The sequence below is a fragment of the Centroberyx affinis genome, unplaced genomic scaffold (genome assembly GCF_046629955.1).
Source record: "Centroberyx affinis isolate AG114_WGS23_722 - 3 ecotype Tasmania unplaced genomic scaffold, CSIRO-AGI_Caff_v1 ptg000185l_1, whole genome shotgun sequence".
NCBI lineage: Eukaryota > Metazoa > Chordata > Actinopteri > Beryciformes > Berycidae > Centroberyx > Centroberyx affinis.
In genome coordinates this window covers 181,503-252,499 of record NW_027278880.1, presented here as the reverse complement: position 1 = coordinate 252,499, position 70,997 = coordinate 181,503, and the positions used below count along the sequence as shown (strand labels likewise).

The 70,997-nt window shown below is 39.0% G+C and overlaps 4 protein-coding genes across 13 annotated transcripts; all 4 read left to right on the top strand.

Annotated features, from left to right (window-relative positions):
• The first annotated feature begins 22,428 nt into the window (after positions 1–22,428).
• Positions 22,429–31,158, top strand: LOC139658034 (tumor necrosis factor receptor superfamily member 14-like). 3 transcript variants are annotated; one of them, XM_071536072.1, is made up of 10 exons: positions 22,429–22,453; positions 25,522–25,662; positions 25,890–25,983; positions 27,184–27,309; positions 27,660–27,815; positions 28,090–28,177; positions 28,287–28,471; positions 28,582–28,610; positions 28,748–28,799; positions 28,998–31,158. In XM_071536072.1, exons 2-9 carry the CDS (start codon positions 25,621–25,623, stop codon positions 28,787–28,789), a joined length of 762 nt encoding a protein of 253 aa, XP_071392173.1. In that variant the 5' UTR covers positions 22,429–22,453; positions 25,522–25,620; the 3' UTR covers positions 28,790–28,799; positions 28,998–31,158. The 3 variants fall into 3 exon arrangements, with proteins under 3 accessions (XP_071392173.1, XP_071392156.1, XP_071392163.1); XM_071536055.1 differs by having other exon boundaries at positions 28,934–31,158; XM_071536062.1 differs by lacking the exon at positions 22,429–22,453 and having other exon boundaries at positions 25,503–25,662; positions 28,934–31,158.
• Positions 31,159–32,333: 1,175 nt separating this feature from the next.
• On the top strand, positions 32,334–42,801 carry LOC139658054 (tumor necrosis factor receptor superfamily member 14-like). Of its 3 annotated transcripts, none has more exons than XM_071536097.1 (10): positions 32,334–32,403; positions 38,034–38,174; positions 38,404–38,497; positions 40,537–40,662; positions 41,011–41,166; positions 41,441–41,528; positions 41,638–41,816; positions 41,930–41,958; positions 42,096–42,147; positions 42,282–42,801. In XM_071536097.1, the coding sequence occupies exons 2-9, from the start codon at positions 38,133–38,135 to the stop codon at positions 42,135–42,137; spliced, it is 756 nt and encodes a 251-aa protein (XP_071392198.1). In that variant the 5' UTR covers positions 32,334–32,403; positions 38,034–38,132; the 3' UTR covers positions 42,138–42,147; positions 42,282–42,801. The 3 variants fall into 3 exon arrangements, with proteins under 3 accessions (XP_071392198.1, XP_071392191.1, XP_071392183.1); XM_071536090.1 differs by lacking the exon at positions 32,334–32,403 and adding an exon at positions 36,500–36,594 and having other exon boundaries at positions 42,346–42,801; XM_071536082.1 differs by lacking the exon at positions 32,334–32,403 and adding an exon at positions 36,500–36,594.
• A 7,487-nt stretch (positions 42,802–50,288) lies between these two features.
• LOC139658105 (tumor necrosis factor receptor superfamily member 14-like) lies at positions 50,289–59,908 on the top strand. Of its 3 annotated transcripts, none has more exons than XM_071536159.1 (9): positions 50,289–50,441; positions 52,774–52,878; positions 53,444–53,537; positions 54,032–54,157; positions 54,815–54,970; positions 55,857–55,944; positions 56,053–56,234; positions 56,347–56,375; positions 57,512–59,908. In XM_071536159.1, exons 2-9 carry the CDS (start codon positions 52,873–52,875, stop codon positions 57,542–57,544), a joined length of 714 nt encoding a protein of 237 aa, XP_071392260.1. In that variant the 5' UTR covers positions 50,289–50,441; positions 52,774–52,872; the 3' UTR covers positions 57,545–59,908. The 3 variants fall into 3 exon arrangements, with proteins under 3 accessions (XP_071392260.1, XP_071392244.1, XP_071392252.1); XM_071536143.1 differs by having other exon boundaries at positions 52,774–52,902; XM_071536151.1 differs by lacking the exon at positions 50,289–50,441 and adding an exon at positions 50,610–50,706 and having other exon boundaries at positions 52,774–52,902.
• A 196-nt stretch (positions 59,909–60,104) lies between these two features.
• Positions 60,105–68,432, top strand: LOC139658125 (tumor necrosis factor receptor superfamily member 14-like). 4 transcript variants are annotated; one of them, XM_071536170.1, is made up of 9 exons: positions 60,105–60,243; positions 60,390–60,482; positions 62,318–62,443; positions 63,506–63,658; positions 63,821–63,905; positions 64,236–64,372; positions 64,527–64,570; positions 65,755–65,793; positions 66,262–68,432. In XM_071536170.1, the coding sequence occupies exons 1-9, from the start codon at positions 60,216–60,218 to the stop codon at positions 66,328–66,330; spliced, it is 774 nt and encodes a 257-aa protein (XP_071392271.1). In that variant the 5' UTR covers positions 60,105–60,215; the 3' UTR covers positions 66,331–68,432. The 4 variants fall into 4 exon arrangements, 2 of the variants coding, with proteins under 2 accessions (XP_071392271.1, XP_071392280.1); XR_011696192.1 differs by lacking the exon at positions 65,755–65,793 and having other exon boundaries at positions 64,500–64,570; positions 66,262–66,300; XR_011696193.1 differs by lacking the exon at positions 66,262–68,432 and having other exon boundaries at positions 64,500–64,570; positions 65,755–65,778.
• The last annotated feature ends 2,565 nt before the right edge of the window (positions 68,433–70,997 follow it).

Sequence of the window (70,997 nt, the reverse complement as noted above, 5' to 3'; positions counted from 1 at the left end):
AATGGGACACAATATGTACACTTTACATGCACTGAAGAATAACAAATCGAAAAGGATACTCGATAAATACCAAGCCTTTAATATTTCGTATTTGTGTTTATATACTTTATTATCCCTGTGGGGAAAATTTGTCCTCTGCATTTGACCCATCCTATACACAGACTAGGAGCAGTGGGCAGCCGCAGTACAGCGCCCGGGGACCAACTCCAGTTCTTTTTGCCAATGTCTTGGTCAGTGAGACAGGAGTATTATACCTCTCTCTCTCCCCAGGGCCTTATTTTGTAGCTGTGCCCTCCATCCTTGTCATAGATTATTTTGTATACTTGCATAGCCGCCTACTGTGATATGTATTCATGGAGTAAGTCCTGTATGTAAATTGTTTCTGACATTCTTCTGTGGGCCAGCCTGTTTCTTCTTGGTAGATAGTATGGCAATGTTTGATCTATTCTTTATCTATGATTATCTGTATATATATTTTTGTATGGGTTGTGTGTATTTCCTTGTAGGCCTCTTGGCTACAATATGGCTAAAGGGCTGATTACCTGATTGTTTCCACCTATCAGCCTCATTCCTATTGGCTACCGCCAGTAGGCTGGCTGCCTATTTAGAGCCAATATGAAAAACATGGAAGTAGTGCTGATGATGGTCTGAGGACCGAAATGTTCACCTTTTTTCTCACTTAGTCACTTTCACCATGTAAATAAATTATCTATTTTTGCATCTAATGAGCCTCAATAGTTTTCGTCAGTGTGCAGGCTTTTTCTGATTTACATAGGAGTGTTAACCCTAACATACATGTCTTTGATGGTGGGAGGAAACCGGAGCACCCGGCCACACAAACACGAGGAGAACATGCAAACTGCACACAGAAGGGACCTGGGAAAGGACCTCAGTGCTAATCACTGAGCCACCGTGACGTCTTTTGATGATGATGCACAGATGTACAGTTTCTGGTACAGACCTTGAAACAATTTGTTATTTGTTGTATGAATGTCAGCATATAAAAGTATTCTGGTTAGATATTGAGTGTCTGTTCACTGTTGCTGCTCTCAAGGATGGAAGTAACTGTTTACATTTACTCACGTTACTGTAATCGAGTAGCTTTTTTGTGTATTTGTACTTTGAGTATTTTTAAAGTCAATAATTTTACTTTTACTGAAGTACGTTTTTACTGAAGTGTTGTACTTCACTACATTTTAAATCACATCCAGTGCAACTTCTGTGGGCTCTCTATAAGCATCAGAAACTGGACAGTCGTAAATTGGCCAGTTGTGAAGCCATTCACAGTGAACAGTCACTCAGCAAAGAAGAGAAGAGTAATCTGGCTTTACTTTGTTTCTGCAGTTTCTTTTGTAATTTCTAATGTTTCCAGTTAAAACACTCTGTCCTCTCTCCTTTTAGAATCACATGGAAAAGATCACATGTAACAACATTCTCTTTTCGGCTGCAGCAGCAAATCTAGCTCTAACTTTAAGGCTGCAACGCACAGTGAATCTAACAAAAGGGACTTCATTGTACTTCATCGCTCCGTCAAGGGGACAGAGCGTTTGCTCTCAGGGCCGATCTGGCCGAGGAAATCACTGTTGTCTCCCAACTTGGAACTCTAACCAACAGAAGGCTTACCAGGCCAATTTGAGATACCACCACCGACATAAACATTGCATTTGGGCCCGTGTCGCTACCTGACAATCATGGCCCCACTTACCTCTCCATCTGGCTGTGAGAGCTGCGTTCACCTCAGTCGGAGGATCACAGAGCTGGAAGGGAGAATATCCACTTTGTATCAGATTCGGGAGGAAGAGAAGCTCATTGATACTCTTGTATCTTTCGGTCCTGCCAGAGCTGGCGTTGCTGCCGCTGGAGAGTTGGATTCCACTGTTCCGTGTTCGGTTGATGCACTGTCCCTCGCCAAGGGTCCCTGGGTCCAGTTGGGGGCTAGACCCAAAGCCTTGGTCAGCTCCACTCCGCACCAACCGGAGCGTAAACATGGTGGAAGCCGCTCCTCTCGTCCAACTGCAACCTACGATGTGGAGCTGAGAAATAGATTTGACATTCTGGATGTCCAGGAGTTCCCCCCTCTGGCCAAAGATTCCCGATTCCCTCCACCTCCGGATAGGATCCAGGGCTCTCCACCACCTCCGCCGGATAGACCTGGGAAATCAGCTCATCCTTCAGTCCATGGTCCCAAGGCACGCAACGTAATGGCTCGGCGGGGTACTAGAACCACTCTTCGGCCTCATAACTCTTCCCCGGTCCGAATCCCCTCATCTTTTCCCCCCGCTTTACAGGGCCGAAGCTTATTGCCGTCCCCCCCCTCCACTCTGATTATCGGCGATTCCATTATTAGAAATGTCAAGAAAAGGTCAGTAGAGTCTCACTGCTTTCCTGGTGCTAAGATTTTAGATATTGTAGAAAAGCTACCTAGCCTTCTGGTCAAACACCCTCATGTCCGTAATGTGATTGTCCATGTTGGTTGCAACGATATCCCAAGCCAATCATCAGAAATACTGAAAGGTGATTTTATCCGTCTGTTTGACACACTTTCAGGCTGTGGAAAACGGGTTTTCATTTCTGGCCCAATCCCCTGTTTTGGTCGAGGCGTTGGTCGTTTTAGCCGAACTCTTAGTCTCCACACCTGGCTGCAATCGGTCTGTACGGCTCACAATATGGTCTTTATTGATAATTTTAACCTTTTCTGGAATCGCCCATCCTTTTTTAGGAATGATGGAATCCACCCGAGCGGTCTGGGTGCACGCATTTTAACAGAAAATATATTTTATACTGTTTTTAACGCCCCCAGAATCTGACTATCGACCTCTGCTACCTCTGCATGTCCAGATCATGGTCCAGATAATACACCGGTCACTAATTGTGTTTCTTCCTCACCACCACATCCTGCACTAAACTTACGCTCACTAGCCCCCCCTGGCGGCCTGGTGGCCTGCAAGTGTCTCCAGAGGATTTCTTCAATTATTAGGCCTAGGCGCTCTACTCGGAAAACTGGCGGTGTTAATCCTCAGAGCCTTCGTCACATCACGTTAGCCCCTTCTACTACTGTTGTGAACCCGACATTGACCTCTTTCACTCCAAACGATTTTAAAGCACGTAAAGGGTCTCTTGGTCTCTTGCATTTTAATGCTAGGAGCCTTATAGCTAAGATGGACTTCCTAAGGATTTGGGTTGAGACCACAAACCCTGACATCATTGTTATCTCTGAATCATGGCTGAATAACACTATTTCTGATATGGATGTGGAAATAAATGGTTTTAACATCTTCAGAGTAGATAGAGTCAAAAGAGGTGGTGGAGTGGCCATTTTTGTAAGAAATAACTTAAATGTTGCTGTAAAGGTTTCCGTTTCTGTCCCAGGTCAGTTTGAACTACTGGCGATTCTTGTAGAAATAGGTAGAGACTGCCCTCTCATGGTTGTGGGAGTGTATCGTCCGCCGTCTGCTAGCTCTGTTCTGTTCAATATGACAGAGCTTTTATCTTCCTTGGTTACTTCGGAAGTGGTTATTATGGGGGATTTTAACCTGAACTGGTCATCTCATGTAGCTGATGGCTTGAAAGATATATGCTCTGAGTTAAATCTGACCCAATTAATTACAGAACCCACACGACCAAATATGAAAAACCTTGGGAATTCCACTCTTTTAGATCTCATTCTCACTAATAGGCCCCATAATTATCAGCATAGCTGTGTGTTCTCAATAGACTTCAGTGATCACTGTCCGGTTGGCTGTATTAGGGACACTAGAATGAAGAGGTCAGGGTCACAGTTCATCTGTAAGAGGTCTTTTAAGAAATTTGATAAACAGGCATTTCTACATGATCTATATCATAGTGATCTCGCTTCTACAGCTCTGGTTCCAGATGCTGAACCGGCCCTGGAACATTTTTTGTCTATTTTTAACTCTTTAACAGACAAACATGCCCCATTTAAGAGACAACGAGTTAAGAACAGATGTAACCCTTGGTTTACTCGTGAATTAAGTGGTCTTATTTTGCAGAGGAATAAAGCATGGGTATTGGCCAGATCTACTGGCTGTGCTGTGGACTGGCAAACTTTCAGATGTCTTAGAAATAAATGTACGTTCATGGTGAAAAAAGCTAAGTCTACCTTCTACCTGAACAGTCTGTCTGATTGTGGAAACAACTCAGCCAAATTCTGGAAATTGGCTAAATCTTTGAAGGGCAGTATTTCAGCCACTCTCCCGCAGCAGATAATGCTGGACTCTGGCCCTTTAAGTGACGAGAGGGAGATCTGCAATGTTTTTAATCATCACTTTATTGATTCAGGCTCTCTATTTGATAAATTGTATGGAGTACCTAATTCACAACTAGCTCTAGATGACAGGGTCGCTGACGCAAATGAGGGAGTGCCCTTGGCTTCTCCTCATGGAAGCGTTTCCATTTTCACAATCAGAGAAATTAACTACTATGAAGTTTTAGATGCCCTGTGTTCTTCTAAATTTATGAAAAGTTCTACAGGCGCAGATCAGTTAGACCCATATCTGTTACAGCTTGCTGCCCCCCTTATAGCTGAGCCTCTAACACACATTTTTAATTTAACAATCACCTCTGGCCTAATCCCTAAAATCTGGAAATCGGCCTTGGTAACTCCTTTACATAAAGGGGGCGATACAAGTGATCTAAATAATTACCGGCCCATTTCTAAGCTTCCTTGCCTAGCCAAGATATTGGAATCTCTCATTAATACACAGCTTCGGAATTTCTTGTCTACAAATGCTATTCTAAACCCTTATCAGTCTGGTTTCAGAGCTGGTCATAGTACAATTACAGCTGCGAGTCTTGTAGTTAATGATGTAATTTCTGCTCTTGATAATAAGAAACATTGTGCAGCTCTGTTTATCGACCTATCAAAGGCTTTTGATACAGTAAATCATAGGTTACTTTTGGACAGACTGTCCTCTTTAGGGTGTGATGAAGTAGCCTGTAACTGGTTTCGGGACTACTTCTTTGCAAGAACCCAACGTATAGAGGCCAAGGGCTTGCAATCCCAGGTTTTGGAAATAGTGAATGGTGTGCCGCAGGGTTCTATTTTAGGTCCAACATTGTTCACATTATATATAAATGACATTGGTGCCTCTGTAAAGAACTGTAAGCTACACTTCTATGCCGATGATACAATTCTCTATGCCTGTGCATCATCTGCAGAACAAGCTGTAAAAAATCTTCAAGTTGCATTTGACTGTGTTCAGAAATCTCTGACTGATCTCAGATTAATCCTCAATGACTCTAAGACGAAGTATATGCTCTTCTCACGAGCCAGAAACCAAGACAAAGCATTAAACATTTGCTCCCTTAATGGGGCCAAAATTGAGCATGTAGCCTCATACAAATATCTAGGTATCTGGCTAGATGAAAAGCTTTCATTTAAAACTCACATATTTGAGCTCAAAAAGAAACTGAGGACTAGACTGGGATCTCTCTACAGAAACCGATCATGCTTTACTCTTGAAAACAGGAAGGCAATTGTACAATCAACTCTTATATCAGTTTTGGATTACGGTGATATACTTTATATGCATGCTGCCCCTACTACTCTGAAATCACTAGATACATTCTACCATAGTGCCCTACGGTTTATAACTGGGGATAGTTTCAGAACTCACCACTGCTTACTTTATCTGAAATTAGGATGGCCTTCGCTTAGTGTTAGGAGGGAACAACACTGTCTCCTCTTTGTCTACAATGCATTACTAAATCAGTTACCTTCATATCTTACATCTCTTTTAAAGCTCAAATCTATCTCTTATAAGACACGTGCACAGGAATATTTGACTCTTGAAACTCCCTTCATTAACACTGAACTTGGGAAATTAGCTTTTAGTTTTTATGCACCAGACAAGTGGAACAGCCTGCAGGAATTGCTGAAACTAAAACAGTTGGTTTCACTCAATCATTTTAAGTTTTTATTGAAGGACATGGTAACAGTGGAGTGTTCCTGTTTCTATTGATCTGTAAAGATGCTTTATGTTATATGTATATGTATGGCTTTATGTATTTTCTATATATTGTGTTGTTATATCGTGTGTCTCTGTGATGCTTTATTGTTATTGTATTGTGTCAGGGCGTCATTGTAAAAGAGGGCACCCGCTCTCAATTGACCACCCTGAATAAATAAAGGTAAATAAAATAAATAAAATAATAAAAAAGAAACTCAGTAACTTTTACTCTGAGGACATTTTAAATGAGACACTTTTTACTTTTACTGAAGTAGATTTTTACACCGGTAATTTACCTTCTACTTAGATAACGCTGGTGTTTAATACATTTCTTACCGTCAACAAATCCTATGAAAATAACAAAATCAACAATGCGTTTGCTCTACTCCCGTTACTTTCGGACTTCCCACATTCCGTTTTTAGCTGTCAACCCGGAAGTCACTGGCTCCAATTGTAAGCTAAAAACCTTGAAATACAAATCGCTAACTGTTACCACGAAAAGTCAGGCTGTTGTAGTTATTACCAAATCAAATGGGAACAAATTCTTCATTACGCTGGGGACTATTTTATGTGCTACGGAACTACTTTCCTGAGATCGCAAAGTGTTTACAGTGGCTTATTGAGTTGTTTGAAGAAAAACTCGGCTGGCCCGGTGCATCGTGATGATGGAATATGCTGCTTGCATATTTCAGCAATCGTTTTTTTAATACAATGGAGTTCTATGGCTGCTGGGACATGGCTTCATTGGGCACCGGCTACATGGACGAGACTTGTTGGCAAAACAAAATCATTGCTGATTTTGTTATTTTCATAGGATTTGTTGACAGTAAGCAATGCATTAAAAAACACCAGCCTGATCGTTTAAGTAAAATATAAGCAAAGTAGCAATACTTGTACTTTACTTGGACATTCTAGTACTCACTGGCTGCTCTAACAAAGACAACATTCACTATGGACACTAGTGATATGGTTCCACCCAATGGAAAGTTAAGATAAAGATGAACTTTGAGCAGGGTTATGCTTCAGCCCCCTATAAAACAGATCCAAGGTGAGTGTACAGCTTTAAATATAGGCTTCAAAGCTTAACATCTTAGCTCTCTACTTTCAAACTACGGCTTATATTCAAAAATATCTTTGATATGTTCCTCAAAATAGAAACACTATACGGCAGGAGTGTTGCCCTTTTATCTTTTGTACATTAAATTAGTCTAGACATTGGCTAAAATAAAGCACAGACTGCACACACTTGCAGTGAAATGCTCAGCTTTATTCACTTGTACCTGAATTAGTTAACCTTCTGGACAAAGGATTCATAGTTTACACAACTCTTACAGTCCCAAATTTCACATGTTGATCAAGAATGTCAGTGTGACCAGACTTACTAGGGGCTTTGATACTTTGAGTTACCGACTACACCACCTAGGGAATTGCACCCCAGGAAATAATGTTCTATATAATACTCCTTTTCTATGAAATGCACAGGAAAACTTGTAATGAAACAGACGTGGTTTCAAGCTCACAAAAAAGAAGTTTATTTATTAAAATTAGCCTGAGAATGAGGGATGGGAGAAGCTGCTTATGGGAAAAAAATTGTTTAACAAATTTATTTGTAACTACAATATAAAAATGTCTTATGAGGATTTGCATACCCAAGGGAAGTGGGAAATTGAGGGAGGAGGCCGCTGACAGGGAAAGAATTGCTAACAGGACAAGGCCAACGACGTACCACACCACACGTGTTTGTGTCCAGGTCACACACACTGCAACAGGTGAGCAAAAGGTGTTTAGTGCAAATTTAACTCTATAGCATGCAAGTGATTCAGGGAAGGGCCCCCCTACGCTGCCAGTCCCCATCAACACGGCAACACTCTCCTCAGGGTCCACAAAGGGCAATAACCTACAACTGGTTTGTCAAACAAAATGAAAACATACACAAAAGTTAAAAAAAAAAAAAAAGGTATTCCCAGACCAGACAGGAGGTAGCTCCACACTACTACCACATAAGTGGCAATACTGGACCACATCAGGTACTTAAGGCAAAAGAAAAAAAACTAAACCATAAATATAACTAAGGCAAAACAGCAGGGGCGGTAACCTACAAAAAGAAACAAAATACAATAGTTACCGTAATCTGAAATCCAGACTATTACATTACACAAACTAGAGAAAAAGAAAATACCTCTGGCACCTCAAGACACCACCTTGTAACAGGAGTTAAGTCAAGTCAATTTATTTGTAAAGCACATTTAAAAAACAACCAGAGTTGACCAAAGTGCTGTACAGCATGTGAGTAAAAACAGCATAAAAAATATATACAGACAGACAATAATATAGAGAACAGAAGATAAAGACGTGCATGATACGCAGAACATTATAAAAGAATTCAAAGCATGTGCGGTAACAGCATATGAGTTAAAACAGCCAAAAAAATAAAAAATAAAAATAAATGAAAATGACAGACAGACAATAACCCAGAACAGAAGATAGAAAAAGGTGCGCATGATACACAAAGTGATTTTAATAAGTTTGTGCCATTGTCTGACCTCAAACGACACACTTGGCCTCTGCGACACATGAACCTTCTTATGGCATTAATACAGGAGTCGGTATTCAGAGAGTAGGCAATCTCCAAATGTACGGCTCTGCTAGCCATGCAGGTAAAAATTACTCCATACCTTTTGACCATAGCACGCCCTCTCTTGACCTCAATGGGCCCGAAGTAGTCCACTCCCACGTTGGTAAAAGGAGGCAAGTCTGGACTAATTCTCTCTTTTGGCATGTCGGCCATTTTCTGTTCACTTGGCTGTCCTCGATACCGTCGACAGACTACACAGTCAGATATTATCTTTCGGCAGGCAGAGTTGGCATTTGTGATCCAGTATTTCCGTCGCAAAGTTGAGAGCATATGATTTCTCCCAGCATGTCCAAGCTGTCGGTGAATGTATTGCAAAATGAGATTGGATACATGTTGACCCTTGGAGAGTATTACAGGATGTTTCAGCTCCTCAGGTAAGACTGCCCGACTGAGTCTTCCACCCACTCTCAACAAATCATCCTTCAACACAGGATCCAATCTGTAGATATCACTGGTTTTCCTTACACCAGATGCTCCACTTTCCAACAAAGAGATTTCTTCCCTGAATGTTGCTTGCTGATTGAAGCGGATAATGGCAAATTCTGCTCTGGAGAGGTCACTTACAGATAATGATTGACTACCAACTGCATCTCTGGTCTTTCTCATCTCCTCTTCTACCTTTTCTGGGTGTGTGGATGAGCCAGCAACAGTTAAAGAAGCAACAACTTCCTTCCTCTTTCTCCTTAGCTCCAGAAGAATAGTTTTGAGCCTAAGGAACCAAGCGACTGCCGTCTTGAGTTTAGTCCACTCAGAAAAGTAGTTCATGAGTTTGGTGGTTGCGCCTTCGGAATGTATGATGATGACATTCGCCATTAGGTCCCTTTTGACCTCTGGATCTTCTGAGGAAATGGGCTGTGGACCGAAGGGTCTTGCCCAATCCACCTCTGGCTTTTGAAGAAAGTCTGGGCCCTCAATCCACCTCCTACATGTTAGGAAGTTATCCGCAGTCAGACCTCTGGAGGCTTCGTCAGCAGGATTGTTCTTTGAGCTGACGTACCTCCACTGAACAACATTTGTTGCTTCCCTTATAGAAGCGACTCTATTTGCCACGAAGGTGTGAAATCGTTTGGTCTCGTTATTGATATACTTCAGCACGGTCTGACTGTCAGTCCAGAAGCACGACTTCTACAACTGAAGTGGTAGTTCCTTCCTCAGCATTTTGTCGACTTTGACAGCCAGCACAGCAGCGGTAAGTTCAAGGCGAGGAATTGTTGTCCTGGTTCTCCAGCCTCAGGTAGGACACTGTGCCATAACCATGGTCGCTGGCATCTGCAAAATGATGCAGCTGTGCATGTATGGGTCCTCTGAAGTCCTTCGGCTTGATGCAGCGGCCCACCTTAAGTTCCGCCACCTTCTCCAGGTCCAGCAGCCATCCTGTCCATTGTTGGGAGAATGTCTGGGGTATAGGGTCATCCCAGGACATGTTTTTTCGACACATTTCTTGCAACAGCAGTTTTGGTAGCAAGGTGAATGGTGACAAGAATCCTAATGGGTCGTAGATGGAACTGACAATTGAAAGAATCCCACGTCTGGTGTGTGGTTGCTTCTCCACTGCAGGCTTGAATGTGAAAGTGTCACTTTCAGCGCACCAATTCAATCCAAGTGCCATCTCCACAGGCAGGTTGTCTTGTTCCAAGTGCAGCTGCCTGGCTGTTTTGGACCGCTTTGCCTCAGGAATAGATGACAATACAGCCCGACTGTTGCTTGTCCACTTTAACAACTTAAATCCCCCCTTTGAGCATATGTCAGTAAGGTCCACTACCAACTGCATGGCTTCTTCCTCTGTGGGCAAAGATTTCAGACAATCGTCCACGTAAAAGTTGTTGTAGATGGTGTCAGTCACTTCCACTTCGAAGTCATCCTTATTGTCCACTGCAGTCCTTCTCAAAGCGTAGTTGGCACAGCTTGGTGATGAAACTGCTCCAAAGATGTGCACCCTCATTCTGTGTTCCACTGGACTCTGTGACATGTCTCCCATAGGCCACCACAGAAAGCGAAGGAAATCCACATGCTTTTCTGACACCTTTACTTGGTGGAACATAGCCTGGACGTCAGTCATCAGAGCAACGTTCTCCTGTCTAAATCTTGTTAAACACCAAAGAGAGAGTTGGTAAGGTCAGGACCTTGCAACAGTTGACAGTTCAAGGAGGTTCCTTTAAACCCTGCTCCACAGTCGAAAACCACTCTCAGGGTTTTCTTCTTTGGGTGGTACACCCCGTGATGAGGGAGATACCACACACTGCCATCTTTGCAGTCCAACTGGTCTTGAGGCACCACTTCTGCGTATCCACTGTCAATCATCTCAGTAAGAAATGCTGTGTACTCCTCCTGGTAGGTCTTATTCCTTTCAAACTTTCTTTTGAGACTTTGAATGCGCTGTTCAACTATGCACCGGTTGTTTGGCATGGTGATGTCATCCACTTTAAAAGGTAAGTCCATGCAATAATGACCTTCCTGCCTGCAAGTAGACTTCTCCAAGATCTCCATGAACCTCAGGTCCTCCCTTGACATTTCCTGCTTCTCCTCCAGTGACTTCTCATTGAAATCTTGGTTATACTGAGAGACCAACAGCTCCTCCAGCCTGACGATGGATATCCTATTGGCATATATGGTCGAGCAGCTTCTCTGGCAACAACCACTATTGCCCCTCAAAGGGCCGTTGACGACCCACCCCAATAGGGTCCTCACGGCGTAAGGTCCATCACCTTGGCTGTTGATTATTTCCCAGGGTTCCATAAGTTTTGGCACATTAGCCCCAATCAAAATTTCGACATCAGCGTCCAATTCTGGGATCTTGATATCTTTCAGATATTCCCATTTTTCAATATCTCGCTGAGTGGGGATGTTACTCTTTGAGACAGGGATTGTTTCCTGTATAAACGTCTCTGGGAGCTCCACAAATTGGTTACCGTCCAATTTGGACACCTCCAGTCCTGTAAGGATTTGGCTTTCAACAACCTTCTCTTGGCCCATAGTGCGCAACAGAATGTTGGTCCTTGTACCCTGTAGATTAAGCTTCTTCATGAAACGGTTGGTACAAAAGGTTGCTGTACTTCCAGGGTCTAAGAAGGCATAGGTCTGCAGCACTTTATCTCCTTTCTTAGATTTCAACTGTACTGGAACAATGGAAAGTGTACAGTCTTGGTCTCCGGCCCCAGTACAACCACATGCCTGAAGAGAGACAAGTGCACTACTGACTGGTGCTTCCTGTGGTTTGTTCACTTTGTCTTTGTTGTGGACATGCAGAATAGTCGGGTGTTTTAGATTGCATTCGTCACAGGTCAGACGACTTCTGCATTCCTTGCTCATGTGGCCAGCCTTCAAGCATCCAAAACAGATTCCTTTTCCTTTCAGGAATTCAATTTTCTCCCTTTGAGAAATTATATTCAGCTTTGAACACTTGAATAATGGATGTGACTCTTCACAGTAAAGGCAGGATTCTGAGGACAACTCCTTAGTTATGGGCTGTTTTGGCATCTTGTGCACTGTGGACTTAGGAGTTACAGCATGGCTGGTAGCTGCAATGGTTGTTGCAAAACTGCTTCCTTTGATGTTACTCCTGGGTAGCGGTTTGCTCCTATTTACAGCCTTTATTATGGTGCTTGGTCGTGCATCTGAAATATCACCAAAAACTGGGTGAGACAACATCTTGACTTGGTTCTCCAGAAAGTTCTCCATATCTGGGAATGTGGCCCTGTAGCCTCGTCGTTCTTGTATCTCACAAGCTGTAGACCTCCATCTTTCCCGCAGCTTGTATGGCCACTTCATTACGACATGCCTCATGTTTGATGGAATGTTCATCTCCTCCATGTATTGTATCTCTGTCATAGCGTTGCAGCACCCTCTTAGGAACAGTGCAAATTCCTGCAGCGCCTGAACATCCTCTGCTTTAACAACAGGCCATCCAAATGCTTTGTCCATATAGGCTGTTGCTATTCTGTGGTCATTGCCAAAGTGTTCTTTCAAAAGACCCCTTGCTCTTTGATATCCTTGTTGTGGTGCCATATGTAGGCAGCTTCGCACCAGCTCTCTGGGCTGCCCCCTGGTATATTGCTCCAGAAAATACAAACAGTCTTGATAACTGCTGGTTCTCTCTTCAACACAGTGTTCAAAAGTCCTAAAAAAGGAAATACACTGCAATGGATCACCATCAAATACGGTTATGTCTCTTTGTGGTAAAGTAGCTGACATTTGCTGTTGAACAAGCATTGTGGTGATTTCATTCTGCCTTTGCATGATTCCACAAATGGCATCCTGGTCAACTGTATTTTGTACTGGTGAAATGTTCTGTGCAGATTGAAGCCTGCATATATGTTGTTCCTGTGTAGCTACCGACCTGAGAGATGCAGCTGTAGAGGCAGTGAAAATATTTTGAGACTGATGCTTTAGAGTAGTTGTGTGAGACATTCCAGTATTTGGTTGCGACTGTGGCCTGAGAGTGGTATCCTTTGCTTGTGAGGTTCCATGATGTTGTGCTTGATCCTGTAAGTGTGTTTGTATATTTGCTTTTGGTCGCACATCATGTGTAGATGAAACAGGTGGCGCTCTTGAGCCTTGATCCAAAGTCGGGGTGTTCCCTTTCGGCACAAATTCATTTGCCTTTGGGTTGAATTCAAGTCTTTGCTCTTTAAGTCCTTTGCTCACGTAGGAATCCATTCCATTTGAATGGGCCTTTCCTCCATCATCACTGCCTTCCAGCACAGAAAGTCTTGCAGCAGCAGCTATTTGTGTATCAAGCTCCAATAGCTCCTTTTTTTTCCTCAGTTTGTCTCTTTCCTGTCTGAGTTTCTCCTCTTGTGCCTCTAGTTCATGTTTCCTTTGCAGAGCAGCGGCCTGCTCCATTAAAGCCGCTTTCTCTGCTTTTGCCTTTAAGCGTGCAGAAGAAGTACTAGAAACAGATGACCTACTAGAATGGCTTCTTCTGCTTGACCTTTTGCTAGACACATTAGACTCACTGTCTCCAGGATTAATGTCATCTTGGCACTCAGATTTTGCATTTTCATCATCATCGTCATCGTCATCACCATCATGTGAAATTCCATTTCCCTTCAACCATGTTGATATTTCTTCAATAAATATATCATTGCCAGCCTTTTTTGAATGAAACCATGCTTCCTGCTTTCTCTGCTCCTCCTCAGGTGGAGGAAACTTAGTGAGCAATGCATTATGGAGTTCAGAGGCGTTTTGACATAGGTTTTTGAACCTTTTTAGATTTTGTTGAACAACAGAGACATTTTCCTTGGAAGCCAAGAGAGTGGTGATCTTTGTCTTTAATTTGCTTGCCTGTTTGAAATTTACATTCCTTTCCTTTTGAAGATTTTCAATTATCATTAAGATTCCTTTAAGAGTAGGCTTTCTTGTTCTTTTTCCTGTGGCTTCACATTGCACTTCTGTGGACTCATTTTCAACGGTAACACATTGCATATCATTCATTTTCAACAAATGCGTACTGTTGCTTTAAGAGAAGGCGCTACAACACGAATGTTGCGCTATGTTGAGGGCTATGCGCACGGCCCGTGCACTTTCATTTTGTCCAAACAACACAATCGTAATCCCATGACGAGTTGAACAACAATCTCTTTCTTTCAACTTGCATGAATTCACAGAAAGTCAACACAATCAATACGGACTTGAATGCAACACACCATAATCCTCAAAGCAGCCCACCGCCGCGTATACAGCTCAATGCCGTTCCAAACAAGCAATTCAAACATAGATGCAGGTGTATGCACTAACCAGACTTCCTTTGCCTTGTATTAGTCGGTGCCCAGAACTTTTCTTTCCTTTCGGGATGATGATGGATTCGCCATTATCCAGAAGACAACCAGCATTGCCTTTGCGGTGCTGCGACCCACGGTGTGTGTTCCAAATGATTCCAACTGTCCGGTGAGATCAAAGTTTTTACTTGTATAGCGACTATCCTGACCAGCAATTAGCCACTCGGCTGGGTGCGGGAGAAGACCTTGTTTTTGACGCGCTTCAATGAATGATGTCCAGGCAGTCTTCACTGTTGGGTGAGGTTCCCATTTAATGAAGGTGTAGGTTTACAGCAGAAAAAACTGATTTATATTGCAAACGAAACCTGTACTGTGATATGATGGCTGACTTGGCTTTCTGGTGTGGCTGCGGCCGTACAAGCGTGCAAGCGGTAAAAACTGTGAGACCTCCCCGTCACCCATGCCCTGATTAGCCCTGTTGCACCTGTGCCTGTATAGACTTCGCCTACCACACCAATCTACACCGCCACCCAGTGGTAAACTTGATGTAAGCTACAAATTATAAACAGACATAATTAATGGCTCCTACAATAAGATTCAAAGGCCAGGGAGAAAAGGTAAGTCTTTAGTCTCGCCTTAAAATTGTCCAAGGAAGGGGCGGACCTAACAACAAAGGGCAGGCTATTCCATAGTTTTGGGGCAGCAGCCGAAAAAGCACAGTCACCCTTTTGCTTCAACCGGGTTCGCGGGACAGTGAGAAGCATCTGGTCAGAGGATCTAAGTGATCTAAAAGTGGAATGGGGGCACACGAGGTCAGAGATGTAGTTAGAATCAGGGGAATTCCTACACTCCTCTGGAGTGCTATGCTGGGGCTCGGCTTTGCTGCATCATCCCTATTTGAGGATAGCCATTAGTCAAACATAAAACCATTCAAAACCAAGAAGAAAGAAAACACGTTACCTTGGTCCCAATCTAATGGAGAGCCATAAGGGTCGAGGCTGATCAAACCTATAATAAAGGTGAATCAGTCAGTGAGATAGTTTGGAACCTGCTATCATTAATATCACTCATCTAAAATACTAGGCTTACCTTCAGCTACAAGCACACAGGAGAATACAGCACAAGGGCACAACCACAGACCAGCATGCTCTACACTGATCTCCAGCCTTATATACACTCCCTACGATGAGGAGGAAATTAAACTCAGGTGTGTCTGATGCTACCTGTTGGCTGATACTTAGCCCATTGACTTCCCTAATTACCCTTTATGTAAAGGGGCGTGTCACACCAACAGACAGGGATCTACTTGTGCTCTCTACCTGTCACATCAGTCCAGTAAAAAAAACCTAATTTAACACAAATCTTCCTTTAGTCTTGCCTTTTATTGTTTAAAAGAGTGGGCAGAATAAAATTAAACAACAGGATGAATAAGATTGGAGGACAATGGAAATACATTAAAGGCTTTTCTGGCCTGTCTTGACATATGTACAGTCTCTAATGTAAGCCTAACCTATCTAAGCATAGGTTTTAAGCAGAATTAAGAAAGCTGCTGGACTTCCAAGTAACTCCAGTAGATTTAAAGATCAATGGAGAGCTGTAATAATTAAATAGCAGCCAAAGTAATTTGCTTTCTGTCTTTAATGCCATCTACTTCTCTCAGATTCATCAGAACATATCAAAATACATTGTAGTGAACAAAATATAAGATTGTTAAGATGGTTCCTGGGAGAGTAACTCCTTTCTCTTGCATGAAAGTAAAGCACATTATGGGTTACTATTAAAGTTTTAGTCTTCAAATTTAAACCCCGTTTGAAAAGTCAGAATGAAGTCCAGATGCCACTCTGAGCTGGTCCTCATGTCTATACGAGATGGAAAATATGTATGTATGTATGTAATGTATGTATGTATATGTATCAGAGGTGTGACCAAGTCAGCTTCACTGGAGTCCCAAGTCAGTCTCAAGTCTTGAGGCACAAGTCTGTCCCAAGTCTAAATCTAGGTTACCAAGTCAAATCCAAATCAAGTCCATGTCATTAATGTCAAGTCTCAAGTCTAAATGTAGAACAGCAAGTCAAGTCAGAACAAATCAAGAGTCCAGTATCAATTTAATATCTTAAAGAAAACTAAATATCTAGGACTTTTCAATGCAATATGGTTTTAATATGATAAAAACTTGGTAAGAGCATCATGAGTTTGATTTCTAGAATCAGTTTCAACTTCAATAAATTCAATTATTCCATACAAATTCAGAAAACAGAATTTAAATTCAGTCGTCTGCTGGAACAAATCTCATCACTTTCAATCTGAGTCATTTACACAAACACAAGATCTCAAGTCAAGACTTTAGAAACCTTTTCAAGTCATCAGAGTACAAGTCAGAGTCAAGTCCCAAGTCACCAGAACCCAAGTCAAGTCAAGTCTCAATCTTCTCTTCATGCAGCAAGTCAAGTCTCAATCTTCTCTTCATGCATCAAGTCAAGTCTCAAGCAATTACAACTGTGACTCGAGTCCAAGTCAAGTGACTCAAGTCCCCACCTCTGATATGTATGTATGCATGTATGTATGTATGTATGTATGTATGTATGTATGTATGTATGTATGTATGTATGTATGTAATGAAACACTGTAGGCTATTATACTGATAATGCTACTAGCTGGTTTTCTTGGAGATCTTGAAGGCACAGCAAGGGGCAGGGCCGGATTAACCAACTACAGGGCCCCTGGGCACACGGGTCCTATTGGGCCCCCTTACCCCCCAGTACACATGGACACACCGTAATTCAAGATATTATCTAGTTCACAAACAATACAAACAGAAACCTTTTACAGGTTCAAAGTAATCTGAAACTAATTTTTAGCTTTTACAAACTGCCATTCCTTCTATCTAGAGCTGCTTCATTCAGTTTGAAAGTGATAACATTTGTCCAACCCGAAGTCAAGCCTTAGTTTTAGGTGGTGGGGCTTCCCTTTGTTTACCTTTGGATTGCAGGTTGTGGCTTTAAGGAGGCAAGGTGACAGGTGGTGGGAATGAAGGACCAAAAAACTGTTAAATGTTGAAATTTATGGAAAAGGTTTGATTATGTCTGTACCTAGACACCCCTGCCCCACCAGCAGCGCCGTCGCTAGTGGGGTGAAAGGTGGTGACGATTCTAGGGGCCCACAGCTGAGAGGGCCCACAACAATTCCAGAAAGATGTATGAATTAATGTATTCTATAGAAGGCATTTGATACTTCAGAATAAAAATAATAAACCCACAAACCATGCAATATGTGATGAAAGTAGTTCTAATTTTACAATTGATGCACCTCCCATTCTATTGTGTATAACCCGTTCTTCCAGTATAATAAACATCGAACAAAAAGTTCGGAAATTTGTGTTTGGTAGATTATTTCTCTGTTGTAACAATGCTTCTTGGCAATACATTTTATACCGTTGGAAAGCCTGTTTATTTCCCTTTTAAATGGTGCCTCATTTGTAAGGAACATGCATTTGTGGGATGAGCATCACAGCTGAGTATGTGGGTTGCGCTCATGTAAAATTTGCCAAATCCTCCCTGCCAATGCCAAACAGCTTATTCTGCTGTTGCTACTGACTCATGTTTGGTGGTGTTTGGTGGATTGGATGATTGAAGTCTATCAGTAACAAGGAAGAAACAAGACATATTGGCAATTTTACAATTTATTCATTTAACAAACAGTCAGGAGCCTCAGTAGCGTGTGGAAGAACCATACACAGCCACAACAGCCTGGCACCTCCTCCTCATGCTGGTCACCAGCCTGGTCACACACTGCTGTGGGATGGCATTCCACTCCTCAACCAGGATTTGTCGCAAGTCAGCCGAAGTGGTTGTGTCGGTCACTCTAGCACGAACAGCACACCCAAGCTGATCCCATAAGTGTTCAGTTGGGTTGAGGTCAGGACTGTTGGCAGGCCATTCCATTCTCTCTACTCCCAAATTCTGGAGGTAGTCTCTGATAAACCCCGCTCTGTGGGGGCGAGCGTTGTCATCTTGGAGGATGGAGTTCGGTCCCAGACTGTGGAGATATGGGATCGCCACTGGTTGCGGAATCTCATCTCGATATCTCTCTGCATTGAGATCGCCTCCAATGATGACAAGCCTCGTTTTTCCAGTGATTGAGATGCTGCCCCACACCATCACACTGCCTCCACCAAAAGGTGTTACTCTATCGGTGCAGCAATCAGCATAGCGTTCTCCCCGTCTTCTCCACACAGGAGGTGCCAGGCTGTTGTGGCTGTGTATGGTTCTTCCACACGCTACTGAGGCTCCTGACTGTTTGTTAAATGAATAAATTGTAAAATTGCCAATATGTCTTGTTTCTTCCTTGTTACTGATAGACTTCAATCATCCAATCCACCAAACAACACCAAACAAGAGTCAATAGCAACAGCAGAATAAGCTGTTTGGCATTGGCAGAGAAGATTTGGCAAATTTTACATGAGCGCAACCCACATACTCAGCTGTGCTGCTCATCCCACAAATGCATGTTCCTTACAAATGAGGCACCATTTAAAAGGGAAATAAACAGGCTTTCCAACGGTATAAAATGTATTGCCAAGAAGCATTGTTACAACAGAGAAATAATCTACCAAACACAAATTTCCGAACTTTTTGTTCGATGTTTACATAGTAAAACAAAAGGCCCCATGCTGCCCACAAACAAAAGTAAAATAAGCAAATTATCTACACATATTTTATACTATCAACCAAAGATCCATATAACACAGAGGCTCACAGCAAGGTTATTATGGTTTTGCATTTTTCATTAGTTTTTATTTTTATTTCGTTTTGACTTTTTGTTTTCAATTTCAGTTTAGTTTTAATTCGTTTTTAAAGCAGGTTTGCTAGTTTAGTTTAGTTTTTATTTTTTGAAAATGCTTAGTTTTAGTTTAGTTTTTATTAGTTTCAGTGTTAGTTTTAGTCTTTTTTTGTAATATGGGGTATTTGTCAGGAGTGAGATTCAAAAATTAAAAATACTAGGCTTATGTATGAAATAAATTGACAAAGACGAAAACTAAAGACATTTTCTCTATAATTTTAGTTTGATACTTCAGAATAAAAATAATAAACCCACAAACCATGCAATATGTGATGAAAGTAGTTCTAATTTTACAATCCATGCACCCCCCCATTCTATTGTGTATAACCTGTTCTTCCAGTATAATACATAGTAAAACAAAAGGCCCCATGCTGTCCACAAACAAAAGTAAAATAAGCAAATTATCTACAGTAGCCTATACATATTTTATACTATCAACCAAAGATCCATATAACACAGAGGCTCACAGCAAGGTTATTATATTTTTGCATTTTTCATTAGTTTTTATTTTTATTTCGTTTTGACTTTTTGTTTTCAATTTCAGTTTAGTTTTAATTAGTTTTTAAAGCGGGTTTGCTAGTGTAGTTTCGTTTTTATTTTTTGGAAATGCTTAGTTTTAGTTTAGTTTTTATTAGTTTCAGTGTTAGTTTTAGTCCTTTTTTGTAATATGGGGGATTTGTCAGGGGCAAGATTCAAAAATTAAAAATACTAGGCTTATGTATGAAATAAATTGACAAAGACAAAAACTAAAGACATTTTCTCTATAATTTTAGTTTATTTTAGTTAGTTTTGTAAACACACAATACAGTTTCAGTTAGTTATCGTTTTTTTGTAAAGCCTCGTTTTTATTTTTATTTCAGTTAACAGAAATGTCTTTTCACACCGAGTTTTCGTTATTTCGTTAGTTTTGGTTAACGATAATAACCTTGGCTCATAGCAGTGTTGATAGCTGCTCTTACTGTTTTCTTTGGCCAGTGTGAAAGTTGCTGTTTTGGTTGACTTATTCAATGTTGGACATGTCTTCATTGTTTTGAGAGCTTTATTGCGCTCAAAACTGTGGCCTTTTCACTCTACAGTATTATCATTCAATCTCCACCTATGGCATTGATAAGGCAATTTGGGCTACCTTGACACTTGCTGTTGATTGTTGATTCAGCATCATGCTGTTAGTCACTTGCAGAGCCAGAAGAGAGTGGTATGTGTAAAAGGAAGGAGAAGACAGATTGAGCAGCGAGGAAAATCGATTTGATTCCCAAATCAACCATCAGCCTTACAATAAACCTTTTTTTCATCTCCATCCATCGTTGTCTGTGTCTGCATTTGGGTCCAAGAAACTAACCATAACAATTTGTGCTATGAAGAGAGTGGGGTAGTGCTGTGTGTGAAAAGGATTGTGTTACTTTAAAAAAAATATTTTACTCTGACTGATCCAAGAGCAATGTTTGAACAAATAATTCATTTTGTTTTTATGGCCATATTTCCACTACTTACTACTAATGTTTTTGTCACCACATATACCTGGAAAGACCAAAACAAGAGAGTGAAAGGTATGAGTCGTTTCCTGTGTGGTCATGTGACAGGTGAGAAATGTGAGACTCTTGGCTGAAGCTGGTCCTGGGACAACAGGAAGACTTGTTTGTATTGTTGCACACCTCACACACTAACTTACAAATGTTTACACATTCCTACACAGACACGATGATTCCGTAATTAGCAGATTACTTCTCAGACTTTTCCACTGAGACAGTTCACCCCAAAAGGAAAATTCTGTATTATCTGTCTTGCATAACCACTCGCCCCTTTCAATAACAAGCACCTGTCAGTGAGGTTCATAACATTTTAAGGTCATTTTATGGCCTCTTTGGATCTGTAAACACCCAGACCCCCTTTCTCTTCAGCTGTTCAGGAGAAAGCTGAGAGTTAATGAGATAATGACAGAATCTTCACTTTGCATTCTGTATTTCCAGAGCCAGAAATCCCCCTCTACCAGCAGAAAGAGTGTGTTCACCGCTTCTACAATACGCTGTTGTCCTGTGAAAACCATGTATCTCTAATTTGGGTGAATTTCATGTTTTCATTTCAGTTGAGGGATTACAGGCTCGGCCGGCTTCCTTTGCTTTTGGAAAAAGCCATTTAATAGTCTTGAATAACTGCCTGTACAGCTATGAGACACTCGGGTTTGTTTTGCTGCTATTTCTGAATGGAGCGGTGAGGAAACACAGTGCTTTGGTTACACAGTGCTGAGTAAGGTCAGACCATCGAGGGCAAAGGCAGGTGAATTCCTCTTCTCTGACTCACAGGGAAGTAGAGGCTCATGCTTGCATTGCATTATCTTTGATTACTAAAGAGATAAATGAATCAAATTAAAAACAGTGTCACACTGGTATAGGCCCTTGGGCAGAATTTCTTAAATTGTGTCCAAGTTGAACGCATTCAAGTCAGAGAGCCAAAGAGTGAGAGACTAAATTAAGAGACACAGGTTTAGTTCCAAATTGCTGCTCATATCTCCTTTTTTGGAAGACTGTGCATATACAATATGAACTGACAGCAATGTCAAAAAGACTCATGTGTAAAGACATCACATCTGTTTTTGTGCTTGTCAAGTCAAGTGACTTTGTCCTTAAATTTCCTCTTAAGTTGCTTCAAAGTTAGAAAAAACGTTTTCCTATAGCCTAGTTAATGAGTCCTATTATGTAGCCTATATACTACGTATGTTTGTAACTTATGTTTCATTTGTATGTGTGTATTACTTACTTAATAGATTACCTCTTGAGAAGGAAGAGAAAAAGAGAGAGAAAAGAGATGGCGTCTGGTGTCAGCATTGTTTCTGCACAGACATTATAAAAGATAAGGCTCGACGCTGTTGCTCTCTAATGAAGCCCTGCTGCGGCTCGCGCTGCAAAGCGTGTCTGTGTGGGCGCGCGCTGCGGACCGCACGCCGCCACACATAAGAAAACATATTTCTAAAATGTTTTTAGCACAGCGGGTCATGTCATGATCTTACTGTGGTTAACAGCCATGGTAGAATGTAGATACAGGGGAAAGACTGGCTGGCTATAGAGGAACGTTATATTTCTGTAACGTGTTGATAAAACTTTTTTTTTTTCAACCGAGGGTTCCAGATCAATTTAATCCCTGTGTATAGGTTATGGCATTCATATTTTGTATTGCGTGTAGGCTACAATAACACTTTGACACTGTTATACTGTGGTGTGGGTAGAACCTCCTCCTCCTGATCCCGACCAAACCTGACGCAAAGTGAAAGCAGTTCTATTCGTGCTAAAGCGACTGGGGTGAGTAGACTAACGTAAATTCTCTAGCCTACTTTAATAGAAAATAAGCGAATGAAATTCATGTTAGACGGTGGTAAAGCAGCGTAGTTATCGCGCCGTTGAACATGTTAGTCAGGGTGCAACGTATGAAGACGTTATTGTAGCAAAACACCAGAGACCTTCCATGTTGGAATTTACTGTCTGGTGGTTTGTGTCATAGAAGAATCCAAGGAGAAGCAGCGCGCGCTCTCTCTCTCTCTCTCTCTCTCTCTCTCTCTCTCTCTCTCGCTCTCTCTCTCGCTCTCTCTCTCTCTCTCTCTCTCTCTCTCTCTCCTCTCTCTCTCTCTCTCTCAGGTCGTGTATTCTGTGGGAAAAGTGCGTGTCAGATAATTGCGCTGGTTTGTTCATATGGGCTCAATAAAGGGTCGATTTTGAGCTTTTATAAAAGATTCTGAGCTTGTGAAATGATTTGAGACTCGTAGTTGTATATCACCATTAGTGAACATGTGAAAACATTTTCCATGAATGTATTTGAATGTGTAAAATGATTTAAGGAAACAGAAATAATTTCAAAATGTGTAGAAAAGATTTGTAAACAACCTTTTGTGAATGTGTAAATACAATTTGTGGACAAATAATTTCAAATGTGAGTTTCAGAAAAAAAACAAAAAAACAAAAACCCATTCAAAAACCCACTCACTTCAGACAATGTGAATTCCAGATATCTCCATTGAAATTATGCCTAGTCGTAACTTAAATTCAAGATATCTTCACTTTAGCTCTGACTAGTCCTAATTTTCAATTAAAGATATCTTTAATTCCTCATAATGAAATATCTAAATTATCTTTTTTGATATCTGAATCGGAACAACCCAGTCGCCAGAATAAAATGTTGGCATTTTACGTTTCTGCAAACCACGGATACGTAGAATCTCAACGTTTCTGAATCATAAATACGTTTCATATCAACATTTCTAGATAGGCTACGTGTATATCAACGTTATAGTGTTTTAACCGCTGGTGGCGCTTTTGAGGCGCTTTTGGCGTTTTGAGGGAATAGAATGAGTAGGCTATAATAACCATTTTCTGGTTATGAAATTACATAAATTGTATATTTTATTACACACCACGTATTTCGAGCATGTGGAACAATGAGATACGTTTTTGTTCGGAATCCCCAGCCCCCCAGTTCTCATATTGTTTACGGCGTATGGCCATAATTTAATTTTCTGTGACATGCACACATATTTCCTTCAGTAAATATGAACGCAATATTCTTAACAACCCCCGAAATGATTGGTTCTTGGTTCCTGTGATAGGAACGGGACGCTGTGATGAGGTAAATTAATGTTTAGAATGTTGCACATTCTCTGCATAATGTTGCACAGTTTACGTTGTTTACGAGCTTATGAGTTTATGTAAAGTTTCATTTAGCCTACACAAACCCTGATGAAGATTCGTCACCTTAATAGTGCACTTCAGTAATTCACTAGGCTAATTTATAGATAAATAATTTTAGCCGGCTTTCTCTCCAAAGCCCAGCGCACTCGTTGCCATAACGACGGGTAGCCCGGACAGATTTGGCAGTGACACAGCGCGTAGCAAAGCTCATTGATTTCAACGGGGCACCTTTATTTGACACAATTCATTAATTTATTATTATTCGTATTGCACGTCCAATGGAAATGCAATCAAACCTGTAGCCTATCTCAAGTTCCAATCATTCACGTATTCGTCATACTCATTTATATCGGCTACAGTCAATAATAAAGTGTACTTACTTCTTCTTCTATTTCAATGGTCATACCCCAGCGCCAGACAGAACAGCGCCTCCCCGAGTGCCGTGAGAGGACTACAGTCTAGCTTTTTATATGACAATTAAATGTGCATTTTCAATAAAATGTATTTGAGTGGAATGAAAAATAAAGAAATGGCGTTCTGCCATGCTATTCAGCTCATGTCTTGGCTGTCTCTTGAATTCTGATCCGGAAGAGTAGCATTCTCTTTCGGATCAGAATTCTTCTTTAACAACACAAAAACACGAAAGTGTCCTTGATAACTCAACAATACGATAGATTCATGTTATGGCCATCCGTTTTAATTATTTCACCTTCCAGTCTGAGAAATCAAGGTTTTTTTCGTCAGTTTTGGACGATAGGCTACAATAGCCTACCCATGATTCTCAGCGGCCGTCACTCTGGAAAAAAGATATAAAAGATATATCTACTGAATATATCAAATATCTAGTACAGCCGAACTAGTAATTACACTGCATCTAGATGATCTATGTTAAGAAAAAGTAAAGATATTGGTTTATTTCAGATATTTTAGCCAAAACAGGAGTTGCAGAATTTCTGTACACTGCAAAGAGAATGTGCCATATGTTTAGATGTAGATCTTTTGAAGATGACACTGCTTTCAATCTGGGGACAGAATTATATTTACTTTAAACAGACATCAACATCTGACAGTTCTAAACACATCAGTGTAGCTCAAGGCACGATGCATTCACAACAGGTGTGATCAGCAAAGGGCCCCACCTCTGATTTGTCCACCTGTCTTGTAATCAAGAAGTAGAAATATCTGAGTCATGAGAAGTCTGACACATTCTTATACTTGGAACATTATGCGATCAGGGTGCATGTGTACATAACAAAATTCAGTTCCAACCGGACACTAAAGGCCGTCTCTGGTCAGAACCTTGGTTTATCTCAAACCGGTGGAGAATGGAAAATTACTGAAGACAAAGACGGCATTCAACTGAGAAATGTATCGTGCTTGATACATGATGAATAGAATGGCCAGCTTCCAGAGATAAAAGATTTAACAGCAGTTTGTAAATTTCCACACAGAGATGAGTTCTCATAATACAAAGAGAGTACAGTACAGATATTAAAGACATAAAACACATAGAATAGTATAATAGTGTAATTTCCTCCACAGTGAACATGTGAAAAATGTTTGCATATGTATTTGAATATGTGAATGTGTAAAAAATATTTGTAGTTCTAAACACATTTTGTGAATGTGTAAATAACATTTTTGGACAAATGATGTGGACATGTTTTCTGTTTTGTTTTTTTCTCCAGATATCCTCCTTTTGATTTGGATTTTCAATCTCGCCCCATCTCAAATCTCACTGAGATTGTGTCTGGATTTCATGAAAACTGTTTAATGTCCCATAAGAAATGCCTTTCAGAAGAAAACCTTCGACAATTGCACCATTATTGGTAACATTTGTTGTAGAAAAATAGCAGGCTTAGAAAAACACAGCAGGCTTATGACCCTTCCTGTCAACTCCTCCCTCTCTCTCTCTCTCTCTCTCTCTCTCTCTCTGTCTCTCACTCACTCACTCACTCACACAATTTCTAGCTGTGAACTTGGTTAGTATGTTAACTTGAACCAGGCTGTTTTGAGAGAAAACCTAGTCTGACTATCTTTTTTTCACTGTTCATAGATATTTCTGATGAATGTCTTCATCGGAGATGCCCTCACTTGTCCTCATGCAGAGTACAGAAGAGAACAGGAATGCTGCCCTATGTGTCCCCCAGGTAAGATCCAACTGAACATTAAAGGAATATTTCACTGTGATAGAGTATTGAATCTTTAGATTACCCATTCCTGATGGGAGTACAGGAGCACAAAAAACATTTCAGCAGGGCGGATACTTGCTAACCCAGGTCCTTCAATTGAAACGGTCTCTATACTCTCTACACCACCTGCTGGCTTGTTCATGAACTCCTGTAGAGCTAAAAAGTGGAAATGTTCTACCATAGTGAAATATACATTTTTATTTAAGAAGTGTCTTCAACCATGTGCCATTTAGAGCTGAGAGTCTGCAGGTTTTTGTTCCAACCAAACATTACAGCAGGTAATTTCACTGATTCTTTTTCTGTGCTTATTGTACTTATTGTAAGTCGCTTTGGACAAAAGCGTCTGCTAAATGACATAATGTAATGTAATGTGTGCTAATGAGTGAAATCCCCTGTTGGAGTGTTTGGTTTTAAAGAGAACCTGTGCTGATTATCAACTCCAAGAATGCCAAGTCGATACTTGTGTCCTTGTGGAGAAAGTTCTTCCCAAGTTGTCTTGGAGAGAACGATCTTCTCCTGAAAGTAGAGAAGAGAAGCTTCCTTACAGATTGAGATGGGCTAATTTTCCCAGCTGTTAACCGGCTCTACTGTAGACTACAGCGCTGCTCGGATGTGATGCTTCGTTCTCACAATGAATCTTGGGGTTTTCAAGTTCAAGTTCAAGTTCATGTTTATTGTTATTCCGCCATATATGCACATACAGCAGAACGAAATGTTGTTCCTCTCAGGACCAAAGTGCAAAAAACAATACAAGACAACATAGAATGCAAGTCCCTGAGTACAAGTTAAAAAGTGTATAAAAGCAGAATAAAAATACCTTGATAAAAGCAAAGCGCTGTGTATGGTGTAAAAGTGACCTGTGCAGGGTTTTCAGTTCATTGTCATCGGTCAAGATGCTTCTTCGGTTACCACATAAACTTCAGGGATCTTTATCAGTCCTCCATCCTTTCATTCTTTTGTTTTTGTGGAATCGTGCTCCAGCAGTTAGATATTGTCTAAAAGACATCATGGAGGACATAAGAACGCATATTGAGGAAGAGCTCTGAATCCTCTCAGCCCTCCATGGCACATGGCTGGGAGACCCTGATTTAAGATTAGTTCTAGAAAAGTTGATAAACCATATCAGGTGAAATTAAATTTGGATTTTCTATTCAACAGGAAACCGAGTTTATAAACACTGCACTGACAGAAACACCACCTCCTGCCTGCCCTGCACTGAGGGAACCTTCCTGGATCAGCTGAATGGACGTACAGAATGCTTTCCATGTGCAAACTGTGATGCAGGTACACTGCAAATGGATTTTCTAAAGCTTAGTAGAGTCTGGGAATGTCTTGAAATTCCAATGGATGGATTTTTTCCCCCCAAAATAGTATGTTTTGAAAGCCAGAAATCTCAGCACCTGGCCAAGTAATCATTGAGTCTTTGGTATCCATCAACAACCCTATCAACCCACTGCAGATATATTATGGTCATGTTATGCTGTGGGACAGAAATAAAATAGGATGTTATTTCACATTTCAGGATGGCCTGCTGGAAAATTTTTTTTTTTTTGCATGTTTTTACATTCTAGGAGATGTTGTAGCAGAGAAGCTATGTATTCCCATATTTAACCTTTAACCCAATGTGGTGACAGGTGTTGGTTTGATGGTGAAGAGGCTGTGTACAACTACATCGGATGCAGTTTGTGAACCACTTGAGGGACACTACTGTATTGACCCTAAAGAGGACGGCTGTGCTGCAGCACAGACACACAGGAGCTGTAAACCTGGTCAATATATCAGCCAAACAGGTTGGTCTTTTCATACTGACTTAAATATTATAGAGATAGGTTAGGTTTTAAAAGAATACACCAAGAGTTTGGGAGATTGTCCCATTGGTCAACTTCGCCATTAAGTGATGAGAACATAGACACCAAAATCATCCATGTGCCTCTGGTAGATTGTTGGCTCTGGTGCTCCATGCTAACACTTGAGCATACAACTTAATTTTGACAAAACGTTGGATTATTCATATTATTTGCACTTAACTGGTGTCAATATATCTCTGTATGTATATTTGTACAGGAACAGCAACCACAGACACTGTGTGCATTGACTGCACTGGTGAAACATATTCAGATGGAACATTTACGTCCTGCCAACCACACACAAAGTAAGAACAACTTCAAGATCAGTCATGATCACATTTGGTTTCTTACCACTGCAGTAAATTCATGGCATCGATACATGTTCCAGTAACGGTTTTCCCTCCATTATTCTAGGTGTGAATCTATGAGGCTTCAGCAGATAAGACCAGGAACTCATTCAACTGATTCTGAATGTGGAGAACAAAGTTTAGACATTAGTCTGAAAATAATCATAATCATCAGTGTTGTGGGGCTTCTTCTGTTGATTGTAACAGTTGCATTAATATGTCTGATAAAGAAGAGAAGAAAACGATGCACAGGTAAGATTAGAATTTAGGCCTTGAAAACAAAAACATCATGTTGTAGACAGATGATAGTGCTTTCTGCTAAATCCCATAAGATAATATTTTTCATTGATGTTGTTTTATAGGAAGAACAATACCAATGGTTCTTGAACAGGTATGTTTACCATTTTTGTGTGTAACCGACACCCAGTACAATCACTTACATGTACTGTACCTGGGTGACAAAGGTTGGTTCGTGTAAGTCATTAAATGATGTCACTTATTTATTGAGATTCATATTCCACTTGCAAGGTAACACTGAATGGAGTGGGAACACCAGAGACTTGTGATTGAACAGCAACAGGTAAGACAACATTACACATTTCCTTTGCACTGTAAATGAGGACTGACTGAGAACTGTCTAATTGAGCTACACTGATGTGTTTAGAACTGTCAGATGTTGATGTCTGTTTAAAGTAAATATAATTCTGTCCCCAGATTGAAAGCAGTGTCATCTTCAAAACATCTACATCTAAACATATATGGCACATTCTCTTTGCAGTGTACAGAAATTAAAGCTGCTTCAAGCTGAAGTTTGGGCACCTTGCTACATTACTTGGGAAATGAGAGGAGAGATCTGAAGAAGATATGACAAGATTAAGACTTGGACATTGTGGACTTGCATGGGACCTGGTTCACATAAGGACGACCTATGCGGAGTATGTGGAAAAGAAGAGACAGTGGAAAATATAGAGAAGAAAGAGCAAGATTAGTCAGTGAACTGTCTGAGGCTGGTGTACGCCCAGTTACAATGAAAAGTTTACATGGCTGTACAGAAAAATACAGAAAAAACAAAGCAGTGCTCAATTTCATATCCTCCACAGGCCTGCACCTCAGGGTGTAGTGTCTGAAGTGTAAAGACATGTTCATAATTACGAACTGTAAAAGGTTGAACGCATACTGTCATGGAGGTCTGAATATGCTTGATTATTGGAACATCCCATACAATATTCAAGGTAAAATGGATCAAAAATTACATCCAGCCAAAGAACAAATTGTGGTGTATTATTCAAAATGTCTTTTTGAAAGACTTGGTGGCATAGAATTTCTATATGTAATTTTGTTGTAAGTCAGATCCCAGTCAAGTATTCATATACAAGCACTTTTATCCCGGTTAATTATTTATGAGCACAACTTTTCTCCCCATAGGCATTTAATTTGGAATATTAAAGACTGTGTGCCAACAGTACCAACAGTTACCTCAGGATATTGTGTCATAACCCTGCAACTCCTTCTGCAAAGCCATTTTGGAATGTATGTTCTCCCCGTGTTTGCGTGGGTTTCCTTCCACAGTCCACAGACACACAGGTCAGGTGAATTGAAGACTCTGAATTGCCAATAGGTTTGTGTGTCATATGGTGTATATTGTATATGGTCTAGTATATGATGTATAGTATAGTAAATGATGTACATTAAGTATGTATATGATATGTATATACTGTATATGTAGTATATATGATGCAGTATAGTATATGATTTTGATACTTGACTGTGATAAAGAGCTATATAAATAAATAAAACAAGAAAGGAAAATGTAACTTTTAAGTGGTAGAAGGAATATGAGAGAGGCACATGTTATACAGAAACACAAAATAAATTACCATAATTATGCAGATGATTCACAGCTGTACATATCCCTATCTCATGATGACCTAGATCCCATACATTCCCTAACTCAGTGTATTGATGATATTAATCTATGGATGTCAGAGAACTTTTTACAACTGAACAAAGACAAAACACAAATGCTCATCTTTGGTGCAAAGGCTCAGAGACAGGAAATTGCAGCTCATCTCAGTTCTCTGTCTCTGGAGAGCAAAAGTGAAGCTAGAAATCTAGATGGTGATCTAAATATTAAGAGCCATATCAACCAACTCACAAGATCAGCCTTCTACCATCTAAAAAACATTTCAAAACTAAGGGGCTTTCTATCAAAATCAGACTCTGAGAAATTAATTCATGCATTTATAACAAGTAGACTAGACTACTGTAATGGTCTTTTCACCGGCCTTCCAAAATCAGCTGTGTGGCGACTACAGTTAATTCAAAATGCGGCTGCACGCGTTCTCACCGGAAGTAAAAAGTCTGAACACATTACACCTGTTCTTAGACCTCTGCATCGGCTCCCCGTCAAAATTAGAATCGATTTTAAAATTCTGCTGCTTGTTTACAAAGCTCTAAATGGCCTTGCACCTCAGTATATAACAGACATGCTAATTAGATACAAACCAGCAAGAACTCTCAGGTCCACAGGCAGCGGTCTTTTAACCGTCCCTCGTACTAACTCCAAAGAAGGGGATGCTGCCTTTTGGATTTATGCCCCGAGTAGATGGAACGCCCTGCCTGAGGACCTGAGAGAGGCCCCCACACTGAACACTTTTAAAAGCAGGTTAAAAACCTTACTTTTCACAACAGTCTATGGCTAAGTTCTTAATGTGTGTGTGTGTGTGTGTGTGTGTGCGTGGGCATGTGTGTGTGTGTTTTGGATATTTTGACATCTGCATATTCTGCACTGATTCTTGTATAACTGCACTAACACCTGTTGATGCATATTTATCTTCTGCACTTGCACTTCTATGATTGTCTTGCAACTGTATTGTCTTTTTATGTAAAGCACATTGTGTTGTCCTGTGTATGAAATGTGCTGTATAAATAAAATTTGACTTGACTTGAACTGTCACAACACAACTACTGTGTGTGTGTGTGTGTGTGTGTGTGTGTGTGTGTGTGTGTGTGAGAGAGAGAGAGAGAGAGAGAGAGAGAGTGACAGTGATAGTGAGAGAGAGAGAGAGAGAGAGAGAGAGAGAGAGAGAGAGAGCCCATCAGATAAATGACTCGCATGGGACTGATAACAGATCCAGGAACATGGTGCATTTTATATACCCAAGTTTGACCATGTGACTATAACCAGTCTATTGACATGAGCTTGCATCAAGGCAGCTGAGTAGAACTGAAAGCAAAGCAAGAGCTTGGGGAAAAGTCCCTTTGTCATGAATCAAGTCTGTTCTACCTTCCTGTCTACCTTCCTGAACAGCTTCCTGGTTCAGCCTGTTGCTCTAAAAACAGAGTTCAATATTTCATTAGCTTTAAAGCGGCACTAGGCAAGATTTTTGTCTAAACACACACCTGTCTTACCAACCTAAACCACAAAGAGTGTCTGCAACAGAGAAGAGCGTCCCATCCCCCACTCAGAAGAAGTGACACATCTAGCTAAAACATAAAAAATGACCTATTAGACTGTATTAGGTTTAGGCTGATATATTTTTTTAATAATGGGGTATCAGCCAGCAGGATATTTTTTGGCACGAAAACGGTCAAATGTAAAGATATTCTGTAGGAATGCTCACCTTGGATTAAAGGAGAAAGGATTGTAACATCAAATATTGGCTATTGAATATTGGCACAAAATAAACAGCTTCAATCCAAGCATATTGGTCTGAGCCTTTGAAAACCCACATGAGTCTAAACCAAGTGTAAGTGCTGTATGTGCAGGTACAGGTTAATGATTAGCTTAATGTTAGTCAATACCTTAGTCAAGAAACAGCTCACTGTAATTGTATTGGCATGACTGGTGTACATGTCTGATCTTGTAATTTTAATGCAATGTGAAATCTGTAGCCTTGTGGGAAATGCAGCCCTAAGGGGAAAGGTAGATCATGGGGATGAAATCATTGCTTAGTTTCTAGTTACTAGTTACACAAACTGCTGTTTCAAGAAGATAAATTTCCACTGGGTATTAAAAGTTAAAGTGACCTTATGCATGACTTGCTTCTGTATTGTAGTGGATTATTTCTCCTTCCCTCCCTGTTTATCAGCTATTTTTAAGCTGAGGACTGGAACTAGTTCTTCTTCTGGCTTCATAAATGCTTTCAACTCTGTCTGCTGCCCATGAGCACATTGAGAAAAGAGTGAGTTGTATCTCTATTATATTCTATCTAAATCCAGAGGGAGGGTGTGAAAATTAAAATTATACTCTTGCACAAATTATTTATATCTGGTACTCAGTAATGACTAATGTAATGAAATTGGTATTGTAACTGTATAACTTTATGTTCTGTGTTCATGGTTTTGAGTGGGACAATAGCAGAGGTTTAAACTTTCACTTGCATCGTGGTGGAAGAATAAAATAATTAGATAGATATATTATTTAAGCACATTTGATTTGCTTTTATGTAACTTATGGGTTAACAACACTTTTTCAAATGTACTACTATAATTTACATTGAAAAACAGAATGATTTTGAACTTGCTTCAGATCAGTGGAGATTGAAATTGCTGTCTATAATGCCATTTAATTTATTTTTCAAATTTAAACCCCGTTTGAACAGTCAGAATGAACATTGATAAGTCTATCAGCAGATGTCACTGTGAAGAAGGAGAATATTGTGATTGGGATTAACTTTTAATAATCTGAGCTGGTCCTCATGTCTATACATATAGAGATGGAAAAAATGTCCCATACACTTTCCTCCTTGAAACACTGGCTATTTTACTGGTAAAGCTACCAGCTGGTTTTCTTGGAGATCTTGAAGACTTCAACTAGACACAGCAAGGGGGAGTCTTTTTTACTGAGGAAGAAATTTGTCTTTCCTGTTAGAAGTTGAAGACTGTGAATGTATAATAATATCTGTAATCATGTAGGAAGTTGTTAGGTTATCAGGTGCTGCTGCCTTCAGTGCTCCTTGTAAACTCCTGCTTCCAACACCATAAGTCACAAATAAAACTTTAAATAAAACTACACTGTAGACGGTCATATTTGCACCCCAGAAGCATATATAGGTCTATATTAATTTATGTATTTATTTATTTATTTATCAACCTAGCAATGTCTTTACTGTTGTTGTTGTTGATTAATACATGTGCACTGATGACTGATGACAAAGAGCACTTAGTATCCAGCATCGTACCTACTGTCATATAGCCTAGTCCATTAGAAGGAAGAGAAAAAGAGGGAGGAGAGATGACCGTCATGACTGTGTCTACACAGACATTAGGCTCTATAAGGCTTGACGCCTGCCACACAAAAAAAAATATTTTGAAAACGTTTTAAGCACGGCGGTCATGTCATGTCATGGTAGAATATAGTAGGATATAGGGGAAATACTGGCAGGCCAATAGAGGAAGATGGATGGTCAAATCACGTTATATTTCTGTAGGTTATGTTGGTAAAACGTTTTTTGTTTTTCGGGTTTTTGTTTTTTCAACCGAGGGTTCCAGATCAATTTAATCCCCGTGTATAGGTTATGGCATTGTTATGTGGTACTGCGTGTAGGCTACAATCATAGGTGTCATTTACACTGGGGACGCTGGGGACATGTCCCCACCACTTTTTGAAATGGCTGATTTTGTCCCCATCACTTTTTAAAAGCATCATTTGTTAAAAATGTTCTGAAAAATAGCTTGCACCAAGAAATCTTAACTAACAAATGAGAACGCTTTGAGAATTATTATTATTATTACAATTATTTGCACAATAAACCTTAAACCTGCATTCTTTCTAATGGCCAGCAGGGGGCGACTCCACTGGCTGCAAAAAGAAGTCCGATTGTATAGAAGTCTATGGGAAAATGACCCTACTTGTCACTTGATTTATTACCTCAGTAAACACTCCTAATGAGTTTATGGTCTCAATCGCTAGTTTCAAGTCTTCTTCAATACAGCATGATGTTCATTTTGTAAGTTATGGTCCCATTTAGAGTAAAATAGACGATAAAGCAGACTGTGCTTTGGGGCGTGATTGACAGGTCACCTGTCCAGTGATCGCCGATCACGGACCAATAGCAGGCGGCGCTGCGGCTCTGTAGGAAACCCCTCTCGCGCTAGCTGCTCCAAAAACTGTCAACATGGCGTCGCTCGTAATCCCCAACTTTTAGCTTCAAAACCAAGGAGGTTCTATATTAACTTCAAAACGGGACTCCACAAACCAATGGGTGACGTCACGGTGACTACGTCCATATATGTTTTTACAGTCTGTGTGTGTAGCTAGCTACTGTACTTTTCTATGATTGATTATCCTGTGGCGACCCCTAGTGGAGGAGACTGACAGGGGCGGTATTTGAGTTTAATTGTGTGAAATGTATGAATTAATTGTGTGGAATTTTAAAATAATTAATAAAAAATCAAATCAATGATTTGAGTTTGTTTTAAAATGAATATGGATAAATAAATAGAAATAATCTAATCCCTGCTCCAGTTTAATTCATGTTCTCACATATCGATATTTAAACCTTATGCTTAAGTCATGATTGGTTGAACTTGACTCATGAACTCTTGTGAACTCTGTTTCTCTAAAAAAAAAAAGAAAGTAGGCTATGTAGCATCGAAACAACAAGGTATAACTTACCATCTAAAGATAAGGCTGATTTACTTGTATTTTTATTTTATTTAACGTTGTAAACGTTATTCTTTAGTTGTTTCTACCTTGTCATATTTTAGGGCAGTGATATTGGATATTGTTATCGCTGGGCTGACTGACATGCACAGGTGCTTTCTACAGTAGATGTGATATTGGCATTGTTCGATTGACATGGAGTTGCAGCTGTGGATGTGATGCATATGGATGACTGTACTTGTGTGGTCGACGTTGTTGTGCCTTTTATGCTGAGTATTTTCCTATTGTCGACTCTGTGTAGCCTAGGCCTTTTGATGCGCCGTTATACAATTTTTTTCTCGCTGTAATTATCTACTCTGACCTCATACCATATCCCCCCATTACATTGCCTAAAATCGCATATGTTGAAGACCTTTAAAACATTTTTTTTCATCTGAGCCCTTATGTCCCCACCACTTTTTAACACAAAGTGACGCCCTTGGCTACAATAACACTTTGACACTGTTATACTGTGGTGTGGGTAGAACCTCCTCCTCCTGATCCTGACCAAACATGACGCAAAGTGAAAGTAATTCTTTTCGTCCTAAAGCGACTGGGGTGAGTAGACTAACGTAAATTCTCTAGCCTACTTTAATAGAAAATAAGCGAATGAAATTCATGTGCGACGGTGGTAAAGCCGCGTAGTTATCGCGCCGTTGGACATGTTAGTCAGGGTGCAACGTGTGAAGACGTTATTGTAGCAAAACACCTGAGACCTTCCGTGTTGTACTTGTCTGGTGATTTGTGTCATGGAGGAATCCAACGAGAAGCAGCTCTCTCTCTCTCTCTCTCTCTCTCTCTCAGGTCGTGTAGCCTATTATGTGGGGAAAATGCGTGTCAGATATTTGCGCTGGTTTGTTCATATGGGCTCAATTAGTTATTAGTTAGTTTATTGTCCCCGGGGGGGAATTCTTTTCCCCAAAACTACATCACAAGGAGAACCAACAATACACTTTACACACATCATCACTCAAAAATAGCAGACAGCAGTGGTGTCGTCTAGTTCATTGTAATGGGTATACTGTGATGAGGGACAACCCATCACTAATGCATATCTCCTTTAGTATGCTACAATACTATAGAATAGTGATTCTCAGGGGTGTTGTTAGGATTTCAGAACATCCGGGGCTCAGCCCAGAGGAAGTCACAGAACCATAGTAGGGGGGTCCGGGGGCGGGCATCCCCCTACTGTGGTTCTGTGACTTCCTCTGGTGTAATTTGACATGACAATTTGTTAGGAAGCTGATATTTTCAATGCCACATCAAAGATCACCATGAAAAGCCTAATCCATTCTGAATGGCTGGAGGAGTCTACCAACATAGTAAAATATACAGAGGCACAAATTAAAAATTACATTTTTAAACATTTTCTCACGTTTAATGGAAACAATGTCTTAAGTTGAAAATAATATAGATGATTCATGTGATGTTTCAGTAACTAACTGACTAACCAGCTGACTGGAGAGAAATAGTAACATTTTGTTTACAGTGATCCAATATTATATTGAAGATGTTGAGCTGAAAAAAACCTGCTGTATCTTGTAGGCATCTAACCATGAAGCATCAACCAAGTGTCAGTCCAAGCTAACACTCCAGTGTCCATCTGGCCGCCTGTTTTTTTGTAGCCTAACTTGCCTTCTCTGACCTAGACTAGGACCGACTACAAACTACACAATGACAGATTGGCAGAGCCCCCTACCCAACAGACACACATAGCAAGCAGCGACAGGTGAGTTCGATTTGTGTACCTCGATGCACCCAAAGCCGGGCTTCAAAGCTGGCTCACGTAAAATAACCGGCCCGCTCTGACTACTAACTCGAACATACCCTACGGAGCGTGGATGGTGAGAAGCGACAGAAACACAGACAGAGCGCACAGGGTGAATTTTATGAATGGAAGTGTGAATGGAGGAGATGCTTTCCCCTGCAAAACTTATTTTATTGCAGTTATACTGTACCCAGTATTTGCAAAACAAAATCACTGAAGTGAAAGTTCTGTCACAAAACTATATTGTTACATATCCTTGCACATTTTTAAGTGGGTATACGAAAATCCTTGAGCTTTCTTAGTGGGTATAGCGTATACCTGCGTATCACGTAGACTGCACCACTGGCAGACAGTAACTGTGCATGACAAGGAGAACCAACAATACACCTTCCACACATCATCATACAACAATACCAGGCAGTAACAATATGTAAAGTATAACACAGCAGCACATAAGAGTGGTGGGCAAAAAACAACATAAGAAAACAAGACTCATTGTTCCCTCAATAAAGGGTCGATTTTGAGCTTGTATAAAAGATTCTGAGCTTGTGAAATGATTTTTGCAAATAATTTGAGACTAGCAGTACTTAACCTACAGATTTGTGGTCAATACTCCTATTTATTTATTTATATATTTTTTGAGTTTTGATATTGGATGCAATGTAGGCTATAGATTTATGGATGTTGTTAACCGTTTGATTGTTGATTAACTTTTTGATTGCCATACCTTGTCACCTGGATGGACTTTGCATCACTAGGTACTGATGTTTTTCATGAGGTTACCTGATTACCTTGGCCCTGTGATTGGACCATCTTATTTCCTGTTCCCCTATATATACAAACCCCAGTGTATTGTTTATTCAGATACCTGACAAGGGCCACTTGAGCAAAACGTAATTTAATAAAATTCTTGAGTGAAGTGAAGACAGTGTGCAGGACTACTTGGTCTTTTACATGAAAACGTTTGCGTAGCCCTAATCTAATTTATTTCCTTAATCTTCAGGGTTAGATCATAGGGTTTGGCTTAGGCATAGTGGTTGTACTTATATTTCAATTTAACTGAACGTGTAACTGTTTATACTGTTATATTTTACACAACTTATTCCTTCCCTTACTGACCAATTACTGTAATATTCCTATAAGGAATGATAGTGTATCTCTGGTCCTCAATAGTGAGTTTACAGTGACCTTATCCTATTTTATGTTGGGGTTTTTTTGGTTTTTTTTATCTCTTATGGTATCAGTGATGGTATCACTGCGATATTTTGATTGTATCCCTCTAAAATGTATTATTTGATTACTGCAGTTCTTTTTGTAATGGTGTATTAAGTTGCTATGTGGAACTGAAAGACAGTGGAATTGCTATGTGGACATGTTTTCTGTTTTGTTTTTTTCTCCAGATATCCTCCTTTTGATTTGGATTTTCAATCTCGCCCCATCTCAAATCTCACTGAGATGGTGTCTGGATTTCATGAAAACTGTTTAATGTCCCATAAGAAATGCCTTTCAGAAGAAAACCTTTGACAATTGCACCATTATTGGTAAGAACATTTGTTGTAGAAAAATAGTAGGCTTAGAAAAACACAGCAGGTGCATGACCCTTCCTGTCAACTCCTCCCTTTCTCTCTCTCTCTCTCTGTCTCTCTCTCACTCACTCACTGAAAGAAAATTTCAGCAATTTCTAGTTGTGAACTTGGTTAGTATGTTAACTTGAACCAGGCTGTTTTGAGAGAAAACCTAGTCTGACTATCATTTTTTTACTATTCATAGATATTTCTGATGAATGTCATCACCGGAGATGCCCTCACTTGTCCTCATGCAGAGTACAGAAGAGGACAGAAATGCTGCCCTATGTGTCCCCCAGGTAAGATCCAACTGAACATTAAAGGAATATTTCACTGTGGTAGAGTATTGAATCTTTAGATTACCCATTACTGATGGGAGTACAGGAGCACAAAAAACATTTGAGCAGGGCGGATACTTGCTAACCCAGGTCCTTCAGTTGAAACGGTCTCTATACTCTCTACACCACCTGCTGGCTTGTTCATGAACTCCTGTAGAGCTAAAAAGTGGAAATGTTCTACCATAGTGAAATATACATTTTTATTTAAGAAGTGTCTTCAACCATGTGCCATTTAGAGCTGAGAGTCTGCAGGTTTTTCTTCCAACCAAACACTACAGCAGGTAATTTCACTGATTCTTTTTCTGTGCTTATTGTACTTATTGTAAGTCGCTTTGGACAAAAGCGTCTGCTAAATGACATAATGTAATGTAATGTGTGCTAATGAGTGAAATCCCCTGTTGGAGTGTTTGGTTTTAAAGAGAACCTGTGCTGATTATCAACTCCAAGAATGCCAAGTCGATACTTGTGTCCTTGTGGAGAAAGTTCTTCCCAAGTTGTCTTGGAGAGAACGATCTTCTCCTGAAAGTAGAGAAGAGAAGCTTCCTTACAGATTGAGATGGGCTGTGTGCTTCATGTTGCCTGTTTGATCAATTAAGACACACAGCTGTTAATTTTCCCAGCTGTTAACCGGCTCTACTGTAGACTGCAGCCAGGGTTCGAGTTATGTGGGAGCCAGTGGGAGCTGAGCTCCCATAAGGAGCCCACTGAGCAATTTTACGTGGATTAGACGTTTAAAACACGTCTAAATGGCCATAGCCGTCTAGGCTAAATTAAGTTTAAATGGGGTTGAAAAGTGAAAGTTTATTAGATGTCTATACATAGACAATATTATCCTGGACTATATGAGAGCTACGCAGAGACGCAATGTTGAAATTACTTCTTGTGCTCAGATAATTATCTTGTAGGCTAGTCTACAGGACTTCTCTGGTGTTTATTCATTGTAATAATGTATTTACTGCTTGGTCTAAAATAGGTCTATACATAGCCGTAATGATCCTGGGCTATATGAGAGCTAAAGCATAGACAAGACGTTGAAATCACGTCTTTTGCTCAGTGGGAGGGGTCTGAGCTCTCATAAAATCATACATCTGTGAGGGTCACTAATACGTTACCAACAACCATTATTTTAATCACAAATAATGCATTTTTCAATGTAATGAGTATTATTTACGTGATAAATAGGCTAAAAGAAACATGTTTCCAAAAGAACTACGCACCATATTCTCTCGTGAATGACAGTATGGCTGCACTTCACCACCAAGCGTGCGCCACATGCGACATGATAAAAAAAAGTGGGCTGCTGTGTGTGTGTGTGAAAGTCTTGGACCATGTAATGAGCAGTGAAGTCTCTCTCTCTCTGAATCTTTGATGTGCCCTTCTAGTTTATTTATTTATTTATCTCCGCCCCTAACGTTAGTTATTTTAGAGACCCCCACAAAGCTGAGATTATAACTCGAACCCTGACTACAGCGCTGCTCGGACGTGATGCTTCGTTCTCACAATGAATCTTGGTGAGTTCAAGTTCATGTTTATTGTTATTCCGCCATATATGCAGCACATACAGCAGAACGAAATGTCGTTCCTCTCAAGACCAAAGTGCAAAAAAAAAGACAACATAGAATGCGAGTCCCTGAGTACAAGTTAAAAAGTGTATAAAAGCAGAATAAAAATGCCGTGATAAAAGCAAAGTGCTGTGTATGGTGTAAAAGTGACCTGTGCAGGGTTTTCAGTTCATTGTCGTCGGTCAAGATGCTTCTTCGGTTGCCACATAAACTTCAGGGATCTGTATCAGTCCTCCATCCTCCATCCGAATCGTGCTTCAGCAGTTAGATATTGTCTAAAAGACATCATGGAGGACATAAGAACGCATATTGAGGAAGAGCTCTGAATCCTCTCAGCCCTCCATGGCACATGACTGGGAGACCCTGATTTAAGATTAGTTCTAGAAAAGTTGATAAACCATATCAGGTGAAATTAAATTTGGATTTTCTATTCAACAGGAAACCGAGTTTATAAAGATTGCACTGACAGAAACAGGACCTCCTGCCTGCCCTGCACTGAGGGAACCTTCCTGGATAAGCCTAGTGAACGTACAGAATGCTTTCCATGTGCAAACTGTGATGCAGGTACACTGCAAATGGATTTTCTAAAGCTTAGTAGAGTCTGGGAATGTCTTGAAATTCCAATGGGTGGATTTTTTCCCCCCAAAATAGTTTGTTTTGAAAGCCAGAAATCTCAGCACCTGGCCAAGTAATCATTGAGTCTTTGGTATTGATCAACAACCCTATCAACCCACTGCAGATATATTATGGTCATGTTATGCTGTGGGACAGAAATAAAATAGGATGTTATTTCACATTTCAGGATGGCCTGTTGGAAAAAAAAAAGTTTTGCATGTTTTTACATTCTAGGAGATGTTGTAGCAGAGAAGCTATGTATTCCCATATTTAACCTTTAACCCAATGTGGTGACAGGTGTTGGTTTGAAGGTGAAGAGGCTGTGTACAACTACATCGGATGCAGTTTGTGAACCACTTGAGGGACACTACTGTATTGACCCTAAAGAGGACGGCTGTGCTGCAGCACAGACACACAGGAGCTGTAAACCTGGTCAATATATCAGCCAAACAGGTTGGTCTTTTCATACTGACTTAAATATTATAGAGATAGGTTAGGTTTTAAAAGAATACACCAAGAGTTTGGGAGATTGTCCCATTGGTCAACTTCGCCATTAAGTGATGAGAACATAGACACCAAAATCATCCATGTGCCTCTGGTAGATTGTTGGCTCTGGTGCTCCATGCTAACACTTGAGCATACAACTTAATTTCGACAAAACGTTGGAATATTCATATTATTTGCACTTAACTGGTGTCAATATATCTCTGTATGTATATTTGTACAGGAACAGCAACCACAGACACTGTGTGCATTGACTGCACTGGTGAAACATATTCAGATGGAACATTTACATCCTGCCAACCACACACAAAGTAAGAACAACTTCAAGAGCAGTCATGATCACATTTGGTTTCTTACCACTGCAGTAAATTCATGGCATCGATACATGTTCCAGTAACGGTTTTCCCTCCATTATTCTAGGTGTGAATCTATGAGGCTTCAGCAGATAAGACCAGGAACTCATTCAACTGATTCTGAATGTAGAGAACAAAGTTCAGACAAGACAATAATCATAACCATCAGTGTTGTGGTGCTTCTTCTGTTGATTGGAACAGATGCATTAATTTGTCTGATAAAGAAGAGAGGAAAACAACGCACAGGTAAGATTAGAATTTAGGCCTTGAAAACAAAAACATCATGTTGTAGACAGATGGTAGTGCTTTCTGCCAAATCATCACATAAGATAATATTTTTCATTGATGTTGTTTTATAGGAAGAACAATACCAATGGTTCTTGAACAGGTATGTTTATCATTTTTGTGTGTAACTGACACCCAGTACAATCACTTACATGTACTGTACCTGGGTGACAAAGGTTGGTTCATGTAAGTCATTAAATTATTTCACTTATTTATTGAGATTCATATTCCACTTGCAAGGAAACACTGAATGGAGTGGGAACACCAGAGACTTGTGATTGAACAGCAACAGGTAAGACAACATTACACATTTCCTTTGCACTGTAAATGAGGACTGACTGAGAACTGTCTAATTGAGCTACACTGATGTGTTTAGAACTGTCAGGTGTTGATGTCTGTTTAAAGTAAATATAATTCTGTCCCCAGATTGAAAGCAGTGTCATCTTCAAAACATCTACATCTGAACATATATGGCACATTCTCCTTGCAGTGTACAGAAATTAAAGCTGCTTCAAGCTGAAGTTTGGGCACCTTGCTACATTACTTGGGAAATGAGAGGAGAGATCTGAAGAAGATATGACAAGATTAAGACTTGGACATTGTGGACTTGCATGGGACCTGGTTCACATAAGGACGACCTATGCGGAGTATGTGGAAAAGAAGAGACAGTGGAAAATATAGAGAAGAAAGAGCAAGATTAGTCAGTGAACTGTCTGAGGCTGGTGTACACCCAGTTACAATGAAAAGTTTACATGGCTGTACAGAAAAATACATAAAAAACAAAGCAGTGCTCAATTTCATATCCTCCACAGGCCTGCACCTCAGGGTGTAGTGTCTGAAGTGTAAAGACATGTTCATAATTACGAACTGTAAAAGGTTGAAGGCATACTGTCATGGAGGTCTGAATATGCTTGATTATTGGAACATCCCATACAATATTCAAGGTAAAATGCAAGGGCGTCACTTTGTGTTAAAAAATGGTGGGGACATAAGGGCTCAGATGAAAAAAAATGTTTTAAAGGTCTTCAACATATGCGATTTTAGGCAATGTAATGGGGGGATATGGTATGAGGTCAGAGTAGATAATTACAGCGAGAAAAAAATTGTATAACGGCGCATCAAAAGGCCTAGGCTACACAGAGTCGACAATAGGAAAATACTCAGCATAAAAGGCACAACAACGTCGACCACACAAGTACAGTCATCCATATGCATCACATCCACAGCTGCAACTCCATGTCAATCGAACAATGCCAATATCACATCTACTGTAGAAAGCACCTGTGCATGTCAGTCAGCCCAGCGATAACAATATCCAATATCACTGCCCTAAAATATGACAAAGTAGAAACAACTAAAGAATAACATTTACAACGTTAAATAAAATAAAAATAAAAGTAAATCAGCCTTATCTTTAGATGGTAAGTTATACCTTGTTGTTTCGATGCTACATACTTTTTTTTTTTAGAGAAACAGAGTTCACAAGAGTTCATGAGTCAAGTTCAACCAATCATGACTTAAGCATAAGGTTTAAATATCGATATGTGAGAACATGAATTAAACTGGAGCAGGGATTAGATTATTTCTATTTATTTATCCATATTCATTTTAAAACAAACTCAAATCATTGATTTGATTTTTTATTAATTATTTTAAAATTCCACACAATGAATTCATACATTTCACACAATTAAACTCAAATACCACCCCTGTCAGTCTCCTCCACTAGGGGTCGCCACAGGATAATCAATCATAGAAAAGTACAGTAGCTAGCTACACACACAGACTGTAAAAACATATATGGACGTAGTCACCGTGACGTCACCCATTGGTTTGTGGAGTCCCGTTTTGAAGCTAAAATTTGGGGATTACGAGCGACGCCATGTTGACAGTTTTTGGAGCAGCTAGCGCGAGAGGGGTTTCCCACAGAGCCGCAGCGCCGCCTGCTATTGGTCCGTGATCGGCGATCACTGGACAGGTGACCTGTCAATCACGCCCCAAAGCACAGTCTGCTTTATCGTCTATTTTACTCTAAATGGGACCATAACTTACAAAATGAACATCATGCTGTATTGAAGAAGACTTGAAACTAGCGATTGAGACCATAAACTCATTAGGAGTGTTTACTGAGGTAATAAATCAAGTAGGGTCATTTTCCCATAGACTTCTATACAATCGGACTTCTTTTTGCAGCCAGTGGAGTCGCCCCCTGCTGGCCATTAGAAAGAATGCAGGTTTAAGGTTTATTGTGCAAATAATTGTAATAATAATAATAATTCTCAAAGCGTTCTCATTTGTTAGTTAAGATTTCTTGGTGCAAGCTATTTTTCAGAACATTTTTAACAAATGATGCTTTTAAAAAGTGATGGGGACAAAATCAGCCATTTCAAAAAGTGGTGGGGACATGTCCCCAGCGTCCCCAGTGTAAATGACACCTATGGTAAAATGGATCAAAGATTACATCCAGCCAAATAACAAATTATGGTGTATTATTCAAAATGTCTTTTTGAAAGACTTGGTGGCATAGAATTTTTATATGTAATTTTGTTGTAAGTCAGATCCCAGTCAAGTATTCATATACAAGCACTTTTATCCCGGTTAATTATTTATGAGCACAACTTTTCTCCCCATAGGCATTTAATTTGGAATATTAAAGACTGTGTGCCAACAGTACCAACAGTTACCTCAGGATATTGTGTCATAACCCTGCAACTCCTTCTGCAAAGCCATTTTGGAATGTATGTTCTCCCCGTGTTTGCGTGGGTTTCCTTCCACAGTCCACAGACACACAGGTCAGGTGAATTGAAGACTCTGAATTGCCCATAGGTTTGTGTGTCATATGGTGTATATTGTATATGGTCTAGTATATGATGTATAGTATGTATATGATGTTGTAAATGATGTACATTTAGTATGTATATGATGTGTATATGTAGTATATATGATGCAGTATAGTATATGATTTTGATACTTGACCGTGATAAAGAGCTATATAAATAAATAAGACTAAACAAGAAAGGAAAACGTAACTTTTAAGTGGTAGAAGGAATTTGAGAGAGAAAAGAGGGGACATAATTACTTTAGTATACAAGAAACAGTTGAAGTAACTTCTAGATTTTGTAGATTTTTTTTGTTTTGGAAGTCATTTCAAAAGTGCAATTCAAACCTTTAATAATGGCTGTAATAGTTCAATTAAATTACCAAATGGCACAACTCCCAAGATTCTGTGTGGGTGGAGGAATCAAGCAAGGAGACCCGGCTCCCTTTGTATTTCTGTTACTCAGCTATGGCACGTCATTTAAAAAAAGATTGGTTCAAAGGTATTCAAATATTGGGAAAATAATTAAAATGTTGGCAGATGATACAACCATCTTTTTACATGATTTAAATGAAGTTTAAAATGCTGTAATTGCCTTGCTGCATTCCCTGTATCAGGACCTACTATAAATATTAACACGTGAAATTTTGCTCTGAAGGATACACCTGAAGAATTTGTAGAATATGGCATCCCTCAAAGATAAAGTATCATACTTGGGTATTAAAATATGCAAAAATCAAACGGGTAGGGTGGAACTAAATTTTAATCCTTTAATTGATAATGTTGGAAAGAGATTTAACACATGGTTGTTGAGGGGTTTGTCACTAAAGGGTCTTGTGTTCTTATCAAAAACTGAGGGATTGTCAGGGTTTACTCTGCAATAGTACTGGACATTTCAAAATCAGTAATTAACTTTTAAATTTTGTTTGGAAAAATAAACCCTGTTACTTAAAAGGGATATCTAATGTAACTCATACAATCATGGCAGTCTGAATATGCTTGATTTTGGAACATCCAATACAATATTCAAGGTAAAATGGATCCAAAAATAAATAAATGTAATTAAATGTAATTTTAATGTAAAACAGACAAGATAACAAGCACTTCTATCCTGGTTAATTATTTGTTAGCACAACTTTTCTCCCCATAGGCATTACATTTGGAATAATAGACATTAGATTTAGAAATAAGACTCAGTACAGTTGGGTTACAATAGTTTTCTGGTGGTGATTTAATTACTTCATGAAAACGGCCATTTAGATGCACAGAATTTCTCAAAAGGTTTGGAACTACGGTGATTAAAAAAAACATATTGCCATTGTCTTTGACGCAGTTCCCTTAGGTCTCTTGAGATTTTAAACTATGTGTGGTTGGATACTGAGTATTTTTTGTGTAATTTATGATTTGCCTAGAGAAAAAGGATTTTTTTTTTTAATGAAAATAAGGACATTAAGTAAAAGATACTTTTTATTTTGAACTTGTTTGATCTATGTGGACAATTTTATGTTCATAAAGAAGAAACCGAACATAAAGTAACTCAAAATAGAAAAGTGTCCATAAAGTGACACTTTAAATGCAAAGCTTTTAGTATTTGTTTACCTTTGGTAAATTCGAGTTTTGCTCTCCCTGATCTTTGTAATTGTTTTATTATTTTTATTACTTTTTGTATTGTTTTAGCTTGATATACATGTATGTATATGATGTTTGTGTAATAATAATAAAAATGCTTTTAAAAAAAACAAACAGCCGAAGTTGACAGAGTTGACGCTGTCTTAAAACTCACAATGAATCTTGGGGTTTTCAAGTTCATGTTTATTGTTATTCTGCCATATATGCAGCACATACAGCAGAACAAAATGTTGTTCCTCTCAGGACCAAAGTGCAAAAAAAAGAAAATACAAGACAACATAGAATGCGAGTCCCTGAGTACAAGTTAAAAAGTGTATAAAAGCAGAATAAAAATACCTTGATAAAAGCAAAGTGCTGTGTATGGTGTAAAAGTGACCTGTGCAGGGTTTCAATTCATTGTCGTCTGTCAAGATGCTTCTTCGGTTACCACATAAACTTCAGGGATCTTTATCAGTCCTCCATCCTTTCATTCTTTTGTTTTTGTGGAATCGTGCTTCAGCAGTTAGATATTGTCTAAAAGCAGTGGTGGAAATGGCCATGTTTTACTGGGGGAACCATACTTCGGTGGGGGGGGGGATACTCCTCGGAAAATTAAGATAATCAGATGTTTTACACTCACAGATTTTTTTTATAAACAAATAAATGCTAGTCAAGTGCATTTCATGCATTGCACAATAATGTAGGATATTCTTTCTGTTAAAATCAAGAGCTGAACTTTCATTTTCTCCAAAACTGCACCAGGTTACAGGACCTTCTCTCACTCTCACTCAAACAAATCTCAAAATAAAAAAGTGCTCCAGGTTATTGGACCGTACGGAGCCCCTAAGGGCACATGGGCAAAAAAAAAAAAAATCTTTCAGTTTCTGGTGCGCACGGAAAACTATCTGGTGCGCACCAGAAACTATCCCCTGGACACGAGAAAGTGACGTGAAGACCGCACGGAGCGCTCTCTACCACTTTAGATGCACAGAGTGTATTGCTCCCCCTAGGGAACAACATGCAACTACACCTCTAAATGACATAGTTTTAGATGCACAGAGTGTATTGCTCCCCCTAGGGAACAACATGCAACTACACCTCTAAATGACATAGTTTTAGATGCACAGAGTGTATTGCCCCCCCTAGGGAACAACATGCAACTACACCTCTAAATGACATAGTTTTAGATGCACAGAGTGTATTGCCCCCCCTAGGGAACAACATGCAACTACACCTCTAAATGACAGTTTTAGATGCACAGAGTGTATTGCCCCCCCTAGGGAACAACATGCAACTACACCTCTAAATGACATATAGTTTTAGTAGCCCTATGTTTCATATGGGTTACACTGATATTTGTGAAGCTGCTGATATGTTGTGCCAATATTCAATATCTTCATCGTTTTTCATGCCAAAAAATTCAAATTATTCAGTGTTTCCCCCAGAATTTTATTCTTGGCAGGGTGGAAAAGTTTGTACTCTGTAGTTTTAACATAGATTTCTATTGACATGAGCCTGCATCAAGGCAGCTGAGTAGAACTGAAAGCAAAAGCAAGAGCTTGGGGAAAAGTCCCTTTGTCATGAGCCAAGTCTGCTCGTATCAGATTTCAGACTGTACCTTCCTGAACAGCTTCCTGGTTCAACCTGTTGCTCTAAAAACAGAGTTCAATATGTCATTAGCTTTAAAGCGGCACTAGGCAAGATTTTGGTGTAAACACACACCTGTCTTACCAACCTAAACCACAAAGAGTGTCTGCAACAGAAGAGCGTCCCATCCCCCACCCAGAAGAAGTGACACATCTTGCTACAACATAAAAAAGTCATTTACATAAGTCAAACTTTTATGTGTGTTTGTGGTCTTGTTGTGTGCATGACTTTATCGATTGTGCTGTAATGTGTAAGAGTACATTGATTCAGTTTTGGATTTAAGCACTGTCTTTTAATTTACTAGATGATTAGAAGAGATGGTTAATCTTTGCACAGTGCACATGTACAGTAGCTCATACTGGTCCCATAAAATGAATTCTTCATCATAAATCATTGTGGTATTGTTTTGTTGGATTTGTATTCATCAGTAATGGTGTACACAACATGGTCTAAGTCTGTCAGTAAAAAATGCAACAATTCATGAAAGTTACTTTTACTTGTGCATTGTGCCCCCTCCTGCCATTGTTAAAAGCCTGTTAAAATGCTAAATGTCTTAAATAAGTGGAGGGAGTTATAAATACCTGCTAACTTAAAGAAATAATGTGTTGAATGATGTTTTTCCCCCTTAAAATCAAATAAAGGATGTGTATTGTTATGAATCATGGGTGGTAAATGCAATACATTTACAGTAAGTACACAAATAATTTATTGTAATTTGGAATTTTCACTGAATTAACTCAGTGACACATTAAGGCATTTTGAAACTGTCTTGTAAAGGAACTGCAGGTTATCAATTTACATTCTAATGTTTCAGTTTGAGGTGAGTCCTCTGAACACAGCATATAAAACATGGCTACATTCACAATATGATAACCATATCTAGGTCTTCAATTTTCAGTACAGCCATAGTGAGGTTGTTGGCCTGCTTTCAGAATTCCTTGTGTATGTCATCACATTGTTGAGGTGTGTGAGATAGCCGTAGCCTGAGGGCCTTAAGTGAAGTACTGTAGGCGGCGGACTCAGAAGGCGATTCGAAGGTCCCACAGGTGGACATTTATTTACAGTGCATTAAAATAAATTAAAATAAAATCAAAATAACAACACGTGCACTGGCATCTGCACTGCCTGACCTTCCTTTGCAGCTGCGTCAGAACAACTGTTTAAATATAGCCTTCTAAACAATTCTGAACTTTCTGTAACTAAATCAACAATAAAGGTAAACAAAATAGCTGTGACTGTTGTGTTAAACTGAAAATATGGAATGTAGAAATGTCAACAAATTATAATGCTAAACACAAACAGACCCGGGATAGTTATGGGTTTGCATTACACCGTGAAATTACCGGTCGACTCCATACATGATATCATTATGTAGAGATGTAATGGGCTTAAGTTACGGGGAAAGAAATAATGTGAAACAGTGACAAATGATGCGGTCATAGCCACTTTGTCACAAGGTGTCAAATCCAAGTGTAAGTGATAACAGCTCACTGTAACTGTATTGGCATGACTGGTGTCTGCTCTTGTAATTTGAATGCAATGTAAACTCTGTAGCCTTGTGGGAAATGCAGTCCTAAGGGGAAAAGGTAAAGAATGCTTAGGTGTCTAGTTACCAGTTACACAAAGTCATGGTTGTTGATTTCCACTGGGTTATTTCTTTTTCCTTCCTTGTTCATCAGCTATTTTAATCTGACAACTGGAACTAGTTCATCTTCTAGCTTCGTCTGAGGCCCATGAGCACATTGAGAAAAGAGTGAGTTGTATCTCTATTCTATCTAAATCCAGAGGGAGGGTGTATATTATTTATATCTGGTACTCAGTAATGACTGATGTAATGAAATTGGTATTGTAACTGTATAACTTCATGTTCAGTGTTCATGGTTTTGAGTGGGACAATAGCAGAGGTTTAAACTTTCACTTGCATAGTGGTGGAAGAATAATAGAATTATTCATATTGTCTATTTTTAGAGACCTAAATCCTCCTACTTACGTTTTCTCAAGTGGAATATCCTCCATTAAGAGAGAACAAGTAGCAAAATGTATGATGTAAGATATATTGTTTACAACAAGCAAATTTGATTTGCTTTTATGTAACTTAACACTTTTTCAAATGTACTATTAGAATTTACATTGAAAAACAGAATGATTTTGAACTTGTTTCACACTCTGAGAGCTGAGTAAGAGTGTTATAAAGTAGCCTCAGGGTAAGGTAATAAAGTGGATTGTGGGCAGAACATAAGATAGTCTCTACGCCTCTGCGTCAAGACAAAAGTGAAAGTAACTCGTAACTCGTAGCTCGTCGTCATGTCAAAGTCACCAGGTTGATGCTGTACTTACTGTTGATGCGGTTCATGTTCGAAGACGGTAAAGCCAGCATATCGTGCCGTTGAACATGCTCGGGTGCAACGAGTGAAGGCTTTATCGCCGCAGAACACCTGACCTTACATGGTTGGAATTTGCCGTCTGGTGATTTGTGTTATGGAGAAACTGAAGAAGCTCTCGTCGCCACTGAGGTAGGAAAATGTGCGTGTCATATTGTTTGAGTCAGAGGACGCGAACAATAGGCCTATGGAAAGGTTTTTTGTTTTTTTTTGTGGATTGCCTATGTTTTTCCACTGGAGCTTAAAGTTGTCTCATGGTTCTAACTTCCGTTATTCACAATTTACTCCTTTAACAATAAGTAGGCCTACGGTCTTGTGGATTGAAATAAAACGTTTTTCTTTAGTAGCTTTCTACATTGGAGTGTCCGGGAATGAATATTGCATAGGAGAGAGCGGGGTAAGATGAGAATACATGACCGCGGTACCTCCTGTACCTAGACTGGTCCAACCTGGGCTAAATTGTTAGTGAGAGCCTAAAGACTGTCTTTAAACCCTTTTTCAGATTCGTGAAACGTTTTGTCTATTTGTGTAAACAGAGTAAAGGCGGATTTCACTGTTTTTTCTCTATACACACCACAAAAGACAAGGTTTAGATCACAGGTTTAGATTTTAAATCTTTAGATTGTTTTAAACCCTTTACCAGATTTGTGAATTTCAGCCTTTACTCTGTTTTCACAAATAGATAACAAGTTTCACAAATCTGGAAAACAAACTGTTTCTATGTCAGAAGAGATCGAAAACAATGTTGTCACTTTATACATTTTTTATTAAAACCGTTTTCTGATTATTTTTTCAATAGTTTTTCCTGACCTAGAACACACTAAAATGTTCTTGCATGTCATTTTGTAAAAACCAAAGTACAAACCTGAATTAAATGTGACATTACTGGACATTACAAGTAACATTACTGGAAAATTCTTGAAAATAAAAGATTCAAAGCCAATTTTTTAATGGACATTATTTGATAATGCTATGTTAATCTCATCTCTAACATTAGCTTTCAGTTGAGTTTTGACAATTTGCTAACACAGCTTTAATGCATAGACTTGTGTTAACAACCAACCCTTAAAATTCCATAATAGTCAGTTTATGCTGTGCTAGCCCAATTACCATGGCAAACAGTGGAAAGACCGTTCTATCCATTCAAGTTCTATAACAAAATCCAACTCTACTCTTGCACACCTGATTCAATTAAGGGCCACACGTTCTCATGACACCTTAATTGAATCAGGTGTGCAAGAGTAGAGTTGTATATGGAGTTGGAGATAGGTAACTTCCAGGACAGGGGGTGCTTGAGGACAGGATTCAGAAACTCTGCTCAATATTGCTCGAAGCTGAGAGTTTGATATAATTCACCAAGCAGCACTTCAATAATTTTTTTTTTTTTTTTTAACTATTTGTGTGTTAACCTTCAGGGACAGATTGTAGGGTTGGCTTTGGCCAAGTGGTTGTACTTACAACTCAGTTTAACTGAACATGTAGGAATAAGGAATGATAGTGTGTCTGTGGTCCTCAATAGTGAGTTTACTGTGACCTTATCCTATTTATTGGTATTATGTTGTTTTTTTATCTTCTGTGGTATCAGGGTGATATTCCTATTTTGATTTATAGTGTTGTTGTTATATTGTGACTGCATCCCTCTAAAATACAGTATATTACAATATATTATACTTCGGTTTGTAAGGGTGTATTACAGTTTTTTCTGAATGCTAACAGTGATTCTTGAAGCACTATCTCTAAAAAACCATTAACACTTGTAGCCAATGCATTTACAAAGTGTGTCAAACTGAATGCACGTTCTCTGCTTTACACTCAGTTTTCAATTTACACACTTCTAGCAACACTGTAAACTTATGGCCAGATAGCCTATTTTTTTCTGCTCTGTTCTGTTTCGAGCACAAATGTTTTTGTTTTCTTCTACTGCGCTTTTGTTGTTTGAGGAGTGTTACTGTAGAACATTTTGAGAAAAAAAAAAATACTTTTTCCCCTTATTTGTATTGATAGTGTGTTATGTTTGGAATACACATCCATACTTTACACATTTGGATACCTGTGTGTATGTGTGTTTACTACATGTATGACTAAACTTTATTGCAAACGGCTCTGCCCTGCACACAGAAAAAGCAAAACCCACAAGTGTTTTTCATTTATACTATCAGTGCGTAGTTGGTGCTTCGTGTGTTTATTCAAATGATGGTTTGTGTGAACTGTATTGATGCAAAAACACAATTTTTAAAAGAGTTTGAAGAGTTTTGCAAGAATTGTTTGCTTTTGCAAGAGATGTATAATCTTTTGCTGGTTTGGTGTAAGGTTTTGTGGCTAGTGTGTAGAGCATAGCCTATAGTTTCAAAGATAGTGCCTAAGCAATCAGAAAAAACTGTAAGTTGCTATGTGAAAGTGAAAGACAGATGCAAGCTACTCACAGTGGAACTGCAAAGTGTTTTCTGTTTTTGTTTTTCTCCAGATATCCTCCTTTTGATTTGGATTTCAAGTCTCTCCTAATCTCAGATCTCACTGAGATGGTGTCTGGATTTCATGAAAACTGTTTAACATCCCATAAGAAATGACAGTGAGAAGAATTTCACTATTAATGGTAACAACATTTGTTATGGAAAAACACAGCAGGCTTATCTTGGCAAGAATTGCTGCAATCACATCGCCCTTCCTCTCCTCTCCACCCCACCCCCCACCCCCTCTCTGTCTCACACTCTCTCTCAATTCAATTCAGTGTGCTTTATTGGCATGAATGTTCACAGACAATATTACCAACGCAGCAAGATGAATATCAGTCTAGGGGTGTGTGTGTGTGTGTGTGTGTGTGTGTGTGTGTGTGTGTGCGTGCGTGTGCGCCTGGACAGAGGAACTGGGTTGCTGTGTGTTCAGCTCCCGTACCCAGAGCCTCCATCGCAGAGTGAGGATCAGTAAACTATGTGAAGGAATTAATGTTTGCTGGTAACAAGGGTTACACACATGTCACACATGTTCTCTCTCTCTCTCGCTCTCTCTCTCTCTCTCTCTCTCTCTCTCTCTCTCTCTCTCTCTCAACGTCTGTTAGTATGTTAGTTAGTATGTTAACTTGAATCAGGCTTTTTTGAGAGAAAACCTAGTCTGACTATGCTTTTGTCACTTCATAGATATTTCTGATGAATGTCTTCATCGGCGATGCCCTCATATGTCATCGTGCAGAGTACAGAATAAAAGAGCAATGCTGCCCTATGTGTCCCCCAGGTAAGACCCAACTGAACATTAAACAGATATTTCACTGTGGCAGAGTATTGAATCTTTAGATTACCCTCTTTTGGTTCAATTCGGTAGTGTGATCAAGGACACTTCAGCAGGGTGGGTACTTTCCATCCCTGGTCATCCAGTTGAAGAACAGTGTCTGTGCTCACTACACCACCTGCTGGCTTCCTCATGAACTCCTGTATAGCTAAAAAGTAGAAATGCTCAAACATAGTGAAGTATACATTTTTATGTAAGAGGCGTCTCCAACCATCTGCCATTGAGAGCTCAGGGTCTGCAGGTTTTTGTTCCAACCAAACACCACAGCAGACAATTTCACTGATAAGTTTCTTTTCCCTGGTTGAAGGTGTGCTGATGAGTGAAATCACCTTTTGGAGTGTTTGGCTGTAATGAAAACCTGTGCTGATTATCAAATCCAAGAATCCTTGTGGATAAAGTTCTTTAAGAGTGAAATGACATTTTGATTTTCTATTCAACAGGAAACCGAGTTCATAAACACTGCACAGACTTCAAAAGCACCTCCTGCTTGCCCTGTTCTACGGGAACCTTCCTCGATAAGCTTAATGGACGTGCACAATGCTTTCTATGTGCAAACTGTGATGCAGGTAGATTTCAAGTGGAATTTCAAAAGCTTATTAGAAATGCTAACAGATAGGCCCACAGGTGGGTTTCACAGACAGAGATTAAGCCTTTTCCTAGACTAAAATGTACTTCAAAACTGGGCTAACTCAAACTGCCAGGCCAATGAGTATAAGAAGTTTTTTTTTCTTAATTTGATCTACTGGCAAGCAGTTGCAATGGCAGCCACATCTGCAGAGCTTATCTCCTCATACACATGTCTCTGGCACAGGCCCCACCTTCCACACCCCACCCTACCCATCCCTTTTCAGTCACAATGAAATGAAAAATTACTTTTTTGGCAGGGTCTTGAAATTACAGTGGGTAGAGGGTTTTTAAAAAAAAAAATCCAGAACTTGAAATCCAGAAATCTCAGCACCTGGCCAAGTAATCACTGAGTCATTAGTATTGATCAACAACCCTATCAACCCCCCTGCAGATAGATTATGTCATTTTGTGGTATGGGACAGAAATGTAATAGGATATTATTTCAGAATTTCTAAAGGTTTTATAAAGATTAAGTATGGCCTTTTGAATGTTGGCCTGATGATGGACTTTTTGAAGTTTTGTTGCTACATTCTAGTAGATTCTGCAGCAGAGAAGCTTTGTACCGCACATGTAACCTCAGCTCAATGTGGTGACAGGTGTTGGTTTGAAGGTGAAGAGGCTGTGTACAACTACATCGAATGTGGTTTGTGAACCACTTGACGGACACTACTGTATTGACCCTAAAGAGGACGGCTGTGCTGCAGCACAGACACACAGGAGCTGTAAACCTGGTCAATATATCAGCCAAACAGGTTGGTCTTTTCATACTGACTTCAATATTATAGAGATAGGTTAGGTTTTAAAAGAATATACCAAGTTTTTGGGAGATTGTCCCATTGGTCAACTTCGCCATTAAGTGATGAGTACATAGACACCAAAATCATCCACGCGCTCCTGGTAGATCGTTAGCTCCGGTGCTCCATGCTAACACTTTAGCATACACTATGTTGAGTGATAATAGGCTCCATGCTAACACTTTAGCATACACTATGTTGAGTGATAATAGGCTCCATGCTAACACTTTAGCATACACTATGTTGAGTGACAGTAGGCCTGTCACACAACCTAGCTTCTATTGCAGTAGAGTGGGAGGAGGCAGCCCGGTGTTACCGGATGGGCGGAGCAGGTAGCTAGCAAAGTTATGGTTTCTACTAATAGGGATCATGACGGAAAACATGTTATTTGGGCCCAGGGTTCAAAATATCGAACTATTCCTTTAAGACACTTTTGTACTTTATTATGACACACAGTCTTTTCAGTGGAGTACCTGCCCTAGTGGCTTAGTTATCGACAAATTGAAAAAATAAATTGTCAGCAATAGCTGTGCTAGTTCAATGCTTTGCAACTGAAAGACCATTCAGTTGAACATTTGTGAAACAGGGAACTTTCTGGAAGACGGAGCATGGGATTTTACTGAGAAATGTTTTGACTGCATTGACTTGCAAGTGTCTGAACAATCAAAACCTTGAGGCAAAGGCTTTTTAGATCTACTGACAGAAAATTAGACAGGTCTAATGAAATTTACTGAGGTCTTATTATCTTTATCACTTGAGAAATTATTAAAGAAACTTTGGAACATATATATATACTTACACACTTAACTGGTGGCAATATATCTCTGTATGTATATTTGTACAGGAACAGCAACCACAGACACTGTGTGCATTGACTGCACTGGTGAAACATATTCAGATGGAACATTTACATCCTGTCAACCACACACAAAGTAAGAACAACTTCAAGAGCAGTCATGATCACATTTGGTTTCTTACCATTGCAATAAATTCATGGCTTGATACATGTTCCAGTAACGGTTTTCCCTCCATTATTCTAGGTGTGAATCTATGAGGCTTCAGCAGATCAGACCAGGAACTCATTCAACTGATTCTGAATGTGGAGAACAAAGTTCAGACGTGGAGAAAATCGGCCTTGTTGCATTGTTGCTTCCTCTGTTGATTGTAATAGCTGTAATAACATATATATATTTGAGAAAGAAGAAAACAAAAGAAAACACAGGTAAGATTAGCATTTAGGGTTTTAAAATTAAAACTTAATCATGTTATTGATAGATTATAATACTTTCTGCCAAATCATCACATAAGACAATATTTTTCTTTGGTATTGTTAGGAAGAGAAAGACCAACGGTTCCCGAGCAGGTATGTCTATCATTTTTGTGTCTAATTGACACCCAGTGCAATCACTTACATGTACTGTACCTGGGTAACAAAGGTTGGTTCATGTATGTCATTAAATGATGTCACTCATTTATTGAGATTAATATTCCACTTGCAAGGAAACACTGAATGAAGTGGGAATACCAGAGGCTTGTGTTTGAACAGCAACAGGTAAGACAACATTGCATATTTTCATTTGCACTGTTAAGGTGCACTGACTGAAGACTAGTTGAGCTACAGTCTGATGTCTTTAGAATTGCCAGATGTTTCTATTTATAGTATATATAATTCTGTCCCCAGATTGAAAGCAGTGTGTCTTCAAAACATCTACATCTAAACAGTGTCTTTTTGACACTACATGGTAAATGTGCTCTAGACTCCAGTTCTAATACAAGTTGGATGCTGGCACATTCTCTTTGCAGTGTACAGAAATTAAAGCTGCTTCAAGCTGAAGTTTGGGCACCTTGCAAGAAGACTACCACATATTCCATAGACTTTGTAGTACAGCTTGTCTACAGTACAGAAATGCTGCAGAGACAAAAGCCAGCCTGTAATCAAAAACTTGTGTCAATGTCACTGGATCTAAAACATCAGTGTCTACATTCTATTTCCAGTGGTATATGCCTTAATATCAGTCACCAAGCTTTGGATTTGCAGAAATTGTGTCTTTATGTTTGGGAACTGCAATAAGTGCTGGGTGCAACAGCTTTTTCATTGTTACTAGAGGAGTATGTGATATTGGCACTGCAGGAAAGTAGTTCTGCACTAACCACAGATCATAATACATTGTTTGCAGCTGAGATGCATAGCTGTACAACTTCCCGTGCAGGGTTGGTTCTAAAAACGAGCACAGGTGGGGGGGTGTGTGGTTCGAGTTCACTGTTCAGACAGTGTATTTGTGGATCAGTGTCACATGCCATCAGCATTTCTGGTGTCAGTTCGCTTATTGCTGCTCTAACAAAGACATCATTCACTATGGAAACTGGTGATATGGTTCCACTGTCTAGGCACCTCTGCAGCTGCTCTATTGTTGGTTCAGAAAGAACCTTTCTGAAGAGGAGACAATTTTCTCTTTTACCCAGTGGAAAATGAAGACAAACTTTGATGTCACCCATTAGGTGTTGCTTCTTCATCTTCCATTCTGGAGTTGAGTGTGTTCTACACGGCAGTATTTCAGCCTGGTTTGGCAACCTTTCAGTCCAGCTGAAGTGAGGTGGAAGATAATCCATCTCACCCATGAAAGTAAAAGGGGTATGTTGCTGAACGGATGGAGCAACACACTAACTCTGGCAGGGTTATGGATTTGACTGCCACTGGGAAAACATGCTGAAAATGTATGAAGTCGTGGTACTATAACCATGCATTCACACTGCAAGCAACACCTATAAAGCTGAGCAGCCAGGGACACTCAGCCATTGTGGGAGGGTCAACAAGCATGGTGGACAAGAAAAGCTGGATTGAACTTTTTGTGGACATCAGCTGGAGCGGATTTGAGTCTCTTGCACTGATCAGTCAGAGTAGAGTGACCCATCAACCAAGTCCTCGCAGTGTGAACACGTTAAGGCATTTTAGATAAAAGCCTCCAAGTGGCAGATATGAAATCTACAATGAATTGTCCAAGATCAGTGGAGTTACAGGAATAGCACGGGCATCCTTCATCCTCCAATCTGCTTGGGGAACCCACTCAGATGTTCCACTCAGGCAGATGTTTTACAGTCTCAGTTAAGTTCAGCCTCTGCACTGATGGATGTTGACTGGATCAAACCGGGAGTACAGTAGGATTCTTATGGGTTCCAGCCCATGTATTTGTGGAGGGCAGCGAGACAGTAGAGGTGGTAGCTTAAAAAGGCACTGAAGAAAGAAGTAGATGTGAAAATGAAGACCATTCTGTGTGGAGTTTGCAAGTTCTGCATGTTTGCATGTTGTTTGCGTGGGTTTCCTTCCACAGTCCACAGACATGCAGCCATGAATTGAAGACTCTAAATTGCCCATAGGTTTATGTGTCGTATGGTGTACATTGTATATGGTCTAGTATATGATGTATAGTATGTATATGATGTAGTAAATTATGTACATTAAGTATGAATATGATGTGTATATACTGTATGTGTCGTATATATGATGCAGTATAGTATATGATTTGATACTTGACTGAAAAATAGATGTATAAATAAATAAGACTAAACGAGAAAGGAAAATGTAACTTTCAAGTGGTAGAAGGAATTTGAGAGAGAAAAGAGGGGACATAATCACTTTAGTATACAAGAAACAGTTGAAGTAACTTATTACCTGTGGACAGTGGACCATGTTTTTATGGAGGGCATAAAATAAAGAAGAAAGAGCAAGACAAGTTAGGGTTAGCACTTTAATTTGGGATTTAAAAGATTATAATTAATTCATCAATGAGAATAGCTATATTGTTTGTAGACTATTACAAAGCATTTGACACTGTAGAGCACATGTTTATGATTTTGTTGATTTTTGTTTTTGTTTTGGAAGTCATTTCAAAAGTGCAATTCAAACCTTTAATAATGGCTGTAATAGTTTAATTAAATTACCAAATGGCACAACTCCCAAGATTTTGTGTGGGTGGAGGAATCAAGCAAGGAGACCCGGCTCCCTTTGTATTTCTGTTACTCAGCTATGGCACGTCATTTAAAAAAAGATTGGTTCAAAGGTATTCAAATATTGGGAAAATAATTAAAATGCTGGTAGATGATACAACCATCTTTTTACATGATTTAAATGAAGTTTAAAATGCTGTAATTGCCTTGCTGCATTCCCTGTATCAAGACCTACTATAAATATTAACGTGTGAACTTTTGCTCTGAAGGATACACCTGAAGAATTGGTAGAATATGGCATCCCTCAAAGATAATGTATCATACTTGGGTATTAAAATGTGCAAAAATCAAACGGGTAGGGTGGAACTAAATTTTAATCCTTTAACTGATAATGTTGGAAAGAGATTTAACACATGGTTGTTGAGGGGTTTGTCACTAAAGGGTCTTGTGTTCTTATCAAAAACTGAGGGATTGTCAGGGTTTACTCTGCAATAGTACTGGACATTTCAAAATCAGTAATTAACTTTTTTTACTTGCACAGTATTTCTCAAAAGGTTTGGAATTACGGTGATTAAAAAAAACTTGCCATTGTCTTTGACGCAGTTCCTTTAGGCCTCTTGAGATTTTAAACTATGTGTAACACTCATACGGTTGTTAACTTTGAATTAATTCTGGTTGGATACAGAGTATTTTTTTTTCGGAAGTTATGATTTGCCTAGAGAAAAAGGACATTTTTCTTATGAAAATAAGGACATTGAGTAAAAGATACTTTTTATTTTTAACTTGCTTGATCTATGTGGACAATTTTATGTTCATAAAGAAGAAACCGAACATAAAGTAACTTTTTTTTGTAGTTTAGTATTTCATTTGGTTTACCTTTGGCAAATTCGAGTTTTGCTCTCCCTGATCTTTGTAATTATTTTGTTATTTTTATTACTTTTTGTATTGTTTTACCTTGATATACATGTATGTATATGATGTTTGTGTAATAATAATAAAATGCTTTAAAAAAAACCCAAACAGCTGGAGTTGACATAGTTGACTGTCCGGTGGGTGGCGGTAATGGACAAAGCTGGTTTGCCAACCGCCAATAAACGTCATGCAGAAGAAGATGATGAAGAAGACGACGATGACGTTGCTAACCACTGAAGATGATGAAGATTTAAATATGGCTAATGTACAGTTAGCTAGCATTTCAAGTTTCTTAAAACATTGTCAACAATTTGTTTAACAAATTGTTTTGAATCAGTAATGTGGTATGTTGTATCACGTACTTGTCGTCTTCGGTAAGTTAGTTACAACGTAGTTACAGTCAAGTGTCTTAGGTAGACAATTTAAAATATCTTTGGGCGGCTAACATCAACAACACAACTTGAGCAGCAGGCTAGTTTTACACTGAACTAACTGTAAAAATTACTCCTTGTTCTGGTAGGATCTGCCGCAGTCTTCGCAGTTCCGGGTCTGTGCTGTCGACCTGAGGAATACACAACAGCTGATGGACAGTGCTGTCCGATGTGCCAAGAAGGTAGCAACAAACGAAGCTACGCAGTTAGCTAACTGATATAGCCATTGTGGTCGAGAGAGACGCGCTGTGAAACATAACACAGCGGCCATGTTCATGATAGTTCCCCTCTACTTTAGTTAACGTTACTAGCTCAACTTGAAGGGGAATTTCCCACAAAAAATACATGTAAAGGCTGAATGTTAGCGTTTATGGGAGGTAGTCCGTTTGGTAACGCTAACGTGCTTCGTAAACGTTACCAAACGGACTACCTTACTGAAAACGGTTATTTCAAGAATATGCAACATTCAAGTTTTGTCGGAAATGTAGAACTCGCGAGTTGAGTGTACATGAACATAATTAACATCAGGGCATCCAATTCCGGATAGCATATGACCAAAAAATCACAATCATATACCAGTATATTTCATCCTGTACTGTTTTCGCTGAAGTTTCTCATAAATTAACAATTGGAGGAGAGCATGGAAGCAGTGCCAATACCTGATGGTAAAAGTGAAATACACCCCGTCTCAATACTCATTTTAATTTAATATGTCGATTTTCCCGTGGTATTTCCTCCCCGCTACCATCCAAAGTGCCATTCAATGACTGTGATAACAAAAGTGAGATCAACCCTTTTTGAGGGCCGAGGAAGCAAGTCAGCACTCACTCCACTACCCCTTCACTCCCGTCCCTCACTACCACTCCTCTCCTAAGCTTATATCCACACCCAGTGCAATGACATATGAATGTCATAGTCATATTTCACCTGTTGTGCCATCCTGCTGGTGTTCATTTTATGATTAAGATGGGCTGTACAGTCGGTCTATGTAGTCTTAATACACATTCATAGATGAACTTTTTTCCTCAGTCTATATTGGTGAATACATTTTCTTAGTGGCCCAGTTCCAACAAACTCTTGCAATGTGTTTGTTTGATATTGTTATAGGTCTCTCCTACATATCATAATCCCTTATATTGTTATGTTTACCTTTTTTTGTCAGTGATGTCATATTCTGGGTGTGGTCACTCCCCCTAAATTTGAAAATACTTTCTGGGAAGGATACACTTTCACCAAAGGAGACTTCAGGAGCAGCTTCCCTTATCTCCACTATTAGAAAAGCAAGCAACATGGTGGCACCAACATCAATTTCCGGGTCATGGTGGAAAGGAGCAGGTAGTGGAGGGAAGGAGGAATGGTTTTTGGAGCTTTGGGATGCACCCAAGTAATGCATCTTGTCCATAATGCATTGTGATTGGTTGCAAAGTGGGCATTAACCTTCATGCATGTGCTCTCCTCATGCAATTTTGCCGTGGCGTGAGCATAGCCGTTACCGTAGTGACTGACCTGGTCCAGGCCTGAAACAGAGTTGTTTTTCACAAAAGCTGCTCATCACAACAATGTACATTTTAGCTCTTGATGTTAATATTTCTGATTTGTGTGTACTTTGCTTAAATAAACCTTGGATGTTTTTCACAGAGGTTATCTGCAACAGAAGGCCATATGTCACAGCTTTTGCCATTAACACCGGAATATCAAGAGCTGATCCTGGTTGCAATGACTTTGGAATCTCCGTGCTTCTTCCTCCAGTATAAAAAACATCAGTTACATAGCTGATGCACATTTTCTATTCTGCTGCAGAGACCAAAAAAAGGGACCACTTTGTTATTATATCCAACCAAAAGCACTTGAATGCTTGACAAGTTTTCTAAACTCAGAATTAGGAGCTTATGAGGAGCTCTGGAAGGCAGCATAGAGCTCTGGAAGGCAGCATAGCTAACAGCATTGTAAAAGGGAAAGAGTGGAATTGCTAAAGTACTACATAATCTGGATGATAATGTGATTCTGTCTTTAACAGGTACGGTTGTCCGAAAAGACTGTACACTGGAATCGAGCACAGGGTGTGCTCCTTGTGGAACGGGCTCCTACATGAACAAGCCCAACGGCCTGCCAACCTGCTTCACCTGCAGTTCCTGTAATGCAGGTATCTTGATAACATGACTAGTTTATGACATTGATGAATCAATTTACTCAGCATTAGCAACATCCATGTTCAGTTGCATTTTGATCAGCTCAGTTAATGTGACATTCTCTCCAGAACAAAGCATCCTTTCCATCCTGTCAAGGCTTGAAATCCAAACTTTTTTTTTTTTATCATTTAGTTTTTATTGTAACACCGTCAAGTTACAGACAATACAACAGATTACCGAATAAATTTTGATTGTTTAACCCAACTATCCCTCTACCCCCATCCCTATCTCCCCCACCCCTCTCTCCACCCCACCAACCAACAGGATAACAATGCCCACACAGACATAGCATCCTTATTTAGCCAGAAGATCTTTTAAGTTACATATCGAATTTGTCCACATTAAAATTGTGTTTGGTCGTGCATCATTGACTCTTGCTGATGACAGTTCCAGGTAAGAAATGTCCAAAAAGCTCTGAAGCCAGTGAGTACTTGAAATATCATGAGGAGGTTTCCAACGCTGAACTACAATCTTCTTAGCTGCAGTCAGGCCTGCCAGCCAGACTTTGTGTTTTTTCCGTAAGGGAAAGGTGGGAATCATCATTTAGCAGATGTATAGAAGGGTCCATTGGCAATTGTACCCCTGTTAGTTCTGCAAGGGTACTAATAACCTTCCCCAAAAAATCAAAAACCCCTGGACACTCCCATACAACATGTATAAAAGAGCCAACGGTTCCCTGGGAGCAAAATGAGCAATATGGGTCAGGTACCAATCCCATTCCATGTCTAATTCTTGCCGTTAGATATGCTCTATGACAAAATTTCAAATGTATATACTGATGATTTGGGTTGTTCGAAGCACCAGTAACATTATCCCAAATTGCATCCCAGTCTAAGTCTTGTCCCAATTCAGATATATCCCTATCCCATGCTTTCATTCCTGATGTAGGCATGTATTTCTGGGAGTTTAAATTACCATAGATATATGACACTATCCGTTTTGGAGCTATCTGTATCCAACTTAAAATAGGATGGTCTTTTAAACAAACTGTTTTTGTTTCTGTTTTTCAATTCAAGGTCTGTTTACCCAAAAGGAGTGCACACGAACAACCAACACAGTGTGTGGCATTTCAGACGGATATTTCTGCAAAAGCTACTCAGATGATTCAGGGTGCAGTTTTGCAGAGAAACATTCCCACTGTGTATCTGGTCAGAGGATTAAAGCACTTGGTAAGAAAAGCCAACATTAGACCATTGTGACAGTTAAGACATTAGTGATCAACATACTGATTTACCAGTCTGATGAATGCTTTTAATGCTACTTGGAAATGGTTCTGGATGTTTGGGTCCTTGCATGATAAACTTCAGTTGTTTGTCATTTCTTTCTCTTAGGAACCAAGACAACTGATACAGAGTGTGAAGACTGTCACCCGGGTTTTTATTCACTGTATGGAGTGAACTGCACTGCCTGGAAAATGTAAGTCATTTAATTACTGAAGAAGTACATGAAGTAATATTTTTACTTTGCCATAGCACAAAATGACCATAATATATCTGTGGGGGTTGATAGGGTTGTTGATCAATACCATTGACTTCATCATTACTTGGACAGCTGCTGAGATTTCTAGCTTTCAAAACTCACTTTAAGATCTGTACTCTGTTCTGGAACAAAAACTCCTCACCCATTGGAGCGTCAACACTCTCACAATCCCAAGACTCTCCCCCCTATTAAGACTTTTATATAGAGTCGCTGTTTCAAATGCAAAACAAAGTACTAAAACAATCTGTCACTTTGCTTATCCCACAGTTGTCCAGAAGTAAAGACTGAAGAGGGAAGCCCACATAAAGATGTTGTGTGTGGAAATGCTGCATCAAGACATCATTACTCTTTAATACTGCCAGTGTTAATATCACTAGTCATCATTTTTGGGCTTTTTATCAAAGGTTAGTGCCTGCTTTGCATCACAACTTAATTTGTCTAATATCTGTCTAATACATAACATTTAATAAAATGAAGGTTCTACTTAATTCTGCTTCCATTTTTCACCTATTTTCTAATAAACATATACAGCTCACTAACTGTTCATGGTAATACCAGGTGTTGTTGACTGGTCTTCAGGCAGACGAGTGACAACTGAGAAGGTATGACTGATTAATATATTTCCTCTAAATGCTGTGAAAAAGCTTTTACCTTCAATATAAAAATTAATGTTCCAATATTTTTCTTCACGGTAACATTAGCATCAGGTTGCATTATATGAGATGCTGCCTGCGTAAAGATTAGTTTAGTTCGGTCAGTTATACACAATAACAACAAATACAGTTATGAAAGTGGTTTAAACAATACTAAATCATTATATCACAAATAAAACAAAATCAAACATTATATTGTCTGACCGGTGTAGGCTGAAGCCTAAGATTATTGTGCCTACCCTTAATACTTAAAAAAGCATTATCCTTGCTCTACCCAAAATAGCTGTGAAACAAAAAAAAAAAAAAAAAAAAATAAAAAAATTAATAAAGAAACACAACATCATAAAACAGAAACAGATAAACAAAACAAAGACAGTTCATAATTGTCATTCATCTTTCAAATGTAATGTTTTTGAACATTTTCTTAAACTTACATTCTTTTAGTTCATTATTACAACCATTTCATAATTTGATCCCTTTAACTGTCACACATCTATTTTTCACATTTGTCCTTACCCTCTTTTTTTTTTTTTCCATACGTATAATTTCCCCTGAATGGATACCTTCTCTCCCTCAAAAAAAAAACAACCACCTGTGGATACAGTCAGGAAGTGTTCTGTCTTTTGCTCTAAACATTATTTGTAGAGTTTTAAAGTCTACTAGGTCCATAAATTTTAAGGCATATGAATTCGTAAATAATGAGTTGGTTGGGTAATTATAATCAGCCTTATTGACAATTCTTATGGCTCTTTTTTGCAGTATAAAGATGGAATTTGTGCTAGTTTTGTAAGTGTTTCCCCATACTTACACACAGTATGTAATGTATGGAACTATGAGTGAGCAGTATAGAATAAATAGTGAGTTATAATTCAAGATGTCCTTAGTTTTGTGCAGTATTGCAATGGATTTAGACAGTTTTGATTTGATATGATTTATGTGAGGTTTCCAACAGAGTTTATGGTTTATTTAATGACAGTTTATTAGTATCGAACTACTTCTTTAGGGTATCCAATTCCCCTTCAACTGTATCCAGAAGTTGCTTCAAGTTTTTCCCTGAGCAAAATAAATTTGTGTCATTAGCAAATATAACAAAATGTAACAATTTTGACACCTTACAAATATCATTTATATAGAGCTTTGGACCCAGCACCGAGCCTTGCAGAACCCCACAGGTGACCTTCCTAAGTTCTGAATCAAAATTATTTACTTGAACATACTGGTATCTGTTCTCAAGGTAGCTTCTCAACCAGGAGTATGTTACTCCTCTAATACCATATCTGTCTAGCTTCTTCATAAGTAAACCATGATCAATGGTATCAAACGCTTTTTTGAGATCTATAAATACTCTCACTGTATATTCTTTTTTGTCTATTGCAGTTGAGATATTCTCTACTAATTCCACTACTGCTAGTGAGGTAAACCGCTTAGCTCGAAATCCATACTGGTGGTCAGTTAATAAGTTATGTTTATCAATAATCAAAAGTCTTTGTACAAATAATTTTTCTAATATTTTTTTAAAATAGGGGAAGCAAAGATACCGGTCTGAAGATGTTTTAATATTTTGTTAATAACTTCAATGTCATATACATATATACAGTATATATATATATATATATTTTGTCTTGTTTTTTTCTACATAGTTGCCAGTGGAGGAAGTGGGGCATCAGGAAGACTCAGCAGTGCAACCTTTGCCAATAAATGAATTTTGACTCCTCAGCTTTACTCATTGTGGGCTCACTGGTGCTTAGTTCACGTAAAATCTCATGTATTGAATATGAAAATTTTTTATTGAGAATAAATTGTTTTTTTGTTGGCATCAGGCTCAGTTTTGATCACTTAATTACTTAACATCAGCAAAAGCGTGAACACAGCACCATTCTTCCTGAGCTACCCCCTAATTTGTAATAAATATTCTATATATTCATATATAATATGAATTTGTGTTGCACTAACATTTGTAATAATTCATCTTATTTAATGTCAAGACAAGTAAAATTGTTAGTTGCTAAAGTTTTTGGTAAAACACTGCAAAATGTAAATTGCACTTTGTAAATATAATTTTCTAACATTTTCTACTTTTTTTTTTTTTTATCAGATTATTGCCTTTTTTTCTTTACTTTGAAATCATGATGACAGATGGAGCTGGCAAAGCAGCAATGCATTTGTAACAAATGTACATGCTTAATGCAATAAGACTAGAGCAATAACCTCCAGACTGTCTGCAGGTTTATTCTTCAACCAGCAGGTGATGTTAAATAATCTGCTTTATTATTTTAATGGGGGCCTCCTGCACCTTTCATCCATCAGAGACTTTTATCATGTGTGTCTATCTTGTGATGTACAGCACTTCTGCAAAGCATGTGGGTTATTTATTCAAGTGAAAATGTAACTTTTAGAAACTACACATTGGTCGACCTTAATTTGGACAAAACTGAATAATTTCTGTCAGGAAAAAACATGGTTATATCTAAACATAGCAGCTATTGCATAGCTTTTTTACAGGGGAGCTGCCTGAAATGCAAGGGCCCCAGTTTACTTTAGTGTCACCTCACCTGTCTGAAGGGGCCCCTCTTATGTACCAACCCCCCTCTTGCCCTCTTTTTCACCCTGCTATCTAATGAAGGTTTGAAGGTTAGAATTAAAACTAGAGACACTGCTGTTCATGTAATTGAATTGTAATGATTGTGCTTAGGGCTGGGCGATAATACAATATTATCTCTTACCTTCTTTCAGTGGAATCATAGTGTGATGATATGAAGATATTTTAATATCGTGACACACATTATTTGAAAATTTAAGTTTTGTTTGACACCACACCTAACATTACCATTCGGTTCAATTAGATCAACGTTAATTTGATTATTTAACTTGATTTTGCATACATGAACCATATCGTGATATATATTGATATTGAGAAAAATCCTTATGATTATCATGATACTGATTTCAACCATATCGCCCAGCCCTAATTGTGCTTTAAAGTCACGCTGAAATTAAAAATGACTTTCTCCCCTATTTAGGCCATTCTGTCATGACAAAAAAATATTTTATTGTATTTTCATATTTAAATCTCATTACTTTGACTTTCATGATTGGTGTACATAAAAATTTCAGCCAATGAAACCCATTACAGATCAATAGGAAATGCATCACATTAAGGAATCAAGATGCTCTCAAAATGTGGTTTCATTGTGACTTTAAATGCAGGATGCACTTGCTATGAAAATGATCTAATCATTTCTTTGAATATTGTTTGATGAAAAGGATGAGGAGGCGCTTACACTTTTTCCCCATGAAGTTATTACCTTGATTATCTTTATCTTAATATCATCCATGACATTGATGGTATGGTATGGTTTTTTTGGGGTTTTTTTTACTTGTATGGTTGACTCCATATCCAGAACATAGACAAAGGAGCTTAAAATCCTACTGCCACTACCATGATTGAATAGAATTCATCAGTCCTGTTTCATGTGTGAAAATGCACAATATTCTAATCTTCCATTGAATCTAATCAGAAGATACAGCGCACTACTGAACTCATATAGTGTGAAACAGTGGCAATAGGATAGTTTGTGCTCCTTTTCTCAGGGGACAGACAGTCAACTGAACCAGCTAGTATTACCATACTACACTGTGTATATATTTATATATTTTTTACTTTACTGTTTTAAATCTGTTGTTTGTCCATGTGTTGCACCTTGACATCTCAATTTTCCCTATTGAGATAATAAAATTGACCTTACCTGTTACTGAAGTGGTTCATGGGGAAATGGATGAATATTTTTTGATGAGAATAAAAAAAACATTAACAGCATTGTGTCATATCGCATAATCATTGACCAGCTCACACTGAATGTGTAATCCTTATTTGTATGGTAGAGGAGGTCAGATAGTCCACACCTGGTTTACTTATTATCCACTCAGTCCCAGTGTGTAGGATTGTGCTTGAATTCATGTATCATTAGTAGTATTATTATTAGGACTGGGCTCTGAAATTGAGTGAAAAACTTTTGAAACATAGTCATAAGCCCATTATTAATTCATTTCAGGGCCTGGAAAGACCGTTTTATATTCAAATGTGTTTTACACACTTTCTGAAGCAAGCTTTGCTGTCTCCAAACGGTCTGTTTCCATACCATGTATAATACCCGCCCTCTCAAGTTTCAAGTCACCAGCCTCTACTGTACTTGTTGTATAGTAAATGGTAACCAATTTCATTTTTACTAATCACAAAGTGAGCCAATTTTTAATTCAGTCTGGGTGACCTTACCTAATAAATTCAAGGAACAGATTGGTCAGAGATGGAAATAAATAACATTGGATTTTCAAGATTATATAAAGAACAACTATTACCTGACTATTTTTTACAGATGGTTCTAATGATCTAAATAATGGACAGTAGGGGCTGGTGTTTACATTCCAGAGTCTGACATTTGTATCTGTAAAAGAATCTCCATCAGAAGCTTAACATCTGCTCAATCAGAAAGGGATGACCATTTAATAGAAATATTTTTGATCATGTTTCTTAATATCTATACGTTTTCTTACTCATCTCCTGCAGATTCAGTTTCACCCCCAAGGGGGCACAATTTGTAGTTTTCCCAGCCACACTAGTTAAATGTGGAAATGGTGTCTTTTTTCCTCTTTCTGTGCGAGTTTCTTTCAGTTTTGAGTTTCTGACAGTTTTTTGGAGGTGGTGTTGTGACATCTTTACACTTCTGAGATTAACATGTGTTTTATTCATTATCAACAAGAGAAATACCATTTTGTTAAAACATTATTTTTTATTTTTTTGCACAAAAAACAAGTAATTAACCAACAAAATACAGGTATACAATCTCTACAATGTTTTTCCATGATAAGAATTGTTGTAATCATTTAGTTGAAAGTTCCCCTCTACATTTCAACAGAGATGTGGCATTTTTGGACTACACGCTACACAGATTAAACACTAGACAGGTCACCTTTCATTGAAAATGTTCTCTTAGAGCAGAAACACAAGATTCTTTTAGGTAGTTTGTCCAAGAGTAATGAGTTTACATACATCCACTGTGTAATCACAGAAGTAACTTTCGCTCTGACAACTCATACATGACACACCTTCGCTTTTCACTCAATACCGCAACTGCTGCCATCTGTTTGTTTTAGGAAGTTGGGACAGTGATGATAACACTCGAAACGAAACAATACCTACACCTCTGCCATGCAGTGCAAACTACTGCAGTGTTAGGAATCTTTGTAGTGGATGAAGGAGCTTTAATAGCTCCTTCTCATACTGCAACAGTGAATACATAATTTCAACATCAGATTGAACTGATCCTTTACTGAAGTAAAAGTACCAATACAGTAATGTAAAAATACTCCATTACAAGTAAAAGTCCTGTATGAAAAATCCTACTTAAGTAAAAGTACATAAGTATTAGCAGCAAAATGTAGTTAAGGTATTAAAGTAAAAGTAGTGGTTTGGTCCCTCTGACTGATATTTTATTATATATGACATCATTAGATTATTAATACTGAAGCATCAGTGTGTAAGCAGCATGTTACTGTTGTAGCTGCTGGAGGTGGAGCTAGTTTCAACTACTTTATATACAGTTAGCTAGTTTAGTCCAGTGGTTCCCAACCTAGGGGCCGGGCCCCTCCAAAGGGTCACCAGTTCTGATACACAAATCTGTTTTCAGTTTTTGAACTTTTTCTCTTATCTTTGATTTTTGCTGAAATGTTGGATCATTTGAACATTTATTGAAATGAAACCATGTGAGGTTTAGAGGGAAAAATCACTATTTGGTGGAGCTGTTAACAACTCATAGACATCTGAAATGTGACCCGACTACACACTGCTTTTTGTAAGACGTCAAAAGCCAAAAAGGTTGGAAAGCACTGGTTTCATCTTTAACAATGTGTTGTATTTTAAAAGCTTGTGATATTACACCACATCATTGTTGTTATATTATATTATTATTGTATCAAATCTCCATCTGAAAAGTAACTAAAGCTGTCAAATAAATGTAGTGGAGTAGAAAGTACAATATTTCCCTCTGAAATGTAGTGGAGTGGAAGTATAAAGTAGCATCAAATGGAAATACTCAAGTAAAGTACAAGTATGTCAAAACTGTACTTAAGTACAGTAGCTGAGTAATGTACTTAGTTACTTTCCACCACTGATCACATGCAATCATTGCTTCCTTGGGGTCATTTGAGGTTTGGCAGTCTGAACCACTCATCACCTACTCGCTTCTTGCATGCATTGTTTGATGGGAATAACACAGGTACTATCATGTACAGTGTCTGTAGTACAGGAAAATGCACAACTAATGTGTTTATCTGTGTACGAATTGTTGCTGGTATCAAGATATGCATTATCGGCTTTATC

Bases quoted from the DNA above. Each gene is read 5' to 3' on its own strand.
- LOC139658034 (XM_071536072.1), top strand. From the start codon at position 25,621: ATGCCTTTCAGAAGAAAACCTTCGACAATTGCACCATTATTG. The intron at 25,663-25,889 runs GTAACATTTGTT...CACTGTTCATAG, and splicing joins CGACAATTGCACCATTATTG to ATATTTCTGATGAATGTCTT. The intron at 28,611-28,747 runs GTATGTTTACCA...TCCACTTGCAAG, and splicing joins TACCAATGGTTCTTGAACAG to GTAACACTGAATGGAGTGGG.
- LOC139658054 (XM_071536097.1), top strand. From the start codon at position 38,133: ATGCCTTTCAGAAGAAAACCTTTGACAATTGCACCATTATTG. The intron at 38,498-40,536 runs GTAAGATCCAAC...TCTATTCAACAG, and splicing joins CTGCCCTATGTGTCCCCCAG to GAAACCGAGTTTATAAAGAT. The intron at 41,167-41,440 runs GTTGGTCTTTTC...ATATTTGTACAG, and splicing joins TCAATATATCAGCCAAACAG to GAACAGCAACCACAGACACT.
- LOC139658105 (XM_071536143.1), top strand. From the start codon at position 52,873: ATGACAGTGAGAAGAATTTCACTATTAATG. The intron at 53,538-54,031 runs GTAAGACCCAAC...TCTATTCAACAG, and splicing joins CTGCCCTATGTGTCCCCCAG to GAAACCGAGTTCATAAACAC. The intron at 54,971-55,856 runs GTTGGTCTTTTC...ATATTTGTACAG, and splicing joins TCAATATATCAGCCAAACAG to GAACAGCAACCACAGACACT.
- LOC139658125 (XM_071536170.1), top strand. From the start codon at position 60,216: ATGTTGTATCACGTACTTGTCGTCTTCG. The intron at 63,659-63,820 runs GTAAGAAAAGCC...TCTTTCTCTTAG, and splicing joins TCAGAGGATTAAAGCACTTG to GAACCAAGACAACTGATACA. The intron at 64,373-64,526 runs GTTAGTGCCTGC...TGGTAATACCAG, and splicing joins TTTTGGGCTTTTTATCAAAG to GTGTTGTTGACTGGTCTTCA.